General features: G+C 39.7%; 5 protein-coding genes across 5 annotated transcripts; 4 read left to right on the top strand and 1 right to left on the bottom strand.

Annotated features, from left to right (window-relative positions):
* Positions 1–15,767: 15,767 nt before the first annotated feature.
* Positions 15,768–17,578, top strand: LOC104224107 (probable carbohydrate esterase At4g34215). Its single transcript, XM_009775689.2, has 2 exons — positions 15,768–16,347; positions 17,202–17,578. The coding sequence occupies exons 1-2, from the start codon at positions 15,784–15,786 to the stop codon at positions 17,400–17,402; spliced, it is 765 nt and encodes a 254-aa protein (XP_009773991.1). The 5' UTR covers positions 15,768–15,783; the 3' UTR covers positions 17,403–17,578.
* Positions 17,579–19,443: 1,865 nt separating this feature from the next.
* Positions 19,444–19,992, top strand: LOC138883001 (nuclear localization sequence-binding protein-like). Its single transcript, XM_070163654.1, has one exon. It carries the CDS (start codon positions 19,444–19,446, stop codon positions 19,990–19,992), a length of 549 nt encoding a protein of 182 aa, XP_070019755.1.
* Positions 19,993–19,996: 4 nt separating this feature from the next.
* LOC138883000 (uncharacterized) lies at positions 19,997–20,971 on the top strand. The gene has a single exon (XM_070163653.1). The coding sequence runs from the start codon at positions 19,997–19,999 to the stop codon at positions 20,969–20,971; it is 975 nt and encodes a 324-aa protein (XP_070019754.1).
* A 15,569-nt stretch (positions 20,972–36,540) lies between these two features.
* On the top strand, positions 36,541–40,646 carry LOC138882999 (uncharacterized). The gene is made up of 4 exons (XM_070163652.1): positions 36,541–36,834; positions 36,973–37,247; positions 37,380–37,856; positions 40,562–40,646. The coding sequence occupies exons 1-4, from the start codon at positions 36,541–36,543 to the stop codon at positions 40,644–40,646; spliced, it is 1,131 nt and encodes a 376-aa protein (XP_070019753.1).
* Positions 40,647–47,285: 6,639 nt separating this feature from the next.
* LOC138882998 (uncharacterized) lies at positions 47,286–48,040 on the bottom strand. Its single transcript, XM_070163651.1, has 2 exons — positions 47,709–48,040; positions 47,286–47,349 (listed from the first exon to the last, which is right to left on the bottom strand). The coding sequence occupies exons 1-2, from the start codon at positions 48,038–48,040 to the stop codon at positions 47,286–47,288; spliced, it is 396 nt and encodes a 131-aa protein (XP_070019752.1).
* Between the last annotated feature and the right edge of the window lie 15,370 nt (positions 48,041–63,410).

Below are 63,410 nucleotides of genomic sequence, written 5' to 3'. Positions count from 1 at the left end.
TAGGCTCCTTTGTTAGGAGTCTACTTGGATATACCGCGCCCGAGGGGGCTCCCAGTTGATCATCCTCGACCTTGATCTTTGATTGGTATCGGTTGTGGACATCCGACCAGGTCACGACGGGGTATTCAACCAAATTCTGCTTCAGCTGCTTCGAAGCCACAGAGCTTCGCTCATTCAAGACTTGGTGAAGGCTTGCACTGCCCTGTCATTAGAGACTGGTGGTAATTCCATTCGCTCCATTTGAAAGAGAGATACAAACTCCTACAACATCTCGTTCTCCCTTGTTTGATTTTGAAGACGTCGGATTTCCTCGTAGCCACCTTGATGGCATCGGCATGTGTCTTTATGAAAGAATCCGCCAGTATGGAAAATGAATCTATTGAATTCGGAGCCAGGTTGTGATGCCACATCATGGCACCTTTTGAGAGTGTTTCCCCAAACTTTTTTTTAGCAGGATGGATTCGATCTCGTCTTCCCTCAGGTCGTTGCCCTTCACCGCACAAGTGTAAGTAGTGACGTGCTCATTGGGGTTCGAGGTTCCATTGTACTTTGGTAGATTGGGCTTTCTGAATTTCTTCGGGATGGGCTTTGGAGCGGCATCTGACAGAAATGGTTTTTGTACGAACTTCTTCGAATCAACACCCTTTAGAATTGGGGATGCACCCAGGATCTGGTCGACCCTCGAGTTGTAGGTCTCTACCTTTTTGTCGTGGGCTTCTATCATCTTTTCGCCCGACTCAATCCTCTTTGTGAGGTCTTCAAACATCTTCATAATAGCTGGGTCAGCTGCTGACCCGTTGTTGCTCGACCTTTTAGGACCTATTCGGTTCGAGGGGCAGTTTCCGGGGCCGCTGTGCTTGGGGTTTTTTGGTGGCTTTGCAGTTGAGCAATCGCCAGTTGTTGTGCATGTAACATTTCAAAAATAACGTGAAGGATAACCTCTTGTTCCTCCCGATCTGGGGCTTTCTGAGCTTCTTGTTGGTCTCCTTGTCATGCGCTCCTGTTAGTGTGAGAGCTTATATCGACGTGTTGGGTATCGCGTGAGACCACATCCGAGGGGATTGGCTCTGGCGCGTCCTCAGGGTTTAGTGGTGGTGCGCCAATGCCTGGAATAGCTACACCATTCTCTCCATGGTCCTCAAGACCGTTGTTTTCATATGCATTCACTGAGTTAGACATTTTGACCTGAAATCAAAGATTCTTAGACAAGAAAAAACATGAAAGATAACTTGCGTTATGTAGTAAACCAGCAAGCAAACAATCACTACTATTTTTAGCCCCACGGTTGTGGTTCCAAAAATACGTGATCTATTTTATGCTAGTTGTTAGGCAGTAGATACTGAGTGTGAGACTAGAAAATAAGATAAGAACTTGAGAATAATATGTTTAAGCAAACCGAGCGGCTGAGAATCGGAGCCTCGAGCCTGGCTATACGGGGCCTCGAGGTCGAGCTCGATTCTGAGCTATGAATGGCCGATGAAGGACTAACACCTTTGAGGGCTTTGATGAGGGCTCTTTATGGCCAATAATGAGCAATAAATTAAGAACAATAAATAGAACACTACAAATATAAACAATAAATGCAAGCAATGAAATCAAGAGAATATGTTTAGAGAGCAGAGAGAATGTTCTTTTATTGAATATTGTGAATGAGATGCTTCTTACAAAATGACTAGGGTCCCTTTATATACTAGGGGGAATCCCAATATAGTACAAGTGTATTTATTACAAAGATATATGGCTGGTACATCATTTAATGCCACGGTACGGGCTTGATCTAGCATAATAGATTTGGTCAGCTTTAGTCGTGTGCCTTGGGAACTTCCCATTGGTCTATCATAGCCGCTAATTTGTATTGCCTCGAGATCGAGCGTATGGAAGCCCTCAGAGCCGGGCCTTGAGCCTTTCGAGAACGGGTTGTAGGACATCATAATGATCATAAAATCGGGCTCTTCGATTTTAGCCATATACAAGGCACAATCGGGCACTTGGGGCATAAGCCTCACAGAAGTAAGCCCCACACGTGAGACTCAGGGTGTTTTGCACTGTCTTACCCAAGGGCAAGTCTCGGGCGAGTCCCGAGCGTTGAGCGTTAGGCATATTTAGAAGGCACAATCGAGCGCTTAGGTCATAAGCCTCACAGAAGTAAGCCCCACACGTGAGACTCAGGGTCTTTTGCAATATCTTGCCCAAGGGCGAGCCTCGGGTGAGTCGTAAAAAAGCCTTTTAAAACACTAGTCATATATGAGAATTATTTTTAACCCGAAATATACTCATATATTTAAGATAAAATTATTTTACTGGCGCTTATTTCGTAATTTTAGTTATTTATCTTAACCTTGGCCTCAAACAATAATGGCTTTTCTAAAAATTGAGCAACAACAAGTTATTATCATAGTAACAAAAAATAGAAAATATCGAAGAATGTTTTTACGTTGCATGATATGCATTGGTTCATATAAGTTAAGTACAGGCAGAAGGAAATGCCAAAGGAAAAATAAAGCATTAGAAAGGGAGGACATTAAGGATCACACCACACATATTTGCATTCACCTCCTACGAAATGGCATTTCCCCCATTTCACCCTACTCACCACCACCACCGTAATTTTTTTCCATTTTTGCTTTTCTTCCTCAATGATTTAGTGCATATAGTAAGCAAAGATGGACAAGAGTGTGGCTCCAATCAAAGTTCCCACAGCGGGCAAAGCGACAGCAGCATCGCTGGTTGGCGACGGAGCCGGGGCGTCACTTGGGCTCATTTGAGCCATGGCAGCGCTCATGGAGGCTGCGGCAACTAGGGCGGCACAAGTGATCTTCTTCATCTCCATAGCGAAAGTTGATCAGACGAGCTGAAATAGAGATAAGGCGAAAATTAACGTCTCAAAGGAAAGTTGAGATGTAATCGCCGAATTTTCCTTGCCTGCCTTGTTATTTGAGGTTGCGGTAAGGGGCTTTATAGAGTGGGATACGAGAAATTATCGGTATTTTGTGCGAAGAATTTACGGAGGAGAGTGATTTTGAGGAAATGTTTTGAACGAGTCTTTTGTGTGTTGAAAGGTTGTTAATTTATCGTAATTTTTCATTTGTTCCTTCTGTCTCCTTATTTAAGATATTTATTTGCCGTAAAGTTTGAGGTCTGAAGAAATAATTTTATAAAAATTAATGCCATGTTTTGAGCAAGTCTGCTGCTACTGCAGTATACATCCTTACATATAATATTCTTGTTGCATGTTCCTACCATCATTCATAGTGATAATTGTTGAGTCGAGTATATGCCATGACTCGGAATTCCAACCCTTGGGATCGTGATGACACCTAATATTTCACTTACTAGGCAAGTCAATGTTAGCTATTTTTAATAATCATTTTTAACAATCCAAATTAAATGATAACAATAAAACCGAATAGTCTGAAATAAAGTGATAAACTAATAAACGACGTAATCCAAATACAATCCTAGAAACTGGAGACACGAATACATGAGCATTTAGAGTGCTACAAATAAGGTCTGAACAAAGTACAACTGTTTTGAAACTCAATAAAATAATAATGCTAGGACGGAAGGGGAATTCAGGGCTGGAGACGTCGTACAACTATACCTCAAGTCTCCAACTGCGACTGGATCCGAGCAGAAAGCTACTAAGCGTTGTTAGGATCAGCACCAATATCTGCACACGAAGTGAAGAAGTGTAGTATGAGTACAACCGACCCAATATACTCCATAAGTATCTAGCCTAACCTCTCGAGGAGCTAGTGACGAGGCTATGACAAGGCACCTACGTAAAATAAACATGTACAAGTTTATATAAAGCAACAAAATAACAGTAAAATGATAAACACTAACTGGGAAGGGACATGCGGAAAAGGGAGAATATAATAGATATGGCAAGTATGAAGACACGAAATACTAAGTAAATCGCCAAACCGGAATTCAGTCAAATCAATGATATGAAAATGGCATGGCATCATCCTTCGAGCTTTTATTCTCGTCTTCACCATGTAATAATATGAATAAAATTACACGGCATAACCCTTCGTGCTTTTACTCTCCTCCTCACCATGATAATATGAATGAAATGGCATGGCATTACCATTCGTGCTTTTACTCTCGTCCTCACCATGTAATAATATGAATAAAATGGCATAACATCACCTTTCGTGTTTTTACTCTAATCCTCACTATGTAATAATATGAACTCGAATAATAAACAATGCGGGATATAATTTAGCTTCAAATGTAGTGCCATGATATCAATATGCAACCTTCAAAATATTCAACACCTTTAAAATAAGCAATAAATAAGAAACGAATAATTAAAGAAGTAATAATCTAGTCTAAGCATGGATAATATAATTAATGAAACAATATAATACAAAGAAACAAGTTCCACCCACATGTTTTAACTCCATGACAACGCATAAGTACTCGTCACCTCACATATACATTGTCCCCTCACATAAAACACGTAGCAAGTAGATCAACAAGTCATAATCCCTCAAGTCAAGATGAACTACAAAGCTTACCTCGCTCCACAATCAAAGAAATCAATCAACCACGGATTTGCCTTTTGAACAAACCTCCAAACCAACCAAATCAAGCAAATTATCGATCAAACTATTTAAAATAAGCCTTAGAACAAAAAAGTCAACTCTGGACCCGCTAGGTAAAAATCCGAGGTTCGGACCAAAACCCGATTACCCATTCACCCCCCGAGCTTGGTTATATGATTTGTTCTGAAATCCGACCTCAATTTGAGGTCTAAATATCAATTTTACAAAAACTTCCAATTCTACCCAAATCCCTAATTTCTACCATGGAAATCCTAATTTTGATGTTGAATTCTAATGAAAAATAATGGGTAACTGAACGAAAATGGATTAAAGTCAATTATCAATAAATTTAGGAAGAAATGTCTCTTAAAAAATCGCTTCTAGTGCGTTTAGGCTTGAGAAATAATGTAAAATGAGCTAAATCCCCATTTTCCCCTCTTTTACCCAGCTGCAGATGTCGCAATTGCGATGTCTTGTTCACAATTGCGAACCTCGCAAATGCGAGACAAGGGTCAGAATGCGAACCCTACCTCTGAACACTAAAAGTCATAAATACGATATTTAGCTCCCAAATGCGAACAACCCATCTTAGCAAATGTAGCAAGATTCTTCGCAAATGCGAAAATATCCCCTCAGAGCACTGAGTCACAAATGCAACTCTAAGATTGCAAATCTGATTTCTGACTGTTCGCAAATGCGAACCTATTCCTTGCAATTGCGAGACCACCCAGCCCAGGCCCCTGATCTCAAATACAATATCTTGATCACAAAAGTGAGGCTTGCATTTGTTAGGCAGACCTCGCAAATGCGAGATCTGAAGACTACACCAGCAATAAAAGCACACCAGCTATTCCAACTTCAACCAAACTTATTTGAAACACGTCTGAAACTCATTTGAGCCTCTTGGACCCCAAACTAAATATGCACACAAGTGTAATAACATTATACGAACTCGCTCGCGCGATCAAAGCTCCAAAATAACACCTAGAGCTATGAATCAGACATCAAAATGCATGAAATTTGCAAAGAAGTTCAAGAACTTTTCAATCCACAACCGAGCGTTCGAATCCTACTAAATCAATTCCATTTTGTACCAAATTTTGCAGACAAATTTTAAATAGTAAAATGGAGCTATACCAAGTTCCAAAATAAAAATTCGAACCTGGTAGAAATAAAGTAACCTACAGTCAAACTTTGAATTTTTCAATCTTCAAATTACTAGTTTTCAAAAATTTGCGTCAAATCAAGTTAGGGACATTCAAATTTAAGTTTGGGCATACACCCAAGTTCAAAATTATGATACAGACCTATCAGAATCGTCAAAATATCGATCCGGATCCGTTTACATAAAATATTGACTGTAGTCAACTCAAATTATTTTTAAAGCTAAAATTCATGTTTTCTTCAATTATTCGCACCAAAATTTTTCAAAAAAATACACGGACTGTGCATGCAAATCAAAATCACTAAATAGAGCTAATCGAGATCCCGAAACAAGGAAATAAAGGCTAAAACTGAAAATGACCTATCGGGTCATCACATTATGCAATTATATTTTGATGATTAGCAAACCATAGCAGAGAATCATGTTTCATGTTCCAGGTTGATGTGCTACTAGAGTGTTATGCAGATAAGATATATAAATGCCAAGTGAACTAGGTTAATAGCAGACCAATGGTAGAATGTTGACCATACACGGAATATCAGAATACCCATGCAAGCTAGATCCCTCAAAAAGTCATGTATGTGCTTTAAAAGGATTATGTCAATTGGAGAGATTCATGGTCAAAAAGGATTTTGTATTAAAGGAATAAAATTGCGTGTAAATAAGAAGGTTGACGAGTTGGAAAAAAAAAGAAAGCCAAATCAAAACAGGAGAAGTTTTTCTTAATCGAAAAATTCTAGGTTTTGGAGTATTAATTGAAGAACATTTTTGGTAAACTTTGCAACTATAAAAGGAGATTTTTGCAAAAGTGGAAAAACCATTCAACTTTTGTAGACAAGTGAATATGGGGTTGCTTGTATTGGTATGCAGTGAGTTATTCTATGTTCCCACGATGGTTCTTCAATACAGTCATGCCAATTTTATTTTGATTTAGGGATAACTTTTTTCATATATAAAGTCTTATTAGATGTCTCACCTAGGTCATTGGTGGCAGCATAATACATAGAAAAGTTATTCCACTTGAAGCCAAAGAGATAACAAATCTTGTTTATCACTTGTTATCAAATGGCTTGCTATTATATGTTATTATGTAACGAGGAATGCCAAAACAATAGATAATATTTACTCGGATAAAATTTGAAACATTCTACTTCTTTATTCCTTGAGAGCAACAACTTCTGCCTGTTTTGAGAAGTAATCGATTGCAGCCAAGATGTACAAATGTCCGCCAAAAGATTTCGGTAATGGCCCAAAATATCCAATCCCCAAGCGTTGAATAACCAAGATTCAACGGTCGAATGTAGCACTTCGGGAGGCTGATAAATAAAGGTTGCATCGAACTGGAAAGCCTTGCATCTTCGAACGTAGTCCGAGCTATCTTTTACCATTATTAGAAGTGAAGATTTGGTCAAGACTATGTGCTTCAAATACCCCAAAATGTGGTTCTTGCAAATCTTGCAGTGGTTCATCTTCCCCTAAGCATCCTAAGAGTATTCCCTCGAATGATCTTCTATATAAAGTATCCTTGTAGTAGAGGAAACACATATCGCGATGGTAAATTTCATCATTCTTTTTAGATTTTCTGGAAGTATTTTGTAGCTCAAGTAGTCGATGATGGGTTGTCTCAAATATTCCTTCTCATCTTCATAAACAACAAAAAGATGCTCGAGTTCATTTTCTTCACTTTCACCCTCATTTGGCGGCGATACTACCCATTTTTGGCAGATAACAATTTACTTTGATCAAGCAGAGTTAATGATGAAGCTAGAGCAGCTAAGCATCAGCCTTCATATTTTCTTTCCTAGGCACATGTTGAATAGTCATTTCTTCGATCCATCTTATTAATGTTTTAGCATAATCATGATACGGGCATAGTTTATGTTTCTTGAACTAATAGCTACCTAAAAGCTAATTGATCACTAATTGGAGATACCAAAGACTTGCAATTGCAACCGCTTCCTATCAACATGCATTTCAAGACCAAGTATTAATGCTTGATAATCAGCAATATTGTTGGAGCAAGTTGTGTCAATATAAAGGAGTAGGGAAGAACCTCCCCTTGAATAGTGAAAAATACTATGCTAGAACCAGCTCCTTTGCAATGTATAGCACCATCAAAGTACATCTTCAATGGAGGTTGTACTTTAACAACCATTGCATCTTCGTCAGATAGTTCATACAGTTAGTTTCCAATCATCAAGTATCAGGTGATATGCCAAGAAGTTTGCCATGTTTGTACTTTTATGGCCTTTTGAGGAATGTATACAATCTCGAATTATTAAAACTGGAGGTATCACCTTGCTAGTCAATCGCTAAGTTTGACAATACAAACTTGAAGAGAATTTCTCTAGAAGCAAGATGAACGACATGAGCTTGAAAGTAGAGATTCAACTTTTGAATTGAGAAGACTAGTGAAAAACACAACTTCTTAATTGGCGAATAATTCAACTCATTTGGTTTCATCATTCTGCTCAAGTAGTAAGGGATTTTTCTTTCCCCTGATTATTTTTCGTGGGCCAATAGTGCTCCAGCAGGCTTTTCTTGTGCCACTATGTATAATATCAATGACTTTCCACACATAGGGGCTGCTAAAACTAGAGGCTTTATCAAGTAGGATATAATGCTATTAAAACATTGCTACATTCTTGGTTCCACTTGAAAGGGTTGGTGTCTCCCAGCTAGATTCGAGATGAATATCCTAAGATAAGCTAGTTTTCCTTGAAAAATTTTCAATTCATGAATATCCGGAGGCTTAGGAATTTTCAAAATTGCATCAACTTTGGCTTGATCAATTTTGATCCCTCGACGTCGAACAATGAAATCAAGGAATTTTCCTAAAGTAACTCCAAAGGCACATTTCAATGGTTTCATTCTAAGTTGGTATCTCCGAAGCAACTCGAACACCATTCTCAAATCTTGCAAATGATCACCCCTCTCTCTTGACTTTACTACCAAGTCATCAAATAAAATTCAACATTCTTATGAAGGAGGTCATCAAAGATATTCTGCATAGCCCTTTGGTAAGTTGCACCAGCATTTTTCAAGCCAAAAGGCATAACATTGTCGCAATAAATACCCTTGGGGTGCGAAATACAGTAAGCTCTTAATCTTTTAGTGTCGTGCAAATTTGGTTATATCCTAGTGAACCATCCATGAAAGACATTGCCTCGTAACCGGTAGTAGTATCGATCATAAGCTCTGGAATAGGAAGCGGGAATTCATAATTGGGGCACGCACTGTTGAGATTTCTAAAGTTAATACAAATTTGATTTTGGCCTTACTTCTTCGTCACACGGACTGTACTTGAAATCCATGTGGGGTATTTGATTTCACAAATAATCCAGCTTCAATGAGTTTATTAACTTCATTTTCAATCAAAGGGACCAAGTCCGACCTAAAGCGCATTTGAGCCTGCATAACATGACGAGAACCATTCTTGACCGCCAGGTGATGGACTGCTAGTTTAGGATACAAGCCAAGCATCACTTTATAACTCCAAGCAAAGACATCTGTACTCTTTGAGTAACTTAACATAAGCACTTCGCTCATCAACTTCTAGTAGAGGACTTAGATAGGTGAGCTTTTGTTTTTCATCAGTACTAAGGTTAACTTCTTTCAAGGCGTCAAGTGTTGTATTCACCCCTTCTTTAAGTTCGGGCGGAGCATCTTTTACGTCTTCATCTTCTTGAGAATTTCCATAGTTTAGAGATGTGTCATAACATGATGAAACCTTCTCATCATCCTCCATTAGATATGACATATCATGCTCGCTTTCTACAGTAACATGATACGAAACCCACACTTTCTTCATATTCATTGCATTCTTTGGTGTATATCATAGTGTAAACTTTGTCTTCAGTACTTCTTCACATGAAACCATAAGTTTTGTTTGTTGCCTCATTCTAGAAGGAACCAAACTTTAGAAATCCTTATAGATCTTTTGGATCCTGAGAGAAGTGGGTGTTCTTATGTTTCGATAACCTCTTTGGAATTTGTTCTTCTTCTTCAATGGACCTAACATCTCAAATACTGAAATCCTCACAGTTGATTTTCCAAGTATATCAAAGACGAAAGTCGTGTTGGAAGCGGAAGATTCATCTTCTATGATGATATAGTTATTGCTTGCCCTTCTTATTGAGATGCGAACTAGTAAGGGTTGTTCATATCCCAAACCTTCACGTGTTTGCCTTGTAGCAGCTTCTAATGGGATCTTTCTTAAGTTGATGGCTAATTAGGGTTGTATCCAGCCTTTGCGAATAGCTTGTAAGCATTAGGATCAAAATCTTTATCTGCACGCTTCGTAGGAAGTGCCATATTTTGCAAAAGACTTTGTCTAGGAACCCTCCATGCAGCTTTGAGGGAAACTTTATTGCCTCAATTCGTTTGATCCGAAGAGTTAGCCCCTTTAGCACATTAGTTTGGAAGCTGCATGATGTACCTTCCTCTTTCGTTATCTTTGGGACATAATAGAAGTAGGAGCTACCTTCTTGCTAGAAGAAATTATGCTCCCTCTATTATATTTATTTGGATTAGGGTATGCCTCCTCAGCAGTGACTTTGACTTTACCAGCAGTCACCTCAGCTCTTTTAGTTGTGAACTAATCATTCCTTCTCCTTGTGATATCACCAGCTTTTATCACCTTCACAACATGGTACTTCAAGTATAACTTTGTATCAGTGAAGTGTGAATCAGCCTCGATGAAAGACTTGCCATCAACAACTATCTTCTTCTCCACCTTCGTAGTACTTCAAACACTGATGTTAGGTGGATGGGATCACTTTACTCTCATGTATCCAAGACCTTCTAAGGTAGACATTGTACGAAGTCTTTGTATTGATCACATGCAAACCATGCACTTGATTTTATATCTCCAATAGTGATCTCTAATTTAATTGAGCATGTGGCTCTTTTTCCCCCCATAGTTGATTCCTTAAATCATCAAGTGTCTTTTCTAGAGTTTGTCCACGGGAATCCAAGTTCCTTCGTGATGCGAATTGTAATGATGTTAGTTGAGGATCCTCTATCAATCAAAATTCAATTTACCCTTTCATCGCACATAGAGCCAATAATGTATAATGAACGATTATGAGGAGTGTCACATAGTATTAGGTCATCATTTGTGAACGTGTCTTTTTCCTTGCAAGCACTAACTTCTTGAGGAACGGACTCGATGGGATTTTTGAAGATGGTGCCAAGGGTAAGTCATCACTCTTTTCTTATCAACATTGCAATAAGAGGTCGAGATATCATCATGGGAAATCTTCGTGCTGAACCAACTTCGCAAGAACTCCACCAAGGTCACTGGATGTCATGGCTTTTGATGGTAATGCACCTCCACTTTTGCTTTCTTCATATGCTTAATTGGATGTTGTTTCCTTGATCTTTTCACCATCATTTGTCTTGTTGGTTTGTTGGTTGATTCTTTTTGCATACCTCTCTTGTGGCGTCTACGATGAGTTACCATCGTCATCAGATTGATCAACTTCCCCTTTGTTTTTCTCCGATAATTCTTCATCTTTACTTTCCTTGAATTTGCATAATTTATGTGGAACGGATGAGCCAAAGGAGATAGAAACTTGACTTTCACTTGCCTTCTCATGTTCAAACACAATTTTGTTTTCCTGATCCAAATCTATAACTTTGTCCTTGAAGCCAAAACTCTTCTCAAGAGGGTGACTTACAAGTTGATGATATTTGAGTAATTTGCATCATTAGTTTTCCCAGCTTCATTTGTACGTTTCTTCTCCTGAAATTCAATGAGCTTTAGCTCGAGGAGTTCTTCTAAAATTCCAGGCACATTAGAATCCAAAATGCGTACTCTTTTTCTTGAATTTCTTTTAGGGTCAACTTTCCACTTGGCTTATCTCGAAAAGAGTTGATTTCATACTCTACTTCTTGATTACCTTCGTCATGAACTTAACAATTGATGTATTGACATTCATAGATTCTCTGCCTTTAGAGTAGGGCATGAACTTGTTCCATATTATGACATCTTACTTGTCAATACCTTTACAAAGCTCGTAGACCAACAACCTTCAATTTCCAACAGATGCCATGCTTAATTCCATGTCATGGGAACGAGTAAGTTCTTCGAATGACAGGCTTAATGCCTTGCAAGATGTAACGAATTCCCAACACATGCTTTGGATGCTCATCTCTATGCCAGAACCTTCGCTAAGCCTATCTTTGCAGTTGAAGCTTGTGTTCCTCCATCGATTTATAAAGTCGATAACTGATTCGTCCTTCCGTTGACAAGTATTTATAAGGTCTACTATGCTTACAGTGTGCCTTGTGCTATAAAATCGATTGAGCAACTCTTGCTCTAGTTGATCCCTGTTATGAACAAATCCAGCCTCGTGGTTTATATACCAATCAAAAGTTTCTCCTTCTAGTGAGCGGACAAACTTTTTGAAGATGTAATCTCTATAAGTCCCAGCATTAATGTTTCATGTCTCAGCAAAATGCGACACATGTTGCTTTGGATTACCTTTGCCGTCAAACTATTAAAATTTTGGAGGTTTAGCCCGCATGCATCTTTAACATATTGATCCTTGCAGGGTATGACTTTGTGTATACAATGAGCACTTAGAAGAAACTTCTTAATTATTTTGACAGTCCTTTCAATGAATTCCTTTAGTTGATTGATTGGAATCATTCCTTCTGAAGAGATAGGATTTCCTTGGTGGACACAACTTGTTGTGGTGGAGGATCAATCTTTTGAACTTCTGGGCACTTGTCAGGTGCATTATTGGATTCTACTTCTATCAAGACTCTCACTCTATCTATTAACTTGTCAATTCAAGCAACTTTATTTTGCATGTACTTGGTCAAGCCAACAATTGCTTCTGTCAAGTTTACTAACTGCTCCTCACAAATGAAACATTTGTCACCATTGCTTGCATGACTATGGTGGATGACAAAGAGGAGAATATATTGTCACATAGATTGATACTCAATAGGCACACACTATGTGGTTTAAATGTGGATGAAAAATCATTCAAAGTACCATCATCTTCGTTCATAGCAAAGTTCTTGGATCCGGAGAGGTTAAGCAAAGCTAGAGTCTCCTTAATCATTTTTGCAATATTGCTTCCTCCTTCAAGTGGGTTTGTAGAGGATCTCAATCCTTTTGGGGATGAAGATCTAAAAACATGAGTTGATACGGAAGACACTTGAAGTGTTTGTTGTCCTAGAAAGCTTGCTTTTCTCCTTGTAACTGGTCTAAAGCTTTCAAAGATAACATCGAGGATACTTTTCACATCAATGTAGAACGTGAAATTAGCAACATCAGATGACATCGATTTGGAATTGATCTTCTATAAAGCCATTTCAATGTTCTTGAACTTTGATAGTCGAAAAGATGAGATAAGAGGTAGGGATGGGTGCCAGAATTTGTAGACAATATTGCAACAATCATAGTATTTTTATTTCAAATAATTTGAGTGTTTTAATCTCTATGAATCATCTGATTCTTCTATTTTAAGATAAATTCAAGAGCCTTTGAGCTTGGTTTTAAACTTATATTTGTTGCAATGAACGATGATCTTGAGCTTAACTAGCACGAAAAGATGATTCGAACTCGCACTCCTTGAACCTTGACCGTTCTTTGTTCTTGAGTTTGAACTTGATTTCTTGAACTTGTTTGCCTGAAGCTGGAAGAAGCTTGTAGAGAAATTTGCGGCGTTTGATCCACGAGCTCTCTCTTACTTCTTGTTATGATTTATGGTGTCTTTTCTGAATTCTGAAGAACCATATTTATAGTTGTGGGAGAGAAGAGTTGAGATGAAAATAAACTCTTTCCAACCAATTGGATTGAAGCATAACAAGATCGTATTTGATTGGCTGTAATATATTACTTTTACACGTGGCAAAACTTTACTGGCCTATTAGTTTAACTTGGCATGCATTATCATTTTGACACGTATCATGATCGTATTGGCTCTTCCATTTGACTTTGCATGCCATGTCATTTGACACATGACACCAAATTAGGCCTCTAGGAAAATGACATCTCGGGCTGCATGAAGTGGACTCATCATTTGTAGCCCAATTACATGGGGTAGGAAAATTGATTTTGCCTTATTATTGGACTTAGATAATTAATCTCATTAAATTAGCCCATAATATTTATTTGTACCATTATATCTCGAGTTTAAGATATAGTCTAAATTATTTTATTAATTTAATTCTAATAAAATTTATATGTATTTAGTTAGACAATACAATAACAAGTCTATTTTTATTAGGGAAAGTTACAGAAATGTCCCAAAAAAGTCCCAACTTATTAACCTCTAGCCATTAATTATAGACTTACCAAAACTAGCCAAGCACATATAAAAATTTAAAACTTAAAAAAAATAAGATTGTTTTCTCTCCAAGAATCACTCACAAAGATCTCCTTCCATATTTTTAAGCGTGATTAGCAACATTAGATGCAAGACGGAAAGGAAATTTCATGGATGATGTAGCAAATAAAGTGATGAAATACAATATATATATATATATATATATATATATATATATATATATATATATATATATATACAAGATTCTAAAAATCTAAGAAAAATGACTTTTTTCAATGGGTATGATTGAGATTCATTGAAAACATATAGATGAGTCAATATACAAAATTTGAGGAAGTTTGGAGTTGATTTGGACTGATTTGGTATCAAACCTTGTAGTTAAAATCGAGTTCATATTTGTTTCTGCGAAACATGTATCAAACATTTATCACACATATATCTCACATGCAGATATACATGGATATACATATGATACACATTTGATATAAATATGATACATATGTGATACACAGTGTGATACACCTATCATTTTTTGCATGTTCATCTTCTACTTCGAATTTTTAATTCAAACCACCTCAAAACTCCAACAAATCATCCCAAAACTGAGATTCAAGTTTCTTAAGATGTTCCCAATCTATTCTAACAACACCCACTTAAAAGAAAGCAAAAATTTAATCTTTTTTGGCTACAAATAGCTAATTGGCTAATGTCGATAATATTTGGCTATATTAATAATATCTTATAAATTGGCCAATGGTTATAATAAGCTATTTATAAACGGACATAGCTAGTAAGTTACCTTTTTATTAGGCTTAGATTTTGTACGCGGTGAAAGTTAATGGTTTGACCCAAAAGAACCTTATGATCTTTTCTCTATGTCTTCTAATGTATTAGAGGTGATAAAGTTCATCGATCAGTAATGTCATGCAGTACAATAGATGTAAGTTCTTATATGCTAACAAATAACATAGACGCACTAAGTCTAATTAGGGTTAAATTTAAGCGGATACATGTGCTAAATATATCAATATATAAGTTGTTACGTAGTAGTTGGCTTAAAATTTAGATGGCAAAGTAAGCTCTTCACCATTATGTCCACAACTAAACAACGTGCGACTTGCCCTCATGTTTATCATATCGCTTCGGTCCAACTTCATGGAAAAAAGATTCTAGTCAACCGCCCAAAAGAACTAGTATATATTTCGTAATGTCCTCTTAAATAATGATGTGATTATACTACTCCCTCCGTTTCAAATAAGATAAGCTACTTTTCTTTTTTGTTTGTTCCAAAATAAATGACACATTTCCAAATTTGGAAATAATTCAACTTTAAATTCTTTATTTTACCAAACTTACCCTTAATAAAAAGCTTTTATAACCACATAAATTTCATGGTCCCACAAATGTTTTACCCCTTAAGCTTTTAAAACGACAAATTTAAAAGTCTTCTTCTTTTTCTTAAACTCCGCGCCGAGTCAAACTATCTCATATAAATTGAAATGGATGAAGTAATATTTATGTTGTTGTCTAACGCTTCAAAAATGGAGTAGGGTTTAATTTATATACTCCACATGAAAGTCACACGAATAAATATAATAATAAGTTATTGCCATCAACGTCGAGCTAGCTTATAAACGCACGAAATCTTGCTAATTATGCCAATATATAAGGGAGGGATGTCTTGATCAACTAATATATATAGACTAAAGAAAATAAGAACAAAAACATTCCAACAGAAATAATGAAGTCCACTCTATTAATGTTCATGATTTTGGCTTTGGCCAATTTTACATGTAGAGTGGATTCCCAATTAGCCAAGAACATCTTCTTGCTAGGAGGTCAGAGCAACATGTTCGGTTTAGGAGGTGTTGTAAAGAATAGTTGGGACGGTGTCATTCCTCCTGAATGTAAACCTAATCCGGCCATTCTCAAACTCGACGCCAAGTTGCAGTGGGTTGAGGCAAAAGAACCTCTACATAATGATATTGACACGAATGTGACATCTGGGATAGGACCTGGGATGCCATATGCGAATGCCATACTGAAAAATGATTCGCGTCTCGGGGTATTGGGCTTGGTTCCATGTGCAGTTTCAGGGAGCAAAATAACTAACTGGCAAAATGGAACTTTCCTCTATAATCAGTTGGTAAGAAGAGCAAAGGCTGCTGTGAGAGGTGGGGGTGTTATTAGAGCTATGCTTTGGTATCAAGGGGAGAGTGATACAGTGAGGAAAACGGATGCTGATGCATATAGAGGAAGAATTCAAAAGTTTGTCACTGATTTGAGAAATGATCTGGGAATATCAAAACTTCTGATTATCCAGGTAAAAAGTTGGATCTTCTGTTTAAATTTTAAATTCTTTTGATGCATGGGTATACATGCATATTGGACCATGTTTGCCTAATAATGTTAAATTTCACCTTTGCAACTCAAATATTTTTGTTTGATATTTATCTTTTTCATTAAAATAATTAATTTTATGGCATCCGTTGGAAAAAAAGTATCCTAGCTAACTTCAAGGGGGGCAAAGTGAAACTTAGGCTAGCTGCAACATTAAAGGGATTCGCAATTTCGCATTGGTTAACACACACATATATATACTGGGTATATATAACGGGTATGATGATGATGATGATATATATGTGTGTTGTTATAGCAGTATATTGAGGAACTTAGTAAATACCGATGGGGTGAAATTTTTTGAAGACTTGAATGATGGTTAAGTACGTTTGATCTACTTCAAAACTCCACTTGTGCATTATGCGGATATGAGATACAAAAAATTATTTCAAATACCAGGAATAAATGTTGCTTTTATTGTCTATGTAAAAATGCAAACTAATTTAAAAGTAGAATACAACACGTTAACAATATGATGTCAACAAAACCTTGACCTAATAAAATGTTGACTTTTACATCTGGTTGAAATTTTCAGTTTTTATTTGACAGAGCTATGCTTTCGACTAATACTTAAATCAAGATATTATTGTTCTCAGGTCTAATTTCTGCGAATCAAACAAATTATGCAAACCATATTAAATTTTCAAATTACAACATTTAAAAACTGATCAGCCTATTGTATGTAGCACTTTGATGTTTATGAGATTGAAAATATGGAAGTTGAACCTAATCTTTACTTTTTTCTTTGGGCTTGATTTATCATTTTTTATTATATAGGTGGCTCTTGCTTCTGGAGGAAAGCATTACACAGGAATAGTGAGGGAAGCTCAATTGAAACTCGGCCTCCCTAACATAATTACTGTTGATGCTCAATGGTTGCCTCTTCAAAAAGACAATTTGCACCTTACCACTCCTTCCCAAGTCCGCCTAGGGGGAATGCTTGCTGCTGCCTTTCTTCGAACCCTCGAAATCAACTAACCAAAATTCATTGAAATATTTCAATTGTCTCCTCAACTTGTATATAATAAAAAGATTTAAGATATTAAAATTTCTTGCGAGCTCATAAATACTACTTTCAATGGATGGTCGGCAACTTTAACATGCAAATGTAACGCTTGGATATAACAAAGTTATAGCAACATTAATTTCGAGTATATGGAGAATAAGATTGGGGAGAGAACTTCTCCCTGTATGGTTAGCTTTCTGTATTCAGTTTTCCAGTAACGGAAGTGTTTAAAAAGTATTACTACTACAGGGTATATACTTTTCTAAAACAGGTACGTCACTACCGGAAAATGTGTCGATGGCAACACATGGATGACCGTTGCAATAGATAGGTAAACCGTTTCCATAGAGCTATTGCAACGGTTCAGTGCCCGTTCCACCAGCTCGCGTGCCAATAGAGTTTAAGGAACTGTTCTTGAACGGTTCATATAACCGTTGTTATAATATGGTCTATCGCAACAGTTTTTCCTCTCACCTATTGGAACAACTATTCGTATCAACTACAACGGTTAAAATATGTTACAATAACATTTAATGCAATGGTTGATAATCGTTACCATAGCGTGTACTGCAACAATTATGTAAGATATTGTTACGGCTATTCATGGAAATTGCAATGATTTCTTTAAGTTATTGCAACGGTTGAACTACCTACCGCAACGGTTTATAGATCATTTTGGAACGGTTTACAGGTCCTGTTGCAACGATTTATATTTTTTATTGGAACGCCATATGATTCCTATTGCAATGGTTCTGGTGGGCTATTGTAACAGTTTAATTGAAATAAACATATTGCCCCTGTTGCAAATAAATATTTACATATAGAATAAATTATAAAACACAAAAACTTATATAAAAAACAAGTTTCCAGTCCTACTTCCTCTCTCTAAAAAGTTTCTCTCTACAACGTCTATTTTAGCACCCATGTTCTAACGAGTACGGATCATGCTCTACAAGATGGAGCCGCCGGAAGGCATCCCTTCGGCGCGTACGGTTGTTCTATCGCCCACATCAGGCGAAATAGTTCCCAGAGAAATCACAAAACAAGGAAATATATCCTATGCTAACACCATCAGCGCCCTATCTTCATCTTCTCAGATCCCCAATCCAAGCTCAAACCAACAAGAAAAAGAAAAAGTTATTGCAAGATACACGACTCACAACGACATGCCGGTGGTGATTTTCAAAGCTAAGGACTACTATGACATAATGGCAGATTCTTGTAAGTGTACAATTGTGGGTAGATTTCTTAGACCACGCCCCCAAATTGATCGAATTAGATCAAGATTTAGGAAAATTATTCCCTTAAAAGGGACGGTCAGAATAGGGGTGTATGATAATCATAATGTCTTCATTGATCTCTTTAATGAAGACGACTAGAAATCAGTATGGTTCAGATGAGTAATTGAAATTGATGGAATGCAAATGTGGTTACAAAAGTAGTCACCGGACTTCAAGACAGAGGAGGATTTACCAATCACTCCAGCCTGGGTTCTGCCGCCCTCCTTACCTTTTCATATGCACGATTGGCATTACATTGAGCAGCTTTTGAGCTTTGTTGGTACTCCACTTACCCTAGATGCTGCTACAATGGGAAGAACAAGGCCAAGTATGGCCAAAATTAGAGTGGAGGTCGACTTGCTAAAGTTGTTACCACAGAGTGTATTTGTGGGACAGGAATATGACGAGTCGCCGCTAAAAGGTTATACCCCAAAAATTAGAATATGAAGGCATTCTGAAGTATTGTAAAAATTGTCGGAAATTAGGTCACTACATAGTCAATTGTAGGGCTCTAGAAAAGAAAAAGACTAATCAAGAGAAGGAGGAGAGTGAAGGTGATGAGATTACCAAAAATGAGGAAGATGCACAATCGATGAACAAAATGACAGGAAACAACAATAAAGGCAGGGAGGAAACAATTCAAGTTGATTCACACAGTGTCGATATTTGTAAAATGCAATAGGAAGATTGCCTAGACAATAATAAGATCATTAACAACAAAGAGGAGAAAATCATGAAGAAGAGGACTAAAAAGAAGAAAGCCAAAAAGATGCCAAAGAAGAAAAGCAAAGTTAAGTTCAAACATGCCCAGAATAATAGCAAGAAGAGCACTGTCTCTAGATCAACAAGCAAACAAAACGATCAATCATTAGCAGAAATTAAGGACAGTATACAGATTCATGAAGATCAAAAAGCTTTAGATGTACAGGATGAGGGGAAACAGAATAGTTCTACTGGAAATGGTAGAATAGAAGGGCTAGAGAAGGAGAAAGCTCCTAATATACAAATGGAGGAGGGAAACCAATCTTCACAAGATAAGGAGACTAACAGGAAGGAAGAAAGTAAGGCAGAGAAGAATAACAAGCACGCTCACTCTAACTCAAACACCTCTACTGTCCCAACAGAAATAAGAAATTTATCAGGTATAAATTTAGTTGTCGACTTGGATGGCAAAGAATGGGAGTATGAGGTAAATGAAAGTAGTATTAACAGATTCGACAAGAACGCCAAAAGAGGCAGTGACACTGAGAATGAAGACATAGATGAGGTTACGGAAAGTTAGAGAGATGATAATCTATACACTAGTACAAGAGGGAGAAGTGAAACACGAAAAAGTAGCAAAAGTCAAAGAAACAGAACCTATCCTTCACATAAAAGGAAACAAAAAGAGGATAACATCCCAAAGTGTTTTTATGATTAGTGCAATCTTCTGGAACATAAGGGGAGTGAGATCCAAAAAAGCCATTCACAGTCTTAAAAGACTTACTGACATCAACAACACTCATTTCGTGGCTATCTTTGAACCTTTTATTTCAAAAGAAAAGATAGATGGTTACATGAGATTCTTAGGATTTCAACACTGTCACTCGAATGGTAACGGAAAAATTTGGTATTTTTGGAACTCTTTCAACAATAAAAAGTTCTTCTCAGAAAGTGATCAACACATAACTATCAAGTTGGACAAGGCCATTATCAATCAATATATTCTTATTACGACTGTTTACGCTAAGTGTAATTCTATAGAAAGAAGAGATCTTTGGTCCTCTTTCCAACAGGATAGTACTATGTTGAATGATCTTTGGTGTATCGGGGGTGATTTTAATGTGATCCTTGATCCAAACGAAAAATTAGGGGGTAAACCTCATAGAATGTACAAAAGCATCGATTTTCAGAATTGCATGGATATTTGTGGTATTACAGATATTGGCTACTCTGGGACAAAGTTAACCTGGTGCAACAACAGGAGACCCAAAAAGAGGATTTGGAAGAGATTGGATAGAGTATTTGTGAACGATCTGTGGGACAATCTGTTCCAAAGATGCTCTATTAGGCATATGGCAAGAACCAGATCTGATCATAGACCTTTTCTCATAATGAATTTATCTACTAATCACAATTGCACTAGATACTTCAGATTCCTCAACTATTGGATCAATCTGCCAGGCTTTTATACTATTGTTGAGGATAGTTGGAATTCTAATGTTAAGGGTAATCACATGTGGATCTTGCAAACAAAATTGAAGGCTCTCAGTAAAGATTAACCCAATGGTCCAGGGAAGATATAGGTGACATAAATGATGTTGTTACCAACTGGGAGGAGAAACTACAATTCCTAGAGGATAAGGACATTGAGGAAAATACTAAATTGAGCAGAGAAGAAGTAAATAGGACCCATGCTGAATATATTAGATAGCTTAGTATTCAAGAATCCCTCCTTAAGCAGAAGTCTAGAATAAAATGGTTTGAAGATGGTGACAGGAATACCAGGTATTTTCACTTCATTCTCGGGGAAAAAAGGAGGAAGCAACAGGTAAACAGAATCAAAAATCACAAGGGTAATTGGATTATGGGGGATGAGAGAATTTCTAAAGCAGCAGTCAGACACTTCAAGGCACAATTCAATTTACCTAAGCCAAACCTCAACCCCTCAATTTTTGAATGTATTCCAAAATGTATCACGGAGCAGGATAACTCAAATCTCAATCAGATGCCTGATGAAGAGGAAATTAAAAATGTTGTTATGAGCCTTAGTGCTGATAGCACTGTTGATACCCAATTTTTTCCTATATATTTTTTATATGCATAAATACTTTCAAAATAGCATATATATATATATATATATATATATATATATATAAGCATGCACAAGGTTTTTCTAATTTTTCTGTAATTTAAAGGCTTTAAATTAATTTATTTCTTCCTTTTTTACATATAAAAATTTCAATAATTATCCTTCAAATTATTGTTATGATAATTTAATAATCTAAATCCTATATTTATGCCAAAATATTACTTAAATATTTTTGTGCATTTCTCTTATAATTGTATTTATATTTTTAAAACTAATTTACATATAATTGCATTATTAGCCCTATTAAGGTATAATTACATTTATATGCATAAAATTGATCTTATATATTCTTAAAATATTAAATATTTTTTTTAAATCATTTTAGTACACGATTTTTTTTAAACCATTTATTATTTATTATAAATTATATAGGGTTAAATTGGCTATTTAAAACTTAGCCAAATTGGATTTCAATTATAACCTCAATTAAACCCAATACCCAGCTCAATTTCAAGCAAAATTACCTGACCCGAGCCCTAAATGCAATTACTCGACCCAAAACCCATCAGATCCTGGTCGTTGATCTAAAAGATCAATGGCCCTCATTTATTCCTTCCCTTTTTAACTCTGAACGACCCCTAACCCTAATCATTTTACACATACTGCCGCCCTAAAATCCTCTCTACTCTCAGTACACTCTCAACCTAACTCTAGCCCTTCAATCGCCGACCTCCCATCTCGGTCATCTCCGGTGACCTCTCATCGTCTCCTACGCCTCCAATGGCTTCTCTCATGCCATGCTTGCCTTCTCTAAGGTCTTCAAGGGCCTAGGGCCATGCCGACTTGCATCTAGGGTTCGTCGCCTATCTGTTCTTGGCTACTCCAGTGTGATTTCAAGCAAAATCATGTTGTATTTGCAACGATCCTTAAGTTTTCTAAGCAGGCTCTTCATCCCTATAAGGGTTTCTTTCGAAACCCTAATTTCTTTTCTACGCCTCCTAGGACGATTTGAGTTTGTTTCTTTAATATTTTACAACTGTCCTTGAGATTCTTTACAAGAATCGTTGATTTTATGTGTTTTTCACCTCCTTCTAAAATTAGGGTTTTTAGAACTTCTTTTTTAAAACCTTGTTTAACTGATTCTTTGTGTAAAACTTCTATTTCTTGCATTATTTTAACTGATTCTATGATTTTACTACATCTTCAACTTGTCTCTGTTGAAAGCCCTAATTTTCTAGGTTTTTTCGTTTGGTTCTGTGTATCAGCATGACTGACCGGTTCTTGTTTGAGTTTCTGCGATTATCTTGCCTCGAATATGTTTCTACTAAGTTTCTTAGCCTAACTTACATCAATTCTATGTGTTTGCGTTCATCTTGACTGTTCAAGACTTGCCTCTTTCTATCATTGATGTTTAACCTTCATGTTTGCTAGAGCTACGTATCAACCTCTGGTTATTCTTATCTTACTCTATTTATATGCTAAAACATTGACTCATGACTCTCTCTCTCTGATTGATTCTGAGTTCCATGTTTCTTGGCTTGATTTGAAAACTTTCCTTTAGACCTTCGATTTTTCCTGTTTAAACTTGGCTTATTTACTTATTTACTTATTTATGGGAACCTATGTTATTCTCCTTAAATTAGTGTTATTTCAAGTCCTTGATTCACCGATTTGCTATATGCTAATTCTCGATTATGTCCATATTCTGCAACCTTATTTAGTTTTCTTACCTTATTTGGGTTAACCGTGTTATTTGCTGATTCTTCACTAACTGTTTCCTTAATTGAACCCTTGTATATTTACCCCTAATTGTCTATTTTCTAACTAATGCCTTACTTGATTTCTTTCTTTAAACATTTTCTGCCCATTACCGTTGGTTAATTATCCCTTAATTAAGGGAGTACTTGCATTGATTTGATTCTGATTAGTACTTGGTTCCATAATTATTGCTGAGCTTTGATTCTTACCTTATTTTCTGCCTATTTTAAAACTATAAATATCCTACTCTTTCACTAACACAACAAACGAACACATTGGTTCAAAAACTCTCTTTCACACTATCACGACCCTAAACTCGGACCCGGTCGTGATGGCGCCTCTCGTGAAGACAAGGCTAGCCGACACTTGCCCATTTCAGTTTTAAGCAGTTAAAAATGAGAATTAAGTCTAAAACATGATAAATGACCCAACATTTAAGTAGTCAACAGTACAATATGCGAAAGAACAACCCAACATAGCCCGATACCGGGGTGTCACTAGTCATGAGCATCTAAAAATCCAGAATAAGACAATAAAGTCTACAGATTTCAATACAAATCCAAAACAAAGAGAAGTAAGACAAGGGAAGAAGCTTTGGGCTGCGAATGCCGGCAGCTACCTAGAGAATCTTCGGATTTGCCTAAGCTGGAAAGATCAACACTCGGGAGCGGGACCAGATGCGCCTGAATCTGCACACAGGATGCAGAAAGTAAAGTGAATACTCCAACTCAGTGAGTAATAGTCATAAATAAACTACTGAGAGCATGAAATCACGTAAGGCACATTATAGGCTATAATGAAGCAGTAAAACATGTAAGACCAGTGATTCAGTAAAGATATTTAAAATCATATAAGTTCAGTTTAAACTTCAAGAATTCCTATTCAACAATTAAACATTTAAATGACAGACAAATAAGACAGATAAGCACATAAAGGATTGCCCCTCGGGCTAAAATGTTAACAATACCAGCCCCTCGGGCTATCTCTCACATCACAATGGGTACCCCCGCTCGTTAGGGGTGTGCGGACTCGTGGAGGGGCCCCTTACGGCCCAAGCGCAATATCAAGCCATCTCGTGGCATCATCACTAGGCTCTCGGCCTCATATCAACAAGCCATCTCATGGCTTATACATCTCAGGCCCTCAGCCTCATAATCATAGTCAATATTTCCTCACAACATAGGCCCTCGGCCTTACTACGTAAAAATCCTCACAAGCCACTCGATAATATTAAAACATGACTCTCATCCCAAAATATCATTTGAATATCATTTAAGTGTTAAATAGAGTAAAACATGGTTGAGTTGTGAAAACGGTGAAATCTAGCATGACTGAGTTCAAGTATAAAGATAAAACAGTGAGGAAATACAATTAAAAATCCCCTAAGGGTTCAAATAGTTGGCACGAGGCCCAAATATGGCATTCCGCCCAAAACATGACGATAGCAAATAGATTTTAGTCAAATAAGCGGTAAAATAGACACTCGGGACAGACTAAGTCACAATCCCTAATAGTGCACAACCCCACACTCGTCATCAAGCGTGTGCGTCACCTCAATATAGCACAACGATATGCAATCCGGGGTTTCATACCCTCAGGACATCATTTACAATCATTACTCACCTCAATCCAGTCAAATCTCTAGCCCGCGATGCCTTTGCCCCTCGAATTGGCCTCCACTCGTGTCGAATCTATCCAAAATCAGAATCACGGCATCAAAATATGCTAAGGGAACAAATCACAAGCGAAAATATTCAATTTACAGCACAAATCCAGAAATTACCAAAACCGACCCCCGGGCCCACGTCTCGGATTCCGATAAAATTCACATCAATGGATTCCTTATCACTCTCCAAGTTCATACGTACCAAAAGCATCAAAATCCAACCACAAATTACCCCTCAAATCCGAAATTCTAGGTCTCCAACTTCAAGCCCTAGTTCTTCAATTTTAGGCTTAATTCCCATAATTAATTAGGTAGATTTCACATTAGATGCGAGTATTAAGTCCATGAATCTTACCTCCAAGTGATTCCCCTTGAATCCCTCTTCAAAAAGCTCCAAAAACGCTCAACAATGGTGAAAATAAACCCCAAATCGCGGACAAGATGACTATTTAAACATTCTGCCCATGCCTGAAATCCTTCTTTGCGAACGTGGTCAATACCTCGCGTTCACGAAGCACAAACCAACTTTGACCAAAAATTACTCTTCGCGATCACAACCTTCCTGTCGCGAACGAGATGCTTTCCTCAGAACACTCTTTGCGATCGCGTTACCCTTCTCGCAAACGCAATGAATAAAATACCTCAAGCCCAACTGACCACTTTTCTCTATGTGAATGTGGTCCCCTTCACGCGAACGCGATGACCAAACACCCAGCCCTTCGCGAACGCGAAGGCTTAAATCCCAGCCTTCATCAGCTTACCCTTCGCGAACACGAGGACCCACTCGCGAACGCGAAGGTCATTTCTCTATAACACTGATCTGAAATTTTCTACAATTCCAAACATCATGAAATGGTCCGATTTACCGCCCGAAACTCACCCGAGGCACCCGGGACCTCAACCAAACATACCAACATATCCCATAACCTTATTCAAACTTGTACCAATCTTCAAAACACCTCAAACAACATCAAATCAACCAAAACACATCGGATTCAAGCCTAAGTTTCCAAAATCTTTCGAATTTCGCTTTTGATCAAAAACCCAACCAAACCACGTCCGAATGACCTGAAATTTTTCACACATATCCCAAATGACACAACAATACTACTACAACTCTCGAAATTCCATTCTGACCCCTATATCAAAATCTCACCTATCAACCGGAAAATGCCAAAAATCCAATTTCGCCAATTCAAACCTAAATCTACTCCGGTCCTCCAAAACACATTTCGATCATGCTCCTAAGTTCAAATCACCTCCCGAAGCTATCCGAATAATTAAAACTCACATCCAATCCCTCTAACACATAAGTCAACATCCGGTTTACCTTTCCATTTTAAGCTTCCTCAAAGGAAACTAAGTGTCTCAAACCTTACCAAATACTTTCTGAACCCGAACCAACCAACCCGATCACTCACAGAACTGATAGACAAAGCATTAAGAAGCAGAAATGGAAAAAACGGAGCGATAACTCATGAGACGACTGGCTGGGTCGTGACACACACTCAAAATTGTTCTACTCTCTCTCTCTTTGGTTACTTGCTATTATCTTGAGTTAGCCGGCTACAAGCCAAGGCTAACTATTGTGCTTTCCTGTTCCTCTCTTTGTGTTTACTATCTCTCTACTAGTATGTTCTGATTTCAATTCAAGTCCCAAAACCAATATCATTCTTTTACTACTTCAGTTTATCATGTTTCTAATTTGTTTCTATCTATGGTGTTGTTGTTCAACATGCAATTTTCATTTTTACATTACTGCTTCATTTAGCATGCTAGTCTACCCCTCTTAGGGACATTCAGAACATGTTCTACCCCCTCCCCTAGTAGTCTGACTCAATAAAACTTTTTCAAACTATGTCAAGCACTCTCACTCTACTCCTAAGTCTCTAGGTTCTGCTCCATCCAGTGTTTGTACTGCCTTGGCATCCTTCTGAGATCCCTATGAACTCTGGCACACTGAGGTTGGCCCTTCCACACTACACTTACTCAATTTGGTTTCAAAGTCTAGGTGTGAGCACTGCCCGGGATCCTTGAAATCCTTAGGGAACTCTGACGCACCTAGACAATGACATTGTCTACAAAATTGGCATTTGAGGCTATTGGAGGTTTGGGAAATCACTTGGGCCTGCTTCAGGCTCCCTATAATGTAACTTCTTCTTTTTCTTTATTTATGTAATTCATTCATCTGGTTTGTAATAATTTGTAAATGAATATTGGGGTGATTAGTGAAAAGGGGTGGGTAGTTATTTATTTGTTGGGTAATATGGGTAGAAACCATGCCTATAGGATTATATATATATTTGCTATGTCTGACCTACCATAATAGAAATCATGCCTATAGGATCATTTAATATAATTTTTATGCTTGCCTCACCATGCTAGAAATCATGCCTATAGGGTTAAATGGTCCCAACATGTCTATAGGCTTTATAATCAAGTAGATACCCTACTTAAGCATGTGATCAAGTTCAATTTTATGTTATAATGGGTAATTACGTTTGTTTCCATTAAATATCATGCAAGTTTCTAATATCAGCTCTTAACAACTAGATATCATGCTTATTGGGAACAATATCAGAAATTCTGCCTATAGACCCAAAATTAGTTTAGTTTAAATAAGTTAGTCCAATACATGTTAGTTTACTTCGAAACTGGCCTAATCAGTGGTTTGTTTTCCTTAAATGATTTCTTTGAAGTACTGCCCTAATTTACTATTAGAAAGCATGTGTATAGGAATTCAAGGGTCCGTTTTAAAATCTGCCTACTGTTTTACTAGATCAAACGTAGTTATCATGCTCTTAGGATATCACTATTCATCGTTTAGGCAAGCCTATGGGGTATTTTCAAATCCTGCAACTCTGAAACTGCATTTCTGCTACTTAAAGTTGTTCAGATTAAAAGAATTTAGTCAGTAGGCAAGTTAAATAGGATCATTCACATATTGGCCTAATTCAGTACTTTATAACCTCTACTTACTTAGATATTATGTTCTAGGATTTGTTTTCTTAAGTGTTGAATGTTGTTTGAAGACGTGCACTTATGTGATATGCTTGAGGAGGTAACTGTGAGACTTTAACTTGCTTTATATGCAGTCCTAAATTGTTCTTGCCTGTCTCCTAGAAGTTTCTCTTTTTAAGCACCTTAGGGGTTGTCTAGAACTACCCAGATTTAGAGGTCCTAAAATACCCCCAGGGCAACAAGAAAGGGACAGGTATTGCAAACATAGGCATTATCAAGGTTACTAGAACGCTTTAGGCTATGACCAAGGGGTGGGAAGGGTAGATATGAGATATGATAACTACGCGCTAATGTCACGTGTATCCCCTCATTGAGGAGTGTTTATCGGGTATTGCATAGGGTGATCCTAATGGCTAACCAACCTAGGACCCCTCCTTTCAAAAATCCTTTTGCTTTACTTTTCCTATGTGTACACAATCTTTGTCTCATCACTTGAATTATACATCGTCCAACGTGCTTTACTTACAATTATTTGTTTCAACTACTTATTTGTCAAGGGACTAATTCATAAATATAAGTTCAGCCAGGACCCACAATTGTGAACCAAGAGGGGTGCCTAACATCTTCCCCTCGTGGTTATTTCGAGCCCTTACCCTAAATCTCTGGTAATGCAAACCAATCCAGGAGCTAATCGCTCTAGGTGCCCTAACACACCATAATCCGTCAGGTGTAGACTCTTCAAAATACCCAATTATCAAAATAAAATAAGTTATTACCCCCTCTATAAATGTCTAAACCCGAACCTTTTCTTCCCCGTTAAAAAGGGAGGGAGAAAAAGGGGGCGGGACAACATGGAGACTCTGCTGGGGATACCTTTTAGGCTCTTACCATAACGAACTTATTTTATGAATTAGTCCAAGTATGCTTTATCTCCTACCCTTCTCCCTTATTTGAATTTAACCGCCCATTTTATTTTAAGCATTTATGATTCTTTATCCCTGAAACTGACTTGTCTCTTTGTTTTCTTTTTCCTGTATCTGTCTTTCAATTATTTAAATATTGTATTTATTTTTCCTACGTGCAAATACTTGACTACATGTTATTAATTGCTGCATAAATCATGCTCCACATCATATTCCACTCATGCATATCAAATCATATAGCAACGCTTTAATGAGTGGTTGCGCTCTTCCTATTTACAACCCTTAAATTCGGAAAGGCTTATTTGCGGTAAAACCAGTCGATCAACGGTGCAGTCGACGGTTCCCTGCCTTCCCCCTCAAGTTGTCTACTTGAGGGTACTAGTGTAAAACCTCATAGTAGCCTTACTCTGGTTAAAATTGTGCATGCATCATGGTCAAACCTAGTCGGATCAATATGCTATCCACGTAATGATCCTTTAAGATAAGCCTTATCCAAAAGTCCATCGGGTTTTCCATAATCCCAACGGACACAACCATGTTCTGCGCATTAATTTGGAGAACTAAATGACGATATGTTAATCATAAATGTATAAATAGTCGAGTCTGGTGGGGGTAAGGCCTAAACCTTTTTGTTTTGCAGAAAATGAGGCACGAGGTCCCCAGATTCGGTATAATTAGCAACATCCCACCATTGTTGGTAGATTGGTGGGAGGACCTTTCCTCAAGTGACAAGAAACATGTGAGAAAGTACCTGGTTAACCTGCCTTCCTTGCTAGATATTGAGCCAAACAACAAATTGATTGAGGCTGCCACTTTATTCTAGGATAGTGAAAGGGCTGTGTTTCGTTTTGGCGACATAGAAATGACACCACTCCTAGATGAAATTTGAGGGCTTGCGGGATTGACTTGGGATAGTCCTGGGTTATTAGTACTAGAAAACCGTACTGGCAGGGGATTTTTAAAGATGATGGGGCTGAAGAAGAATGTCGACCTAGTGTGCTTGAAGGAATCTTACATACCTTTCGAATACATGTATGAGATGTATGGCCATAGCAAGTCTTTCTGTACCTACCATGATGAGATATCTCTCACTTCTATGGGTCACATTCACTGCAGAGTGTTCGTATTCATTGTATGCTTCTTAGGCATGATAGTGTTCCTAATGAAAAAGGGAAGAATCCACACTAGGTTGTCCATGGTCGCCAAGACTTTGATGGAAGGGATTAATGGACAAACATATGCCATAGTCCTCATGATCATAGACGACATCTACAGGGCTCTAGAGCGCTGTCAAAGAGGGGTCAAGCATTTCGAGTGTTGTAACTTGTTACTGCAGTTATGGTTGTTGGAGCATTTCCAAAAGAGTCGCTATCACCAAGAATTTCCGCGAAGGGCTTAGAACGACCATATTGCCTTCCATCACCCCAAGTGGATGACTTACATTCCAGACAAATTTCCTCAGCCAGAATGTGCCAAAGAATGGGTAGAGTTCTTCGACAATCTGACCGACGAACAAGTGTAATGGATATTTGAATGGTTCCCAACAGACGAATTCATCATCAGATCCAGGGATGCTCCGCACTTGGTACAGATTGGGTTGAGAGGGATATACCCATATGTCCCTATCCGAGTTATGAGGTAAGCAGGTAGGAAACAGGTTGTACCAAGGGTTGTCAAGATGAGTCATTTCAGGGCTGACTTTCAAGACGACGACATCCTTTACAAGTGCCAAGCTCAGCACTTGTGGCACTGCAAAATCATTGTAGAGAAGAACACTGTTGAGCCAGACAGGTATCATGCAGGATGCGAGCCTCTCTACCCGGCATGGTTAGAGGACAATCTGAAAGGAATGGTGACACAAGGGGCCGGTCGAGGGAACAAAATCATAGATGAAGAAGCTAAAGCTCAATTCAAATACAACAGGCTGTGCAAAAGGGTCCACGACTTTGAGAATGAGCACCGGGAAATACATGAGAGGAATGTGAGGTTGATCGAGGAATGGAAAGAAATGGAAGTCACTTTCAACAGGAAACTGAAATATCTGGAGTAAGGAATAATGGCACTAGAAGGTAAAGTCATAAAGAGGATTAAAAATTGTCAGAATGCTGAAGGAGCTGAAGGAGGACATCTGGCCAGAGCCTACTTGCTGCTGGGGCTACGCGAGCTGGGAGATCTATATGATGGAGTCCGGAAGATCGAATTTGGGAAAGGTCTTTCTAGGACCAAATAGGCTAGATTTATTTGTTTTTTCCTAAAAATGTAATAAGGCCAAGTGCCAGTAGTGACTTATTTTATTATTATCTTAGTGTCGTTTTGGGATTCATCTATTTTATATTATGAAATGAAGCATTTATTGGCATTTAAAGTTCTCCAAATCTATTTGTCGCTAAGCCTTCCTCGGGCATAATGAGGTTCCCAAATTAAGACGCGCAATATGTATTGAAATACTGCAAACATTTCAGGATCCTCACCGACTTGTTACCTTTTTGTTTTTTCCCTTCTTCTTATTTTTATTATTCTCATCCCCTTAGGTTGGTTCACTCATACTGGTCGCATCAGCGTACCACACCAGATTTAGAGGCCCTCCACCTCCTCCTCCTCCAATCAACACAAAAGGTAGAGAAAAAGCAAAGATGGACGACTTAAGTGGAATCCGAAAGGAGAATATTGAGAATGCAGAAACTTCAGATGGCCGTAGTACTTCAGCCCCAAATGATCTAGTCTTGAGACTGGAACAAAAGAAAAACTTGAGCAGGTTCGCAACTTGGCAAACTTGTCACTCACCCTCAATGTCCCCGATATCCACCAACAAAATACAAAGAACCCAATACCTCTTCAGAACACACAAAACCAACAGCCACAAAATCCTACCGCACCAAATCAATACGTAACTCCACCCTAAAATATCAATCTGCTGCCAATACCGACTCCGCCACAACATCATCATCAACCAATTCAGTACCCACCAACCACCACTTACCACACTCCCCAAAACAGACCACAACCCATTCCTTATCCCCAAAACTCCACCAATGACCATCATTACAACCAAGTCCCTGGCATCCATCAAAGCAACCCTATATATGTGGAAATTGTACCTCACTCTACCCAACCAATCTCATATACACCGGAATCCTCTGAGAAGGACATGCTCATTAAAAACATGGCTAAAGAACTCAAGAAGTAAACAACCTGAGTTCAAGGTGTTGAAGGCGATAGAGGAATAGAAGGTTAGAACTATGAAGATCTGTGCATACAGTCGGATGTCGAACTGCCAGAGGGGTACAAACCTCTGAAGTTCGAAATGTTCGATGGCACAAGTGATCCCATGGTTCATCTAAGGACCTATTGTGACAAGCTTGTCGGGTTCAAGAAAGATAAAAAGATCCGGATGGAGCTCTTTATGAGGAGTCTTACTATGGATACTTTGTCTTGGTATATCAGCCAAAAATCCCAAGAAATGATCGAATTGGGTGAGCATGGCATCAGATTTCATGGACCGGTTCAGGTTCAACAGAGAAAACGCACCGGATGTTTTCTACATTCAAAATCTTAAGAAGAAACCTACTGAGACTTTCCTTGAATACGCTACTCATTGGAGGTCGGAAGCGGCCAATGTCAGACCCTCTTTGGACGAAGAACAGATGGATAAATTCTTCGTCAGAGCACATGATCCATAATATTACGAGATGTTGATGGTTATCGAAAATAACAAATTCTCTGACATCATCAAACTTGGAGAAAGAATCGAAGAAGGAATCAAGAGTGGGATGGTAATGAACTTCGAGGCACTGCAAGCCATGAATAAGGCACTACAATCATGTGGCATATCAAAGAAGAGAGATGTTGGGGCAGTAATGGTGGTCTAGGGCCCAAAATCTCCACTTACCTATCAAATACCTCCACCCACATATCAAATACCTCCTCCGACATATCAAACACCTCCACCCATATATCAAACACCTCCACCCACATACCAAGCATCACCGCCTACATATCAACCTTCATCTCCCAGATATTCCCAACCAGCCACTGTCTATCACACCTATAACTCCCAACCATCCCAATTCCAATCACCACCAGCTTGCCAAAATTATCCAAGACCAAGACCCAACTTCAACTGCAAGCCACCCAGATAATACACCACCATTGCTGAGCCCATCGACCAACTGTATGAAAGGTTGAAAGCTATAGGTTACGTCACTCCTTTTCCCGCTGTGGCATTAGAAAATCCATCCCAATGGGTAAATTCGAACAAAACTTGTGCATACCATTTCGGTATTAAAGGGCACATTACTGCTGAGTGACGAACATTGAAGGATAAGATCCAGACGCTAATTGACAACAAGGTCATACAAGCAAAACGAGCCGCACCTAATGTCCGCAATAATCCCCTCCCTGATTATAGAGGTGATGATGTACATGTGATAGAGATAAATGAAGAATGGGACCTTGAGGGGTCGATTGGGCTTATTCGAGAAGGCGATGACTTTAAGGTTGCAGTCACACTTATTCCTATTGTGGTTCATACTCAGGAACCAATTGAGTTTGAGGTAACTGCATTAGTTCCATTCGAGGTGGAAGTGGCTCCGCCCGCAGCCACCCCTGCTCCATTTGAAGTAGAAGTGGTCACACCTTTCACTGTGACAGTATCAACCACACCCCCATTCAACTCAAAAGTAATACCCTGGGATTATGTTGCCTAGGCTCGGCGGAAAGGGAAGGCCAAGGTAGAGGAATTTGACGCTGCACAAGGAATGACTAGAACCGGAAGAGTCTATACACCTAAACACCTAGGAGGTTCAAGTAAGGAGGCCACCACTAGGCAGCCTATCATTGAGATCGGGCCAGATGACCTATAGAGGAAAGTAAAGGCAAAGGAGTACTCTGTTGTTGACCATCTAAACAAAGTCCCTGCTCAGATATCTATCCTATCACTATTGCTGAATTCAGAGGCACACAAGAGCGCCTTAATGAAAGTGTTGAGCGAGGCTTATGTACCCAATAATATCACTGATGGAGAAATGGCCAACATGGTTGGTCAAGTACTATAAAGTCATAAAATTGTCTTCCATGAAGATGAGCTGCCACCCGAGGGACTGAATCAAAATCGAGCATTGCATATTACGGTGCAATTTGAAGACAAGTTCATTGCCAAGGTCTTGGTTGATGGAGGTTCAAGGCTAAATATTTGTCCATTGGACACTTTGAAAAGGTTGGACAAGGGTTTCTATGAGATACGGGTAGGAAGCAAGAATGTGAAGGCTTTTGATAAGTCCTAGAGGGCCACGATCGGGGAAATCCACCTTTGCTTGCAGATGAGGCAAACTTGGTTCGACGTTGAATTTCAGGTGCTTGACATACCAGCCTTATATAATCTTCTGTTGGGCCGGCCATGGATCCATGCTGCTGGAGCCGTGCCTTCAACACTACATCAGGCCATGAAGTTTGAATGGAACTCCCAGGAGGTAATCATTCACGGAGATGGAAGTAACCCCATCTACACTAGTCAAACCATCCCGATTATTGGACATAGAAGAAGGATAGGAGGGGAAACCTATCATCACATTGAATGGGTCAATGCCATCAAGAAGGATAGGTGGTGGAGTAACAAAATATAAATCATACTAGCATGGTCTGAATATGAACCCGACAAAGGGTTGGGAAAGAACCTCCAAGGTATCACCAAACTAGTACAACAAAAATCATGGTACCACCTTTGGGCTCGGATACCAGTATACATGGAAAGAGTACAATGATTGGTCGCCTCCATGGCGTAGACCGTATTACCCTCTTGATCAGCCAGTGCTAAGTTTGGAACAAGCTTTTCACTAGGCTAACACAATATGGGGGACTACAGAAGAAGAAACACTAGTTGGGTTGAAGAATTTGTTCTTGGAGGATGAGGACATGGACTGCGGTGCCATAATTGAGGAGGAGGAGGAAGAAGGCCTCACATTTCAGACTGTAGAGAAGGGAGATATTCTCAAGAATTGGACCACTACACCATCCCGAGCCCGCTAAGTCCCTAGGTAGCTTGGCAGATTTTACTTCTATATCCATTCTAGGCATTTAAGATTTCCCGTATTTTTGTTTTAAGATTTACTTGTTTCAAAATAAATGCTCGATTCATTGAGCCGTGCTTTGTCTGGACAATTTTTTCAAAGGTTTAATCAAATGCATTTGCTCTTTATTATTCACTACTATCTTTATAAATTTCCTTTCTACATCAATATTATTACTTTTCCTGATGAACCAGTGACTGTGGCATGTAATGAGGCAACGCAATATGAGAATAGTGATTTACAGGAAGAAGATGAGATACCCGAGGAAATTTTCAGGGAGGTTAAAAATTTTGAGAATAAGCCTAAGTCCAATCTGGACGAGACCGAAGCAGTAAATTTGGTAGATGCCGAGACCGTTAAGGAGTCTTGCATCAGCTTTCACTTGTCACCAACAAAGAAGAAAGAGTACGTTCATTTCCTAAAATAGTATGAGGACATTTTCGCATGGTCAGATGATGACATGACCAGTTCGAGCACATCCATAGTAGCTCACAAGTTGCCTATTAATCTCATGTGTCCGCCACTAAAACAAAAACTCAGAATGTTCAAACCAGACATGAGCCTGAAAATCAAGGAGGAAGTTACCAAGCAGATCAAAGCCAAAGTTCTCAGGGTGGTTGAATATCTAACCTGGTTAGCTAACATTGTGCCAGTTCCGAAGAAGGACGGGAAGGTCAAAATATGTGTTGACTATCGGGATTTAAATAGAGCAAGTCCCAAGGATGACTTCCCGCTGCCAAATATACACATCCTGATTGATAACTGCGCTAAACATGAACTCCAATCCTTTGTAGATTGCTTCACGGGTTATCACCAGATTTGGATGGATGAAGAAGATGCAGAGAATACAGCTTTCATCACACCGTGGGCTGTATACTGTTACAAGATGATGCCATTCGCTTTGAAGAATGCTGGGGCCACTTACATGAGAGCCATGACAACCATCTTCCATGATATGATACACAAAGAAATAGAGGTGTATGTGGAAGATGTCATTATCAAATCCAAGAAGGCCACATATCACATAGCGGATCTGAGAAAGTTCTTTGATAGGCTAAGGAGGTACAATTTGAAATTGAACCCCGCAAAGTGTGCGTTCGGGGTTCCCGCAGGAAAGTTACTGGGATTCATCATCAGTCGTCGAAGGATCGAGTTGGATCCATCTAAAGTCAAAGCTATTCAGTCGTTACCACCACCTAAAAGAAAAAAGGATGTGATGAGCTTCCTAGGATGTCTCAACTATATTAGTCGCTTCATAGCACAATCCACAGTCATATGTGAACCCACCTTCAAGATGCTGAGGAAGGATGCCGAAACAAGATGGACAGAGGATTGTCAAAAAGCTTTTGATAAGATTAGGGAGTACATGTCCATACCACCGGTTCTGGTCCCGCCAGAACTAGGATGAGTTTTGCTACTTTATCTATCTGTGTTGGATGGAGCCTTCGGATGTGTTTTGGGACAACATGATGAGACGGGAAGGAAAGAGCAAGCCATATATTACTTGAGTAAGAAGTTCACACCTTATGAAGCATGGTATTCTCTGCTTGAACGCACTTGCTGTGCTTTGACCTGGATAGCTTAGAAATTGAGGCACTACTTCTGCGCCTACACTACATATCTCATATCCAGGATGGACCCTCTAAAGTATATATTCCAGAAACCCATGTCGACTGGGAAGTTGGCTAAGTGGCAGATACTACTAAGTAAGTTTAATATCATCTACGTAACTCAAAGGGCGGTCAAAGGGCAAGCATTGGCAGATCACCTTGATAAAAATCCGGTGGGAGGAGCATACGAGACTCTGAAAACATATTTTCCTGATGAAGAAGTGTCATTCGTAGGGGAAGACATTATTGAAGTATATGATGGTTGGAGGATGTTCTTTGATGGAGCTGCAAATTTCAAAGGAGTAGGCATTGGAGCAGTTTTGGTATCAGAAATGGGTCAACATTATCCGGTATCTGCTAAACTCAGATTTTCCTGTACCAACATCATGGCAGAGTATGAAGCCTGCATACTAGGACTCAACATGGCAGTCAACATGAACATTCAGGAGTTGTTGGTGATCGGTGATTCAGATCTTTTGATGCACTAGGTGCAAGGAGAGTGGGCCACCAAGAATTCAAAGATATTGCCATATATGCACCATGTGCGGGAATTGAGAAAGAGGTTTACGAAGATAGAATTTCGGCATGTACCCAGAATTCAAAATGAGTTTGCTGACGCATTGGCTACCTTGCCATCTATGATACAACATCCAGATAAGAATTACATTCATCCCATTCTAGTGAGGATCCATAATCAGCTGGCATATTGTGCTCATGTCGAGGAAGAAGCAGATGGAAAGCCTTGGTTCCATGACATTAAAAAGTACTAATCAAAAGGATAACACCCAGAGCATGCAAATCATACTCAGAAATGCACACTCCGGAGATTGTCAAATCACTTCTTCCACACCGGAGGAAACTTGTACAAGAGAACTCCTTATTTGGGTTTCCTAAGGTTTGTCGAAGCAAAGGAAGTTTCTGAGCTACTTGAAGATGTGCATGTCGGGACATGTGGCCCTCACATGAATGGTTTCGTCTTGGCTAAGAAGATATTCAGGGCCGGTTACTTTTGGATGACCATAGAGACAGATTGCATCAAGTATGTCTGCAAATACTTTCAAAGTCAAGTGCATGCCAATATGATAAAAGTTCCTCCAAACGAGCTCAATGCAACAAGCTCACCTTGGTCATTTGCTGCTTGGGGAATGGATGTTAATGGTCCAATTGAGCTCACTAATTCAAACGGACGCAGGTTCATTCTGGTAGCCATTGATTACTTCACAAAATGGGTAGAGGCTGCATCTTACAAAGCTCTAACTAAGAAAGTCATCACAGATTTTGCCAAGGATCATATTGTTTGCCGATTTGAAGTTCTCGAATCCATTATTACTGATAATGCCACTAATATCAATAGTGATCTGATGAAAGCTATGTGTGAAACTTTCAAAATCAAGCACAAGAATTCCACAACTTATAGACCTTAGATGAACGGAGTCGTAGAAGCCGCCAAAAAAAACATTAAAAAGATACTAAGGAAAATGGTGGAGAACCACAAACAATGGCATGAGAAGTTACCTTTTGCTTTATTGGGATACCACACTACGGTTCGCACATCAATCGGGGCGACTCCCTACATGTTGGTTTATGACACCGAGGTTGTCATCCCAGCCGAGGTGGAGATTCCTTCTTTAAGAATCATATAGGAAGCTGAACTCAGCGATGTAGAGTGGATAAAGAGTCACTATGAACAATTGGCCCTTATCGATGGAAAGAGGATGAACTCAGTATGTCACGGCCAAGTTTACCAAAACATAATGTCTAGATCTTTCAACAAAAGAGTCAAACCAAGACAGTTCACACCAGCGCAGCTGGTATTGAAGAAAATCTTCCCGCATCAAGATGAAGCCAAAGGAAAATTCTCTCTTAACTGGCAAGGTCCGTACATGGTTCAGAGGGTACTAATAGGAGGAGCACTCATACTTGCAGAAATGGACGGAGAAATCAGGCCAAAGCCAATCAATTCAGATGCAGTCAACAGATACTATGCCTAGATTGTTTTACATTTCTCTTCTAATGTAATTGAACTATGCTTGACCTGATTCTCATTTAAGAGGGGATACATAGGCAACCTTATGAGTTCGGTCATATCATAATAAAATTTTCATTTCCCCCAAAGTTCAGAAACTGGGGCAGAATTTTAAAGAGGACCCTCAAAATTCCGGAGCAAGTCCAGAAAATGCCATCGCATGCTAGAAAGTCAGAAACTGGGGCAGAATTTTGAGAAGGATTCTCAAAATTCCAAAGAAGGTTCAGCAAAGCCTATTATCCGCAAACGGTCAAAGATCATCTACCAAATTGGGGCATAATTTTGAGGACCCTCAAAATTCCGACATAACAGAGCTGCAATGCCTTTGAGATCTGTTACAATCACTAGTTCATCTAAATGTATCAATATATTTCTAAAATAACTCTATTTTTATCAATAATTACATATTTTTTGAAACACTCTATTTCCATAACAGTCAGGTGTTACCTAGGGTAACTCGAAGAGGCATCCAAAGTGGAACAAGGCAAGGCTAGAAGCACGAACCAACCTCCCCTCACAAAACTTACAATTTTTTTTAACACAGGCACATCTGACGTAACAATAACATCTGCAAATATATGTACGTAGCAAGATAACTATCAATCAGGCCATCAGACAGTGAATATATCTCCAGCTACGACATACACTACTCTTATTTGCTACTTGCTCTTTGCATGGGACTAATCCATGTCCCCCATATTTGCATGAGGCTAATCCCTGCCTCCACATTTGCATGAGGCTAATCCCTGCCTCCACATTTGTATGAGGATAATCCTTGCCTCCATACTTGCATAAGGCTAATCCTTGCCTCCCTATTTACATGAGGCTAATCTTTGCCTCCATACCTGCATGAGGCTAATCCTTGCCTCCATACCTGTATGAGGCTAATCCCTGCCTCCATATTTGTATGAGGCTAATCCCTGCCTCCACATTTGCATGAGGCTAATCCCTGCCTCCATGCTTGCATGAGGCTAATCCTTGCTTCCTAATTTGCATGAGGCTAATCCTTGCCTCCATACCTGCTTGAGGCTAATCCTTGCCTCCATATTTGCATGAGGCTAATCCATACCTTCCACATTTGCATGAGGCTAATCCTTGCCTCCATACCTGCATGAGGCTAATCCTTGCCTCCATATTTGCATGAGTCTAATCCCTACCTTCCACATTTACATGAGGCTAATCCCTGCCTCCATGCTTACATAAGGCTAATCCTTGCCTCCCTATTTGCATGAGGCTAATCCATGCCTCTATACCTGTATTAGGCTAATCCCTGCCTCCCTATTTGCATGAGGCTAATCCTTGCCTTCATACTTGCATGAGGCTAATCCTTGCCTCCATATTTGCATGAGGCTAATCCATACCTTCCACATTGACATGAGGCTAATCCCCACCTCCATACTTGCATGAGGCTAATCCTTGCCTCCCTATTTGCATGAGGCTAATCCCTGCCTCTATACCTGCATGAGGCTAATCCCTGCCTCCCTATTTGCATGACGTTAATCCTTGCCTTCATACTTGCATGAGGCTAATCCTTGCCTCCATATTTGCATGAGGCTAATCCTTGCCTCCATACTTGCATGAGGTTAATCCTTGCCTCCCCATCTGCATGGGAGTGAGCAATGTCCCTCTTTGCACGAATATTGCTCTACTTCTGGTACTCTTTATTTGCTTTTCAATCGGGCTAAGCTTTGCCCTCCATTTCACAAGACTAAGCCCTATCTTGATAACATCATGAATATTGCATATCAAGGGCTGAAATATTGCCAACCTATCCAAAGGTGTCATAGTCTAAAAGTCATAGCCGGAAGACACCATGTCATGGCCTAACGATCCCTCAAATTTGCATATCATTATTCAAAGGCGTCATGGTTTGAAGGCACCATTTTCATGGCACAAGAACATAATTTAATGGCCTACGAATCCCTCACTAAATAATTCATGGCCCAAGACATCATGGTCCAAGGACATCATCTTTAACCATCTAAAGACAACCTTTACGGTCCGAAGGGAATCTGCATCATGTTTAAATTTTCACAAATACATGTTTGTAGCATCTTTTTTCTGAAGCAGATTCAATCGGACGACGAATTCTTACGTGGTCCAAGGAAATCAAAGGTCCGCTTAGGTAACCAATAAGCAACCACTATCCTAGTAGGAGCGATCTCGCTCCAGTTCCCTCCAACTGTCCCGAGCTTTAACCGCTCACCATAGCCGTTTCGGCATCGCATGTCCGTTCTTGCAATAATTTCATCGGCATATTCCGCAGATGAAGCTAGAACTACACATGGCATGATTCCTGTAAAACTAGGGATATGTAGGCAACTCGAAGACCGGAGTTCGGCCCCGGTCAAAATTGGCCATCATTTCTTTATCCGAAAACTCTTTCATCCTTCTCGGGTAAAGAGGGGGAGCTGTTGATACCCAATTTTTTCCTATATATTTTTATATGCATAAATACTTTCAAAATAGCATATATATGCATATATAAGCATGCACAAAGTTTTTATAATTTTTCTGTAATTTTAAAGGATTTAAATTGATTTATTTCTTCCTTTTTACTTATAAAAATTCCAATAATTATCCTTCAAATTATTGTTATGATAATTTAATCATCTAAATCCTATATTTATGCCAAAATATTGCTTAAATATTTTTGTACATTTCCCTAATTGTACTTATATTTTTAAAACTAATTTGCATATAATTGCAATATTAACCCTATTAAGGTATAATTACATTTATATGCATAACACTGATCTTCTATATTTTTAAAATATTAAATACTTATTTTAAATCATTTTAGTACATAAAATTAATTTTTTAGAAATTATTTATTATTTATTATAAATTATATAGGGTTAGATTGGTTATTTAAAACTTAGCCAAATTGGATTTCAATTATAGCCTCAATTAAACCCAATGCCTAGCCCAATTTTAGGCCAAATTACCCAACCCAGGCCCTAAATGCAATTACCCAACCCAAAACCCATCAGATCCTGGCCGTTGATCTAAAAGATCAACGACCCTCGTTCATTCCTTCCCCTTTTAACTCTGAACAACCCCTAACCCTAATCATTTTCCACATACCACCGCCTAAAATCCTCTCTACTCTTAGTACACTCTCTACCTAACCCTAGCCCTTCAATCGCCCATCTCTCATCTCGGTCATCTCCGGTGACCTCTCTTCGTCTCTTACACCTCCAGTGGCTTCTCTCATGTCATGCTTGCCTTCTCTAAGGTCTTCAAGGTCCTAGAGCCATACCGACTTGCATCTAGGGTTCGTCGCCTATCTATTCTTGGCTACTCCAGTGTGATTTCAAGCAAAATCATGTTGTATTTGCAATGATCCTTAGGTTTTCTAAGCAGTCTCTTCATCCCTATAAGGGTTTCTTTCGAAAACCTAATTTCTTTTCTACGCCTCCTAGATCTGTATAGATCTAGGACGATTTGAGTTTGTTTCTTTAATATTTTACAACTGTCCTTGAGATTCTTTACAAGAATCGTTGATTTTAAGTGTTTTTCACCTCCTTCTAAAACTAGGGTTTTTAGAACTTCTTTTTTAAAACCTTGTTTAACTGATTCTTTGTGTAAAACTTCTATTTGTTGCATTATTTTAACTGATTCTATGATTTTACTACATCTTCAACTCGTCTATGTTGAAAGCCCTAATTTTCTAGGTTTCTTCGTTTGGTTCTGTCTATCAGCATGACTGACCGGTTCTCGTTTAAGTTTCTATGATTATCTTGTCTCGAATATGTTTCTAATGAGTTTCTTAGCCTAACTTACATCAACTCTATGTGCTTGTGGTCATCTTAACTGTTCAAAACTTGCTTCTTTCTATCATTGCTGTTTAACCTTCATGTTTGCTAGAGCTATGTGCCGACCTCTGGTTATTCTTATCGTACTCTATTTATATGCTAAAACATTGACTCATGACTCTCTCTCTGATTGATTCTGAGTTCCATGTTTCATGGCTTGATTTGAAAACTTTCCTTTAGACCTTCGATTCTTCTTGTTTAAACTTGTCTTATTTACTTATTCATGGGAACCTATGTTATTCTCCTTAAATCAGTGTTATTTCAAGTCCTTGATTCACTGATTTGCTATATGCTGATTCTCAATTATGTCCATATTCTGCAACCTTATTTACTTTTCTTATCCTATTTGGGTTAACCATGTTATTTGTTGATTCTTCACTAACTGTTTCCCTAATTGAACCTTTGTGTATTTACCCATAGTTGTCTGTTTTTTACTCAATGCCTTACTTGATTTCTTTCCTTAAACATTTTCTGCCCATTACTGTTGGTTAGTTACTCCTTAATTAAGGAAGTACTTGCATTGATTTGATTCTAATTAGTACTTGGTTCTATAATTATTGCTGAAACTTTGATTCTTGCCTTATTTTTTGTGTATTTTCAAACTATAAATACCCTATTCTTTCACTAACACAACACATGAACACATTGGTCCAAAAACTCTCTCTCACACTCAAAACAGTTCTCCTTTCTCTCTCTTTGGTTACTTGCTATTATCTTGAGTTAGTCGGCTGCAAGCCAAGGATAACTATTGTATTTTCCTATTCCTCACTTTATGTTTACTATCTCTCTACTGATATGTTCTGATTTCAATTCAAGTCCCAAAACTAATATGTTTCTTTTACTGCTTCAGTTTATCATGTTTCTAATTTGTTTTTATCTATGGTGTTATTGTTCAACACACAATTGACATGTTTACATTAATGCTTCATCTAGTATGGTAGTCTAACCCTCTTAGGGCCTTTCAGAACATGTTCTACCCCCTCCCCTAGTAGTCTGACTCAACATGACTCTATCCTTGAATGCTTGTCTACTTGTTATCCAGTTTTGATATGCAAGTTAATCTATCACTTTAAATTGTTGATTCTATGATTGTTTCTAAAACTCCTACTATATTGGTACCAATAAATATCCCCTAATCCCTAAAACCCCACAAGAACTACTATGCTCCTGATACTATGTGCTCTATGTGTCCCCAATTCCCATTCCCCTATGTGAAAGACTGTTATTTGAGTATTGCTGAACTTGTTTGACTGACTTGTTGTTGTCTAATTATACCACTATTTTCAAAAGCTGTTTACCAAACAACTTTCTTGTTTACAAAATTATTTCAACTGTGTCATTTTTTTACTGTTTTCCTACTGAAAACTTTTCAAACTATGTCAAGCACTCTCACTTTACTCCTAAGTCTCTAGGTTGTTCCCCCTCCAGTGTGTGTACTGCCTTGGGATCCGTCTGAGATCCATCTGAACTCTGGCACACTAAGGCTGGCCCTTCGACACTGCAGTTACTCAATTTGGTTACAAAGTCTAGGTGTGCGCACTACCCAGATCCTTGAGATCCTTAGGGAACTCTGACGCACCTAGACAATGACATTGTCTATGAAATTGGCATTTGAGGCTATTGGAGGTATGGGAAATCACTTGGGCCTGCTTCAGGCTCCCTATAGTGTAACTTCTTTTTTTTTCTTTATTTATGTAATTCATTCATCTAATTTGTAAATGAATATTGGGGTGATTAGTGAAAAAGGGTGGGTAGTTATATATTTGTGGGGTAATATGGGTAGAAACCATGCCTATAGGATTTTATATATATTTGTTATGTCTGCCCTACCATATTAGAATCCATGCCTATAGAATCATTTAATATAATTGTTATGCTTGCCTCACCATGCTAGAAATCATGCCTATAGGGTTAAATGACCCCAAATAATAGAAATCATGTCTATAGGCTTTACAATCAAGTAGATACCATACTTAAGCATGTGATCAAGTTCAACTTTCTGTTATAACGGGTAATTACATTTGTTTTCATTAAATATCATGGAAGTTTCTAACATCAGCTCTTAACAACTAGATATCATGTTTATTGGGAACAACGTCAGAAATTCTGCCTATAGACCCAAAATCAGTTTAGTTTAAATAAGTCGGTCTAATTCATGTTAGTTTACTTCAAAACTAGCCTAATCAGTGGTTTGTTTTCCTTAAATGAATTCTTTCAAGTACTGCCCTAATTTACTATTAGAAAGCATGCGTATAGGAATTCAAGGGTTCGTTTTCAAATCTACCCACTATTTTACTATATCAAACGTAGTTATCATGCTCTTAGGACATCACTATTCAGCATTTAGGCAAGCCTGTGGGGCGTTTTCAAATTCTACAACTCTGAAACTACATTTCTTCTACTTAAAGTTGTTCAGATTAAACAGGTTTACTTAGTAGGCAAGTTAAATAAGATACTTCTGTCACGGCCTCAGTTCGCCCTCCGTGAACTGTCGTGACGATACTTAGTCTCTACGACTAGGTAAGTCTAACAAATGTGGAACATAAACGAAACTTGCGGAAGAAATAACCAAAACCCAAAATAAATGAATATAACAATAGTTATAATGTCGCTCAGCATATACAACACAACATTCTCAAAACCAAGTACACTATCCCAAAATCCAAAAATTCACGGAAACACAAGCCTTTGGAATATCTAACAGTCTAACTCCAGAATATCTAACAAGAAAGAAAATACAGAAGGGCAATGTTTAACAGCTAAAATAGAAAGGGACTCCTCGGTCTGCGGACGTGGTAGATGTTCCTCGAAGTCTCTAGAGCAGTCGCCTCCCTCAAGGATGGTAGGCTTGAGTAGCGGTACCTGGATCTGCACATGAAAAACATGTGCAGAAGGGGAATGAGTACACCACAGCGGTACTTAGTAAGTGCCAAGATTAACCTCGGTTGGGTAGTGACGAGGAAGGTCAGGGCCCTATTGAGGTTAAATAAAATATAAAATCAATAGTATAAATAAGTACAGCAGTAAAATAACACAAGATGTACAGGACAAAAACAACTATAAAAAAATGAGGTAAGCACGGAAAAGAAATACAGCTCAGTACCAATAATAACAACTGGGGATCTCCCAGGATACCGTCTTGTAGTCCCATATGTACATAACCAATGATCTCTCGGGATCCCATCCCATAGTCCAACTCATAGTGCGCGGGGATCTACCGGAATCTCGTTCCGTAGTCCCAAATGTAAATACCCAGTACTACGGGAATCTACCGGGTGCATTCCCGTAGTTCCATATAACTGTGCAGGGGGATCTACCGGAATCCCACATCCGTAGTCCCAAAATAAACAGACAAGGGGGAGCTACCGGAATCCCACATCTATAGTCCCAAAATAAATACACAGCAACAACAAAAAAATATACAGAAATGGCAAAGTTTCATATTAAGGCAACAAATGATTATAGCCTAGCAAGCTGCACAGAGTTCAGGTAAGGCAGGTCGAGCAAATAAGCAATTAGCTCACTTAAACATGCTTTCCTAAGCTAACAACAGGCTTAATAGTGCAAGTAATAGAAATAGAAAAAGAAACACACTAGTAATTACTTAAAGAAAACTGGATTTCCAACAATTAGCACAAGTAAGCACTCGTCACCTCACGTACAAGGCATTTCAGTTACCAAATATACATCCCAAGGGGAAGGTCCCCCACACAAGGTAAGATAAGCCACTTACCTCAAACCGGCTCAAAATCAACCCAAAACCACACTCTTGCCACGATTACTCGACTCCAAATGGCTGAAATCTATTCAATTCAATTGCATAATGTAAATAACACTTCAAGTAACTGATTCTACAATTAAATTCTAAGCTACTACGCGAAATTATGTAAAATGACCAAAACGTCACTCGGACCCACGTCTCGGAATTGAGTAAAATTTATATTTCCAGAAACCTCGCACTCTCAAAAGTTCAGTCATATCAAAAGTACCAAAATCGGACCTCAATTTGTCCCTCAAATCATCACTCAAAGGTCTCTAATTAGACAAGCCCTAATCCCCCAATTACCACTGATTTTTCTTAATTTTTCATGCTTAAATTGATAAACATCACTCCAATAACGAGTTTAGGGACCAAAGACCTTACCCCGATGAACTCCTCTGAAAATCCCTCTTAAAAAGTGCTTCCCAAGCTTCTTCCCGTTTTGAAAAGATGAAAAATGGCTAAATTTTGCGAAGGCAAGAATTTATATGTTCCGCCCAGCGATTTCCGCATTTGCAGCACTGGGACAGCATCTGCAGTCCCGCTTCTGCGGAGCCAAGGTTGCATCTGCAACTTTTCATTAAAGGGCCAGCTTTCGCATCTGCGACTTCCGAATCCGCAGATACCGTACCGCTTATGCGGTATTACCACCGCTTCTGTGGTTCCTGAAGAGGTGACCAAATTCCACTTCTGTGACCACTGAGCCGCTTCTGCGGTGCCACACATGCGGAACCCAAACCGCAGGTGCGGTTATGACAAAACCAGCAGCTGAAGCTGCAACTCTAACTTCAAAATCTTTCCGTCAACCATTCGAATTCATCTTGAGGCCTCCGGGACCTCAAACAAAGGCACCAACAAGTCACAACTCACTATCAAAACTTGTACCAATCCTTAAAACACCTAAAACAACATCGAAACCTCGAATTAACCATAGATTTAAGCCTAAGAACTCCAAAATTCTCGAAATACACTTTTGATCAAAACGTCTATCAAATCTCGTCCGAATAATCTGAAATTTTGCACACACGTCACATTCAACACTATGGAGCTACTCCAACTTTCGAAATTCCATTCCGACCCTCGGATCAAAATCTCACTATCGGACTGAAAACTTCAAAAATTCAACTTTCGGCATTTCAAGGTTAAATTAGCTACGGACCTCCAAAACACAATCCAAACACACCCCTACACCCAGAATCACCTAACAGAGCTAACAGAACCATCAGATTTCCGTTCTGAGACCATCTTCACACTATTCCAACTACATTCAACTTTCCAATACTTAAGCTCTCATTTAGGGACTAGGTGTCCCAAAACTCCCCGAAACTCAAAACCGAACATCCCGTCAAATTAAAATAGCAGAAATAAACTCAGAGAAAGCAATTAATAGGGGATCGGGGCATTAATTCTTAAGACGACCGGTCAGGTCGTCATATCCTCCTACACTTAAATATTTGTTCGTCCTCGAACTAGCATAAATACATACCTGAAGTTCTGAAAAGATGAGGGTAACGGCTGTGTATATCCTGCTTGGTCTGCTAGGTCGCCTCCTCGACCGGCTAACCTCGCCACTGAACCTTCACAGATGCAATGTTCTTTGACCTCAACTTTCTAACCTACCTATCCAATATTGCTACTGGCTCCTCAACATAGGATAGATCCTTGTCCAACTGGACTGAACTTAAATCCAACATGTGCAATGGATCACCGTGATACATCCGAAGCATCGAAACATGGAATACTGGATGAACTCCGGCCAAGCTGGGAGGTAAGGCAAGCTCATAAGCAACCTCCCCAACATGCCTCAATATCTCAAATGAGGCAATAAATCTTGGACTCAACTTTCCTTTCTTCCCGAATCCCATAACACCCTTCATAGGCGAAACCCCAAGGAGAAACCGCTCTCCAACCATATAGGAAACATCACGAACCTTCCGATCTGCGTAACTCATCTATCTGGACTGGACTGTATGGAGCCTATCCTGAATCACCTTAACCTTCTCCAAGTCCGTGCGCAATAATCTAGCCTCACCCGACTCAAACCAGCCCACCGGGGATCTATACCACCTACCATATAAAGCCTCATACAGTGCCATCTAAATGCTGGACTGATAGCTGTTATTGTAAGCAAACTCCGCCAATGGCAAGAACTGATCCCAAGACCCTCCAAACTCAATCACACACGCACAGAGCATATCCTCAAGAATCTGAATAGTGCACTCGGACTGTCCATCCGTCTGAGAGTGAAATGTTGTACTCAACTCCACTCGAGTACCCAACTCATGCTAAATGGCTCTTAGAACCGTGATATGAACTGAGTACCTCTATCTGAAATGATGGAAACCGGAATACCATGCAGACAAACAATCTCCCAGATATAGATCTCCGCCAATCGCTCTGAGGAATAAGTAGTACACACAGGAATAAAGTGAGCGGACTTGGTCAGCCGATCCACAATCACCCAAATAGCCTCGAACTTTCTCAAAGTCCGTGGGAGCCCAACTACAAAGTCCATGGTGATTCGCTCCCACTTCCACTCCGGAATCTCTATCTGCTGAAGCAACCCACCTGGTCTCTGGTGCTCATAGTTCACCTGCTGACAGTTAAGGCACTGAGCTACAAATCAAACTATATCTTTCTTTATCCGCCTCCATTAATAGTGCTGCCTCAAATCCTGATACATTTTCGCGGCACCCGGATGAATGGAATACCGCGAGCTATGGGCCCCCTCTAGAATCAACTCTCAAAGCCCATCAACATTAGGTACACAAATCCGACCCTGCATCTATAATACCCCCATCATTACCAATAGTCACATCTCTGGCATCACCGTGCTGAACCTTGTCCTTGAGGACAAGCAAATGAGGGTCATCATACTGCCGCTCCCTGATATGAACAAAAAAGGAAGACCGAGAAACCATGCAAGCTATAACCCGACTGGGCTCCGAAAGATCCAATCTCACAAACTGGCTAGCTAAGGCCTAAATGTCCATCGCCATAGGCCTCTCCGATACTGGTAAATAAGCCAAACTCCCCAAATTCTCCGCCCGACGACTCAAAGCATCGGCCACCATATTAGCCTTGCTCGGGTGATACAAAATAGTGATATCATAGTCTTTTAGCAACTCTAACCACCTCCTCTGGCGCAAATTTAGATCCCTTTGCTTGAATAGGTGTTGCAATCTCCGATGGTCAGTATAAATCTCACAGGGAACCTCGTATAAATAATGGCGTCAAATCTTTAGGGCGTGAACAATGGCAGCTAACTCAAGGTCATGAACATGGTAGTTCTTCTCAAGTATCTTCAACTGTCCGGATACATAGGCAATCACCCTACCATCCTACATCAACACCGCTCTGAGTCCAACCCTCGAGGCATCATAATAGACCATATAAGACCCCGAACCTGTAGGAAGTATCAAAATTGGGGCTGTGATCAAAGCTGTCTTGAGCTTTTGAAAGCTCACCTCACACTCCTCCGTCCACTGGAACGGAGCACCATTCTGGGTCAACCTGGTCATAGGGGCCGCAATCGATGAAAACCCTTCCATAAAATGACGGAAGTAGACCACCAAACCAAGGAAACTGTGGATCTCGATAGCTGAGGATGGTGTGGGCCAACTCTGCATGACCTCTATCTTCTTCAGATCTACCTGAATACCCTCACTCGATACCACGTGGCCTAAGAATGCCACTGAATCCAACCAAATCTCCCATTTCGAGAACTTAGCATATAACTTCTTCTCCCTTAGAGTCTGAAGCACAGTCCTCAGGTGCTGCTCATGATCTTCCCGATTCCGGGAATACACCAGAATATCTTCAATAAAGACAATGACGAACGAGTCAAGATACGATCGGAACACACTGTGCATCAAATACATAAAGGCTGCTGGAGCATTGGTTAGCCCAAATGACATAACAAGGAACTCATAATGACCATACCGAGTCCTGAAAGCAGTCTTTGGGATATCTAGCTCCTGAATCTTCAACTGATGGTAACCTGAGCGTAAGTCAATATTAGAAAACACCCATGCGCCCTGAAACTGGTCAAACAGATCATCAATACAAGGCAAAGGATAATGGTTCTTAACTATAACTTTGTTTAACTGACGATAATCAATACACATACGCATAGAACCATCCTTTTTCTTTACAAACAAGATAGAAGCACCCCAAGGTGATACACTGGGGCTTATCAAGCAATTCCTGTAACTGATCCTTCAACTCATTCAACTCAGGAGAAGCCATACGATACGGAGGAATAGAAATAGGCTGAGTGCCCGGTAACAGATCAATGCCAAAATCAATATCTCTATCAGGCGGCATGCCTGAAAGGTCAGCTGGAAACACATCGGGAAAATCCCGTACTATTGGGACTGAATCAACTAGAAGGGTATCAATACTGACATCTCTCACATAGGCTAAATATGCGTCACACCCCTTCTTAACCATATTCTAAGCTTTAAGAAAAGAAATAACTCTACTGGGAGTGTGACCTAAAGTACCCCTCGACTCAACACACGATACACCTGGCATAGCTAGTGTTACGGTTTTGGCGTGACAATCAAGAATAGTATAATGGGGCGACAACCAGTCCATGCCCAAGATAATGTCAAAATCTACCATGTTGAGCAACAATAATCGGATCTGGTCTCAAAACAACTAAGAGCAACCAAACACGACCGATAAACACGGTCTACAACAAGAGAATCTCCCACATGAGTAGAAACATAAACAGGGGAACTCAAAGAATCCCGATATACACCCAAATGCGAAGCAAAATAAGAAGACACATAAGAATAAGTAGAGTCTGGATCGAATAGAACCCATGCATCTCTGTGACAAACCAGTATAATACCTGTGATGATAGAATCGGGGGCAACAACCTCGGTTCGGGCAAGAAAGGCATAGTATATGGCCTGGCCTCCCCCTCTAGGGCGACCTCTACCTCCCCAACCTCCACATATAGCTAGCTGAGCAGGTGGGGTAGCAACTGGAGCTGTAACCATAGCCTGATAACTCTGCGGTGCATGCTGTGGCTGAGAAGTCTATGGAGGTGTACCCCTCCCAAGTCTAGGGCAATCACTAACCATATGACGGGTGTCACTACACTCAAAACAAGATCTGGGAGGATGTGGTGGCTGTGACTGGCTCGGGGCAGGTCTGCTGGAATGACCTCTGAAAGCACCTCACGTAGGAGGCGCGCTAAAAACCGGAGGTGCATAATAAGGCTCTTGAGGCCAGGAGGAGATGGAATACCACTAGCGGCTGGAGGAGCTGAATGAATAGGGCGACTCATATAACCCCTACTATGATGACTTGCTGCTGGGGTATGGGCACCAGAGAAATGGCCCGACTCTCGAGACCTTTTGGCATCCCTCTCCTCTCTCTCCCTAGCATGCATACCCTTAATCCTCCTAGAAATACACACCACCTGCTGATAAGAAATATCCATCTCCAACTCACGAGCCATACTAGACCTGATGCTGGGAATAATGCCCTCAATAAACTGGCGAACCCTCTCGCGAACAGTAGAAACCAAGGCTGGTGCATGCCTAGCCAAACTGATGTAATGGACAACATACTCTGAGACAGTCATAGTACCCTGGTGCAAATGCTCAAACTCTACGCGCCATGCGTCCCTAAGGCTCTGAGGAACATACTCTCTCAGGAACAGATCTGAAAACTGATTCCAAGTCAGTGAAGCAGCCTCATCCGGACTGTCTAACTCATAGGTGCGCCACCACTCATAGGCAGCTCATCGAAGCTAGAAAGTAGTGAAGGAAACCCTGCTCGATCCTGATATACCCATGGTACGATGGATGCGGTAACTCTCATTCAGAAATCCTAAAGCATCCTACGATGCTAGACCGCTGAATATAGGAGGCTTGTACCTCTTGAACCTCTCAAGCCTTAGCTACTGCCTTGTCCTCGGGATGAACTGGCACTGAAAGAGGTACAAGAATAATCTCAAGGACCTGCTCAACATGCACTCATTGCTCAAGAGTTCGGGCAGCGGGAGTCTATGCTCCTCCCCCGGCCTGAGATGTGGCTGCAGCAAGGGGAATCAACCTTGCCTAAGCCAGAGTGGTATACATGCTCATGAACTGTGCTAAAGTCTCTAGAAGGGCTGGAGTAGTGGTAATAGTGGGTGTGTCAGGTGCTTGGACTTCGGCTGGAACCGCTAGTGGTACCTCGGCGGCAGCTCGCGTAGGTGCTCTGGCTGCACCACGTGCGCGTCCTCAACCTCTACCGCGGCCCTGGCTTCTGACGGCTACAGTAGGGGTGCGGGTGCCTGATCATCTCGGGTAGCACGTGTCCTCACCATCTGTGAGAGAATAGAAGACAAGTTAAGAATTGGGATTTCAAAATATCGCACGACAAGGAAATCAAATGAAGTGGAATTTTCCTAACGGTTACATAGCCTCTCGTAGATAAGTACAGACGTCTCCGTACCGATCAGTGAGACTCTAATAAACCGCTTGTCATCCATGACTCCTATGAACCTAGAGCTCTCATACCAACTTGTCATGACCCCAGTTCACCCTCTGTGAACTGTCGTGACGGCACCTAGTCTCTACGACTAGGTAAGCCTAGAAAATGTGGAACATAAACGAAACTTGCGGAAGAAATAATCAAAACCCAAAATAACTGAACGGAACAATAGTTATAATGTCGCTCGGCATATACACCATAACATTATCAAAACCAAGTACACTATCCCAACACCTGGAAACTCACGGAAACACAAGCTTTGGAATATCTAACAGTCTAACTCCAGAATACCTAACAAGAAATAAAATACAGAAGGGCAACGTTTACAACTAGAATAGAAAGGGACTCCTCAGTCTGCGAACGAGGTAGATATACCTCGAAATCTCTAGAGCAGTTGCCTCCCTCAAGGATGGTTGGCCTGAGTAGCGGTACCTGGATCTGCACATGAAAAATATGCGCAGAAGGGGCATGAGTACACCACAGCGGTACTCAGTAAGTGCCAAGCCTAACCTCAGTTGGGTAGTGACGAGGAAGGTCATGGCCCTACTGAGGTTAAATAAAATATAAAGATCAACAGTATAGAATAGAACAATATAAATAAGTACAACAGTAAAATAACACAGGATGTACAAGACAGCAACAACTATATAGAAACGAAGTAAGCACGGAAAAGAAATATAGCTCAGTACCAACAATAAAAATCGGGGATCTCCCAGGATACCGTCCGGTAGTCCCATATGTATATAACCAATGGAACTCCCGGGATCCCGTCCCGTAGTCCAACTCATAGTGCACGGGGATCTACCGAAATCTCATTCCGTAGTCCCAAATGTAAATACCCAGTACTGGAGGAATCTACCGGGTGCATTCCCGTAGTTCCATATAAGTGTGCAGGGGGATCTACTGGAATCCCACATCCGTAGTCCAAAAATAAATTCATAGCAGCAACAAGAAAATATACAGAAATGGCAAAATTTCATATTAAGGCAACAAGTGATTCTAGCCTAGCATGCTGCACAGAGTTCAGGTAAGGCAGGTCGAGTAAATATGCAATTAAGTCACTTAAACATGCTTTCCTAAGCTAACAACATGCTTAATAGTACAAGTAATAGAAACAGAAAAGGAAACACACTAGTAATTACTTAAAGAAAATCGAATTTCCAACAATTAGCACAAGTACGCACTCGTCACCTCACGTACAAGGCATTTCAATTACCAAATATACCAATCCTAAGGGGAAGGTCCCCCACACAAGGTTAGACAAGCCACTTACCTCGAACTGGCTCAAAATCAACCCAAAACCACGCTCTTGCCATGAGTACTCGACTCCAAATAGCCCAAATCTATTCAATTCAATTGCATAATGTAAATAACACTTTAAGTAACTGATTCTACAATTAAATTCTAAGCTAATACGCAAAATTATGTAAAATGACCAAAATGTCCCTCAGGCCCACGTCTCGGAATTTGTTTAATATTGATATTTCCAGAAACCTCGCACTCTCACAAGTTCAGTCATATCAAAAGTACCAAAATCGGACCTCAATTTGTCCCTCAAATCATCACTCAAAGATCTCAAATTAAACAAGCCCTAACCCCCAAATTACCACTGATTTTCCTTAATTGTCATGCTTAAATTGATAAAAATCACTCCAATAACGAGTTTAGGGACCAAACACCTTACCCAATGAACTTCTCTAAAAATCCCTCTTAAAAAGTACTCCCCAAGCTTCTTCCCATTTTAAAAAAAATGAAAAATGGCTAAATTTTGCGAAGGCAAGAATTTATATGTTCTACCCAGCGATTTCTGCATTTGCGGCCTTGGGACCGCATCTGCTGTCATGACCCACACTGGAGGGCCATGACTAGCACCAGATCATACTTGCCGAGCACCAACATACATTTTATCTAACCTTCTTTATTATCTTTTAGGGCTGACAAGATCAATATAAATGGTAGACATGGATCATGGACAACCAACAATAAAATATGATGGCATGAACATACATAACATGGGATGACCAGAAAATTAAGAAACTATATATAAGGTACTAGCTACCACGCTACCATGAAAGACTATACAACAAAAACCAGTCAACAAGGCATACCAAACTATACATGAGTCGACACCTGTCTATGAGCCTCTAAAGGAACATAAGTGCTACAACATAGCCGTAATAGGGCCCCGACATACCCATAATGTCTAGAAAAAAAATGCATACCAAGACCACGACAAGCCCGGAGAAGGGATCTCGTGAATCATTGCTGAACTAGACAACCTACTGTAGTGGGGGAGCTGCACCTGCCTGTCTATCAGGACCTGCAGCACGACATGCAGTGTCCACAAATAAAAGAACGCCAGTACGAATAAAGTACTGAATATGTAAGGCAGGGAACCATAAGTACGAACAATAATGTAAGCAGGGATAGAGAATATACAACTTGTAAAATATGTGTACCTCTGAGGCTACTGACATGAAATGCATAATACATATGTATATATACATAAACTTTTAAAACATACGCCTCTGTGGGCATCATCATCATCATCATATCGTACCCGGCCATAATAGGCTCGGTAAAAAACGTACCCGGCCATCACAAGGCTCGGTAGTATTGTACCCGGCCACGTGGAGCTTTGTAAATCTCAACTAATCATTGGTTGCACAATAGATGATGTACCCGTCCGACTATAGTGCGGCTCGATAGAGTAAAATAGATACATATATATAATTCATGCTCGACTCATAGAATCACATTCTAAACCTTTCGGAGTGACGTAAGGTTGGTATCCTCTATACACGTTATTAGGACTAACTCTTCACTATGAACCTTACAAGAATCAGGAAGTACCAACAACATTGATAACATAAGAATAAGAGAAGCAACATCAACATCAATTGTTCCATAAGAGGGGAAACAACGTAAATACTGCTAGCTTCTAAGAGTAGAGTATCTTTGGAAGCTCGTTTATTACATTATGTACGATAGGAGTCGTGCAAAAGAAGGAAAGGGATAGCCTTACATACCTTCTATATACTTCCCTAATCTGAAGCTATGCAATTGTCATGAATCCTTAGTCTACAATAAGAGAAACGATACTATCGTTATCATTTAAGCATCATAACTATTATGTATCGACCACAACCTATTTTACGATGAAACGGACAGCACCTCTCCTATATATATGACTTCACACAATTCAAACATTCACCAAACAGACCAAACAACATCAATAATAATCATATTGAGCCTCCCAAAACAATCCACGCACAACCTAATCACTTCATACATACGACGGCCACCGTAGTCGTACCTGGAAATGTTACGAAGAACTACAAGCCCACAACCCTACATCTATATGGTGTTTCTCCACACACTTCCTCCTCCAAAACTCCACAAAACATTAGTAAAACACGCAGCCCAACATCAATACAAAACAGTCCACAAAACAATCTGCTACAAGTGAATAACTCGAACTCACGGCTTCCGATCACCGTCCCGTGAGTTCTTATATGTATAGAACGAATTTTCATGAATTCACAGCAGAAAAAATGTATGAAAGAGAACAGTAAACTTACCTTAATTATTGAATAACTCAGACCTTCCCTTGGTTCTTCAAACTCTAAGTTTTACCCCCAATTAGAACTTGAAAGAGAGGGAAAATCGATTAGGGTTTGTGTGGGATTTTTGGGGAGGAGATGCAGTGGTTTAATTTGGTTTTGAAGGTTTGAAATATGGGTGAAATAACTTAGTTGATAATCCCTTAAAAGTTCCCTCTTGGCCGACTTTGGGGCTTTTAATTTTGTCCTCTCATTTTGGCAAGTAGGTGATGCACCTTCTTGTCACCTACCATTCTGCGCAGGCTCGCGAAAATACGAATATCTCTATACTCCGAGATCTTATTGAAAAATGGTTTAATGCATTGGAAACTAGACTGATAGATCTTTTATTTGGTGGGTATATCACCCCCTAATTTCTTGTAAATTGGGAGAAAAGCTTAGTAACATTTGACCTAATGTTAAGTAAAATTATGAACCTAAGTTGCGACAATGTTTGTCGACTTTTGTTTCATAACTCATTTGAATTCAAGACTTATGATACGGATATTATATGATTCAAACACCTTAAAAAACGACCTCTTGAGTGTATTAAGCACCTCTAGGTTTACCCAAAAATACGGCTGACAACATCCTTGATTCGTTTAACTTCTAATACTTGTTAACCACCCTTATACACCTTTGTATCATTTAAGACCAATAGGATTAACTTCTTATCATCTTAAAGATAATCTCTTCATGGATTTATGTCGGCTACCTTATGTCATGAACTAACGTATGTGAATATGGGTTGTAATAACCTCCCCTTTAGGAACATTCGTCCTCGAATGTAATGGTTTATGGGGAGTCCAAATCACCCTGGATTCCAACGGAAATTTTCGGTCAATTTTCCCCTATAAAATGGTCACTAGCAAAGCTTGCAAGTAGTTAAGCCCAACGTATGGCCTCACAATGCTTCGCAAAGCATTAGGGATATGTACATTATCTGCATATCACCATTGTGTATTAAGGAAGAGTATTGTCAAGTTATTGCTTACCTCATAGAGCCGTTTCACCTTCTAATGTATCATGTGTTCCACCAACAACCTTGTTATCTTCATTCTGAAATAGGTAAGGGTATTTAGACTTCATCTCCTCTTCTACTTCCCATGTCATTTCTTCTATATTCTTGTTCCTCCACAATACTTTTATGGAAACTACTTCTTTTGTTCTTAGCTTGCGGTCTTGTCAATCTACTATAGCCACTGACACTTCTTCATATGACAGATCCTCTGTAACTTGTACATCTTTGATAGGGAAGACTCGAGAAGGGTCTCTAATACATTTTCTCAACATAGATACATGGAATACCGTGTGGACAAATTCCAATTCGGATGGCAATTCTAACTCATAAGCAACCTGTCCAATTCGTCGAAGAATTTTATACAGCCCGATATACCTTGGACTCAGCTTACCTTTCTTCCCAAAATGCATAACACCCTTCATTTGTGAGATCCTCAAGAAAACCCAATCATCAACCTCAAACTCCAGATCACGACATCGGACGTTGGAATAAGACTTTTTCCTACGTTGTGCCATCCTGAATCGCTCCTGTATCACTTTCACCTTCTCAATGGCTTGGTGAATCAAATCTGGCCCATATAAATTTTTTTCACCGACTTCGAACCATCCAACTGGTGATCTATATTTCCTCCCGTATAGTGCCTCGTATGGGGCCATTTTAATACTAGAATGGTAGCTATAATTGTAGGCGAATTCTATGATTGGAAGATGGTCATCCCAGTTCCCCTTAAAATCTAGAACACATACTTGTAGCATATCTTCCGGTGTATGAATGGTACGCTCATCCTACTCGTCAGTCTGCAGATGAAATGCAGTGCTGAGATTCACTTGTGTGCCTAAACCCTTCTAAAATGACCTCTAAAAGTTAGCCGTAAATTGAGCTCATCGGTCTAATATAATAGATACCGGCACACCATAAAGCCTAACAATCTCTTTGATATACAACTTCGCATAATCTTCAACCGCGTAAGTTGTCTTAACTGGAAGAAAATGGGCACATTTTGTAAGTCGATCAATTATCACCCAGATGGAGTCAAACTTATGATAAGAAAGAAGTAATCCAATAATGAAGTCCATATTAATCACCTCCCATTTCCATGTCGGAATCTCTATATTCTGAAGCAATCCACTTGGTTTCTAATGTTCTATCTTTACTTGTTGACAATTGGGACACTGGGCTACAAAATTCTGCAATGGACTTCTTCATGTTATCCCACCAATACTGCTCCTTGACATTATGATACATCTTTGTCGAGCCGGGATAGATGGAATATCGGGATTGATGAATCTCATTCATAATTTTCACTTGCAACCCTACCACATTAGGCATACATAATCAGCCCTGGTATCTTAGTGCCCCATCTCCTTTGATCTCAAAAGCCGTAATTTTACACTGCTAAATGCTCTCTCTCAATCGTACTAAGATAGTATCTTCATATTGACGTGCTTTTACCTTGGCTACCATAGATGATTCTGATGTATTCTGTATTGTAACACCTCCGTCATCAGAGTCTAACAATCTAATTCTCGTATTGACTAGCTAATGAAGCACTTTAGTCAACTCTCACCTACCTGCCTCAATATGTACTAAGCTTCCCAATTACTTACGGCTGAGAGTGTCTGCTAAAACATTGGTTTTACCGGTATGATACAATATCTCGCCATCATAGTCTTTCAGTAATTCAAGCCACCTACGCTTCCTTAAATTCAACTCCTTCTAATTGAAGATGTATTGTAAACTCTTGTGATTTGTGTAGATGTCAACATGGACGTCGTATAAGTAGTGCCGCCATATCTTCAAAGCATATATTACTGCAGCCAATTCCAAATCATGGGTTGGATAATTCTTTTCATGCTTCTGCAATTGTCTTGATGCATAAGCAATCACCTTTCCACGCTGCATCAATACGCACCCCAAACCTATACCTGAGGCATCACAATACACCACCTAACCTTTTATCCCTTCAGGAAGAGTGAGCATTGGTGTAGATGTCAATCGATTCTTCAGCTCCTGAAAACCATGTTCACAAGTGTCAGACCACTGGAACTTGGCAGCTTTCTATGTTAACTTTGTCAATGGTGCTGATATAGAGGAAAACCCTTCTACAAACCGCCTATAATATCCTGCTAGCCATAGGAAGCTGCGAACTTCTGATGGTGTTGTAGGTCTCGGCCAATTCTTTATCGCATCGATCTTTTGAGTGTCGACACTAATACCCTCGTCAGATATCACATGGCCAAGGAATGCTACTAAGTTCAGCCAGAATTCACATTTGGAGAGCTTAACATATAACTTACGATCTTAAAGCGTTTGTAATACTATCTACAAGTGGACCGCATGTTCCGCCTCTTAACGAGAATACACCAGAATGTCATCAATGAATACAATCATGAACACATCCAAATAGGCCTGAATACAGTATTCATGAGATCTATAAAAGCTGTTGGGGCATTTGTTAGCCCGGACGGCATCACCAAGAACTCAAAGTGCCCACATTTTGTCCGGAAGGCTATCTTTAGAACATCCTTTTTCCTTAACCCTCACCTGATGATACCTTGAACGTAAGTCAATCTTGGAGAAATACTTGGCACCCTGGAGTTGGTCAAAACGGTCGTCAATCCTTGGAAGTGGATACTTGTTCTTTATAGTAAACTTATTCAACTGTCGATAATCGATACACATCCTTAACGACCCGTCTTTCTTCCGCATGAACAAAACTTGCGCACCCCAAGGTGAAGTGCTAGGCCTAATGAATCCCTTATCCAGCAAGTCCTTCAACTGCGCCTTCAATTCTCACAACTCTATCGGGGCCATTCAGTATGGAGGGATAGAGATCGGTTGAGTGTCAGGAAACACATCAATGCTAAACTCAATCTCCTTTTCAGGAGGAAGGTCTGGGAGTTCATCTGGGAAAACATCTGGAAATTCATTGACCATGGGGATTGATTGTAGAGTAGGCGGCTTCGCCTCCACATCCCTAATGTGATCGAGATGATAAATGTAACCTTTTGAGATCATTTTCCTTGCCTTAATATAAGAAATAAACCTACCTTTTGGTGTAGCAATGTTCCCCTTCAATTCAATAATGGGTTCACCAGGAAATTGAAACCTAACCATCTTCATACGACAGTCAACATTTGTATAGCATGAGGCCAACCAGTCTATTCCCATTATCACATCGAAATCAACCATTTCTAACTCAAATAAATTTGTCGAGGTTTGACGACTACAAATCATCATAGTACAACCTCTATATACCCTTCTAGCAATCACAGAATCTCCTATCGTAGTAGATACTGTAAGGGGTTTACTTATCAATTTAGGTTCAACGCCAAATTTATTAGCCACAAAGGGTGTAACATATGATAATGTAGATACCATATCAATTAGCGCATATACATCATAAGAAAACACAGACAATATACCTGTAACAACATCTGGAGACGACTCGAGATCCTGTCGACCTACTAGAGCATAGGTTCGACTTTGAGCACCACTCAAACTCGGCACTGCACCTCTACCTCTACCACGACCTGTCGACTACTAAAAACCCTGTGCTGGAGGTCGAACTGATAAGGAAGAACCAGACACAGATCCAGTCGGTTGAGCCATACCACCACCTCCTCTATTAGGACAATCCCACATCATATGGCCAAGTTGTCCGCAAGAATAGCACACATCAGAACCTCGATGACACACTCCAAAGTGGGCCTTGCCGCAATTATCACAACGTGGTGTTGGGTGTCTCATCTAACTAGTATCCTTGTGATGTTGTGAGCCTGATGCCCGTGAACTCTGACCTGGACCAGAATAGGTAAATAGATCATATCGAGGCCTCTGAAACTATAGAGGAGCACTAGCTATAGGAGGCACCGAACTCCTCAAAGACTGGGGCCTGACGCTGCCTCTGAAGTCATCAGAATACCTTGTAATTCTCGCCCTCTTATGTTGGCCCCTATAATGCTCCCTATATGCCCTCTGCTGGCGCTTATGATCCTCTAGGGTCTGGGCATAATCCTGAATATGATAAATATCCATGCCCTCCACCAAGGAGGCTATCATGCACTCATTTATCAGATGTGGTCCCAACCCGTTCACAAACAGATGCACCCGATCACTCATATCGGCCACCATATAGGGAGCATACCTTACTAAAGAATCAAACTGCATGCTTTACTTTCACACACTCATATTACCTTGTCTAAGGTTCAAGAACTTATCAGCTCTAGCTCGTCGTATCTCAATTGGCAAGTAGTGACGAAGAAAGGCCTTAGAAAAATCCTTTCACATAGCTGGAGAAGCGTTCGGACCCCTGGATCTCTCCCAACTATCATACTAGAGAACCGCTAAATCCCGTAGCCGATAAGAAGCCAACTCTACTGCCTCTGTATCACTACCATGCATAACCCGCAGTGTAAGATGAACCTGATCAATAAAAGTCTGTGGTTCCTCCTTGGGGTCTGATCTAGTAAACATTGGAGGGTCTAGATTAATAAAATCACGAACTCTCGTACTAACTAGTTTATTAACAACACCGGTATTCTGCCTCTGAGCCTCAACAGCTACCAAGCTAGTTAACAACTGCACCACATTTCGTATATCCTGATCTGTAGTGCTAGACGGAGGAACAGGTGGTGCTGGGTGCCTCCTAATTTCCTCTAGAAGAGATGGAGTAGATGAGGTATGAGATGACATCTCACTCTGAGCCTCACTTTGGCCTGCTCTAGCTTGGGGCACCTGACTGGTACCCTCTCCCGTAGCTATCTCAAGCCGTCTACTAATTGTTTGCTTCCTAGTCGAAGGCATCCCTGAAAGAAAATAAGGAGAATATTAGAGATGAACACTTACGACTTAATTATATGCACGATCTAGATTCAGGAAGAAGGTAATAACCCTAGATATCATGTAGCCTCCTTATTATAAATATGGCACGCTACACATCCATAATCAAGAATCTACTAGACACGGCTCATAGACAATCCCTAGGATAGACTTGCTCTGATACCAAGTTTGTCACGACCCAAACTGGAGGGCCACGACTAGCACCCGACCATACTTGCCGAGTACCAACATACATTTTATCTAATCTTTTTTATTATCTTTTAGGGCTGACGAGATCAATATTTATGGTAGACATGGATCATGGACAACCAACAATAAAATATGATGGCATGAACATACATAATATGGGATGACCAGACAATCAAGAAACTATATATAACGTACGAGCTAGCACGCTACCATAAAAGACTATACAACAAAAACCAGTCGACAAGGCATACCAAACTATACATGAGTCGACATCTGTCTATGAGCCTCTGAAGGAACACAAGTGTTGCAACATAGCCAGAACACGGCCCCGACATACCCATAATGTCTATAACAAAAATGCATACCAAGACCACGATAAGTCCAGAGAAGGGATCTCGCCAATCACAGCTGAACTGGATAGACTATTGTGGTGGGGGAGCTGCACATGCCTGTCTATCAGGACCTACAACATGACATGCAGCATCCACAAATAAAAGAACGTCAAAACGAAAAAAGTATTGAGTATGTAAGATAGGGAACCATAAGTACGAACAGTAATGTAAGCAGGGATAGAGAATATACAATTTGTAACATCTGCTTACCTCTGAGGGCTACTGATATAAAATGCATAATACATATGTATATATACATAAACTTTGAAAACATATGCCTTTGTGGGCATCATCATCATCATATCGCACCCGGCTTTAATAGGCTCGGTAAAAAATATACCCGGCCATCATAAGGCTCGGTAGTATCGTACCCGGTCGCATGGAGCTCGGTAAATCCCAACTGATCAATGGTTGCACATTAGGTGTCGTACCCGGCCGACTATAGCGCGGCTCGGTAGAGTAAAATAGATACGTATATATAATTCATGCTCGACTCATAGACTCACGTTCTAAACCTTTCGGAGTGACATAAGGTCGGTATCCTTTGTACACGTTATTAGGACTAACTCTTCACTATGAACCTTACAAGAATCAGGAAGTACCAACAACATTGATAACATAATAATAAGAGAAGCAACATCAACATCAATCGTTCCATAAGAGGGGAAACAATGTAAGTACTGCTAGCTTCTAAAAGTAGAGTATCTTTGGAAGCTCGTTCATTACATTATGTACGATCAGAGTCGTGCAAAAGAAGGAAAGGGATAGCCTCACATACCTT

The sequence above is a fragment of the Nicotiana sylvestris genome, chromosome 12 (genome assembly GCF_000393655.2).
Source record: "Nicotiana sylvestris chromosome 12, ASM39365v2, whole genome shotgun sequence".
NCBI classification, from domain to species: domain Eukaryota; kingdom Viridiplantae; phylum Streptophyta; class Magnoliopsida; order Solanales; family Solanaceae; genus Nicotiana; species Nicotiana sylvestris.
Note: the sequence above shows the minus strand (reverse complement) of the source record. Positions and strands in the feature narration are given on the sequence as shown.

Excerpts from the sequence above, each read along its gene's own strand:
- LOC104224107 (XM_009775689.2), top strand. The coding sequence starts at position 15,784 with ATGTTCATGATTTTGGCTTTGGCCAATTTTACATGTAGAGTGGATTCC. Across the intron at positions 16,348-17,201 it reads CAAAACTTCTGATTATCCAG|GTGGCTCTTGCTTCTGGAGG; the intron begins GTAAAAAGTTGG and ends TTTATTATATAG.
- LOC138883001 (XM_070163654.1), top strand. The coding sequence starts at position 19,444 with ATGAAGAAGAGGACTAAAAAGAAGAAAGCCAAAAAGATGCCAAAGAAG.
- LOC138883000 (XM_070163653.1), top strand. The coding sequence starts at position 19,997 with ATGATAATCTATACACTAGTACAAGAGGGAGAAGTGAAACACGAAAAA.
- LOC138882999 (XM_070163652.1), top strand. The coding sequence starts at position 36,541 with ATGTCGACTGGGAAGTTGGCTAAGTGGCAGATACTACTAAGTAAGTTT. Across the intron at positions 36,835-36,972 it reads AAATGGGTCAACATTATCCG|GTGCAAGGAGAGTGGGCCAC; the intron begins GTATCTGCTAAA and ends TTGATGCACTAG. Across the intron at positions 37,248-37,379 it reads TGGTTCCATGACATTAAAAA|GTTTGTCGAAGCAAAGGAAG; the intron begins GTACTAATCAAA and ends GGGTTTCCTAAG.
- LOC138882998 (XM_070163651.1), bottom strand. The coding sequence starts at position 48,040 with ATGAGTTACGCAGATCGGAAGGTTCGTGATGTTTCCTATATGGTTGGA. Across the intron at positions 47,350-47,708 it reads CCAGTAGCAATATTGGATAG|TTGGAATAGTGTGAAGATGG; the intron begins GTAGGTTAGAAA and ends AGTTGAATGTAG.